At 42.4% G+C, this 67,971-nt stretch overlaps 1 protein-coding gene across 2 annotated transcripts, besides 7 other annotated features; it reads right to left on the reverse strand.

The window, feature by feature from the left end:
- Positions 3,969-4,489: an enhancer, noted in NCBI's record as "NANOG hESC enhancer chr1:91149838-91150358 (GRCh37/hg19 assembly coordinates)". NCBI's record gives its function as "activates a minimal SCP1, AML or CMV promoter by ChIP-STARR-seq in naive H9 embryonic stem cells {active_cell/tissue: H9 hESC(naive)}" and the evidence as "EXISTENCE:reporter gene assay evidence [ECO:0000049][PMID:30033119]".
- Positions 25,733-26,527: an enhancer, noted in NCBI's record as "H3K4me1 hESC enhancer chr1:91171602-91172396 (GRCh37/hg19 assembly coordinates)". NCBI's record gives its function as "activates a minimal SCP1, AML or CMV promoter by ChIP-STARR-seq in naive H9 embryonic stem cells {active_cell/tissue: H9 hESC(naive)}" and the evidence as "EXISTENCE:reporter gene assay evidence [ECO:0000049][PMID:30033119]".
- Positions 30,672-31,240: an enhancer, noted in NCBI's record as "OCT4-NANOG-H3K4me1 hESC enhancer chr1:91176541-91177109 (GRCh37/hg19 assembly coordinates)". NCBI's record gives its function as "activates a minimal SCP1, AML or CMV promoter by ChIP-STARR-seq in naive H9 embryonic stem cells {active_cell/tissue: H9 hESC(naive)}" and the evidence as "EXISTENCE:reporter gene assay evidence [ECO:0000049][PMID:30033119]".
- BARHL2 (BarH like homeobox 2) lies at positions 31,227-36,990 on the reverse strand. Of its 2 annotated transcripts, none has more exons than NM_020063.2 (3): positions 36,259-36,990; positions 34,219-34,444; positions 31,227-32,312 (listed from the first exon to the last, which is right to left on the reverse strand). In NM_020063.2, exons 1-3 carry the CDS (start codon positions 36,881-36,883, stop codon positions 32,000-32,002), a joined length of 1,164 nt encoding a protein of 387 aa, NP_064447.1. In that variant the 5' UTR covers positions 36,884-36,990; the 3' UTR covers positions 31,227-31,999. The 2 variants fall into 2 exon arrangements, with proteins under 2 accessions (NP_064447.1, XP_047275572.1); XM_047419616.1 differs by lacking the exon at positions 31,227-32,312 and adding an exon at positions 32,370-33,989.
- Positions 44,502-45,057: an enhancer, noted in NCBI's record as "H3K4me1 hESC enhancer chr1:91190371-91190926 (GRCh37/hg19 assembly coordinates)". NCBI's record gives its function as "activates a minimal SCP1, AML or CMV promoter by ChIP-STARR-seq in primed H9 embryonic stem cells {active_cell/tissue: H9 hESC(primed)}" and the evidence as "EXISTENCE:reporter gene assay evidence [ECO:0000049][PMID:30033119]".
- Positions 45,058-45,613: an enhancer, noted in NCBI's record as "NANOG-H3K4me1 hESC enhancer chr1:91190927-91191482 (GRCh37/hg19 assembly coordinates)". NCBI's record gives its function as "activates a minimal SCP1, AML or CMV promoter by ChIP-STARR-seq in primed H9 embryonic stem cells {active_cell/tissue: H9 hESC(primed)}" and the evidence as "EXISTENCE:reporter gene assay evidence [ECO:0000049][PMID:30033119]".
- Positions 46,170-46,725: an enhancer, noted in NCBI's record as "H3K27ac-H3K4me1 hESC enhancer chr1:91192039-91192594 (GRCh37/hg19 assembly coordinates)". NCBI's record gives its function as "activates a minimal SCP1, AML or CMV promoter by ChIP-STARR-seq in primed H9 embryonic stem cells {active_cell/tissue: H9 hESC(primed)}" and the evidence as "EXISTENCE:reporter gene assay evidence [ECO:0000049][PMID:30033119]".
- Positions 47,399-48,220: an enhancer, noted in NCBI's record as "OCT4-NANOG-H3K4me1 hESC enhancer chr1:91193268-91194089 (GRCh37/hg19 assembly coordinates)". NCBI's record gives its function as "activates a minimal SCP1, AML or CMV promoter by ChIP-STARR-seq in naive H9 embryonic stem cells {active_cell/tissue: H9 hESC(naive)}" and the evidence as "EXISTENCE:reporter gene assay evidence [ECO:0000049][PMID:30033119]".

Here is a 67,971-nt window from a genome sequence, read left to right on the forward strand (position 1 = left end):
CCATATGATCCAACAATCCCACATCCATCTGTTTTACTCAGCTATTTTTAGGGTATTCATCCTAGAGAAATGAAAACTTATGTTCACACAAAAACCTGTACATGGATGTTTAGAGCAGTATGTTTGCCACAAGTAGAAACCTGCCAAAGAAAGCTGTCCTGCCTAGGGCTCTCTCTCCTCCATGGGGAAGGTCTGCATCCAGTGACTAACCAATGTGGGGGTATAGCCTTGGCCTCCTTGCTTTAAGACAGACAATTTTTCACAGGCATCCCAGTTTCAGGACTCTAGGTAAGATCAGTTGAAATGTCTATTGTGACTGAATCATAGTTCAACTTTTCCTTTAACCCTATTATTCTTCCCTCACCATTCACAGGTATGTCTCCCAAAACACCCACCAAAAAAACTTCCACACACAAATCTCAGAGTCTCAGAGACTGTTTCATGAGAAACCCAATTTGTGACATGGTAAAATTAAGTTTACCTCAAGTAAGGGAAAGATGAGAATACGATTTGGGACAAGAATAAGAAAAAGTTAAGCTAATATTGGTGTTATTTTTATAACTGTTTTAAATGTATGCATGTCTTCAGCAGACACTCTGATATATGTTATAGTAATTCAAGCCATACATCTCTGACAGTTATGTAGTAATTCCAAAAAATTCATAAAATATGTAGGTAATAATCTGGCCTAGAGGAAAGGCGGGAAACTTTAAATATTGAAACACCAGGTGAAACAGTCTATTGTACTCAGCTATTTTTTTCTCTGAAAGTCACTTGTAAAAAATATATATATATATATAAATATATATATATTTAAAGTTTAGGCCAGACTTAGTGGTTCACACCTGTAATCCCAACACTTTGGGAGGTCGTGGCAGGAGGATCACTTGAGCCCAGGAGTTCAAGATCAGCCTGGCCAACATAGTGAGACTCCTACCTTTACAAAAAATAAAATAAAATAAATAAGCCAGACATGGTGGTGCATGCCTGTAGTCCCAGCCACTCAGAAGGCTGAGGGGGGTGCACCTCTTGAGCCCAGGTGATTGAGGCTGCAGTGAGTTGTGATCACACCACTGCACTCCAGCCTGGGCAACAGAGCAAGAACCTGTTTCAAAACATACATACATACATACATACATACATGCATACATACATACATACATACACTATAGATACATATATGGTTTAGGAAAAAAACTTTAGTTCTGGAACAAAAACAAACAGTAAAAAAAGAATATTTTCACAAGACCAAAAGGATAAAGATTTTTCTAACATAAGACTTTCTTTTCATTGGGGCTTTTACAGCAATTTGAAAGAATAGTATCAAAAAGAAGTGTACATTGTATTTCCCATATATTATCTCATGTTATTAATTAAATGTTTTTGGTTATGAATCCCCATGTTGCATGGCCACAACATAAAAATGAGCCTTAATTTTACTCTTTTGGCTACTTTAAATATCACAACTTCAGACCATCTAAATTAGGACGGCAAGCCAAGAAACTGGTGAAAAAAAACTGCTATATCACAACCTTACAGAATTTGAAGAAGCTGTTAGCCATGGGAATGATCAAGGGACAAATTCACCCCCTGCCTCTGTGCCTGACTCACAGATTCTAAACTAGCTGAGGACACTTGAAAAAGTCTGCTTGGTGAGAAAGTTCTTTTTCTCCTTCTTATGTGTGCACGTGCACACATACAGACACACTCACGTTGCTTCAAGTTCACAAGCCTGCAGCAGAATGGGCCTGGAGAAGGGAGATGATCTCTAAAAGGCTATATATAAAAGTTGTCAAAAAAAAAAAAAAAAGAAAGAAACTGCCCACAGGGACTAAACTTCCAGGAGTGCAGATACAGTGAGGGACAGATTAGCTAAAATTCTGTGTTTGCAGAATAGATTAAACATCAAAAAGAAAAGCAGAGACCCCAGAAAAATTCTCTTTACAGTAAGACTTTTTGTTTAGTTCTTATTTTTAATGCTTTCCCACAGAGAATAGAATATGAAACCAAGAAGCCCAATCTTAACTGAGAGAGAGAACATTAAAGGGCATAAGAAAGAGAATTGAAGATTTATTCAATGGACAAAAGATTGAAGAGCTTTGGTGGGTTTTGTGTTTTGTTTTGTTTTGCTTTCTAGAGGATGACTTAAACTACAGCAGCCTGAGGGAAAGAGTAAAAAGTCTTGGATAAAGGCTAAGACTGCTAAGAAATCTTGGGCCAGAAAAGAGGAATTGCTCTGCAGTGGCAGCCAGAGGCAGTTTCAAGGACTGCCATCTGCTTCCTAGGATTGGAGCTACTTCAGCAATTGTTTCTAAGCCTATGTTCAAAAACCAAGGCAATGTCACCAATGAGATTTGGATTATCCCAGGAAACCAGAACATTTGGGTCTGCCAGCACTGGTAAATTACTACCATGTAAATAAAGCATACTCTGTCCAGATCTGCTTGTCTTGCTAAGGAAACAAAAGCCACATCTCTTGCTTTCAAGGAGTTTGCTACCCTATAGAGGAGGAAAAAAAAATCTATATGTGTTAACATATGATTTTCAAAAGGCATAAATGTATGTCTACAATTAACTGTTGTTGTATAAGATGTAAAAGCTAAGTACTTGAGGGAGATAAGAGAAAGCAAGGATGGAACAGAGTTATTCCAATCAGACTATGACCAGAATCAGGTTTAAGAACAATGGGTAAATATTTCCCAGGAGACATAAGTTGTACACATTTGTCTTGAAAGTGGTAGGTGTCATGGTTCTATGGAAAAGAATAAGAGGAAGATATAACACAAAAAATTGTCACTTAGCCAGACATGATGGCAAACACCTGTAGTCTCAGCTATTCAGAGACAGGTGGAAGGATACTGTGGTTCTATGGAAAAGAATAGGAGGAAGATATAACACACACAAAAAAAATTGTCACTTAGCCAGGCATGGTGTTGCACATCTGTAGTCTCAGCTACTCAGAGACTGAAGTGGGAGGCTCACTTGAGCTCAGGAGGCAGAGGTTGTAGTGAGCCGAGATAGTGCCACTGTACTGCAGCCTGGATGACAGAGCAAGACCCTGTCTCAAAAATATGTATATATATTGCTACCTTCTAGAGTTCCAAGGTAGAAATAAGGAGAGTGTGCTTGAAATTTGCATTGCTAACACATTTCCTAAGATGTATCAAAGAAAAAAAAAGTGCAGTTAAAATGGGAGTCAGTGAGAGGTTTAGCAGTTTTCATTTGATAAATGAATTAAAGAATTAATTGAAAAGGGGCAGCGTTAGGTGGAATTCAGGTGAATGAGTTAAAACTATCAAGAACCATGAAGAGTCTGAGATTTTACCTTACTTGCAAGCTGACGAGTTAGCCTGCAAAAGTCATGAGATCCTATAGCAGAGATAAAGGGTTTAATTACTCAGGACCCAGCAGGCCACATGAACATCATTTTTGCTTTAGCTACACTTCCCACCCAAGTGCCATGGGGGTGATGCAGAAGGGGCCCCGTGTATACTGCACATGCAGTAGGTTTGCATCACAGCTGAGAAATGCTGAACTTACAAAACCTGAATCTTTTATAATGGGCAGTAAGCAAACCTGTCTGACCTTGCTCCAGAGGAAGACATTATTTTATTATACTGGACAGTAAGCAAACCTGCATCCTTGAAAAGATGATCCAGAACAAAAAGACAGTTGTTTCTGCTCACCAGACAGAAAAAAATGCAAGAGACCTATGGAGAATTTTCTCCAAACAAGTGGAGGATAGAAAGGCCTACAGAATGAGTGCATGTGAAAACAATAATTAAGAGATAAAGGAATATCACAGGGCAGTAAATGAAGTAAATGAGGGGAAAATAGTATAGCGTAAATAGGTGAGAAAACATCAAGCAAAACTGCTCTGAATTAGTTATTTGTTGCTGCATAATAAAATTACCCCCAAAGCTTAGTGGTTTAAGACAATAAAAATTTATTTTCTCACATAGTTTCATGGGTCAGGAATCTGAGAGCAGCTTACCTGGGTAGTTCTGGTTCAGGTTCTCTCATGAGGTTACAGTCTAGATGTTGGCTGGGATTACAGTTACCTGAAGGCTTGACTGGGACTAGCAGATTCACTTTTAAGCTGATCATTCATTCACAGGCTTGGCAAGGTGGTGCTGGGTGTTGTCAGGAAGCTTCAGTTGTTGACCACGTAGACCTCTGAATAGGGCTGTGTGAGAGTCCGCACGACATGCAAGCTGGCTTCCCACAGAGAAAACGATCCAACAAGAGAGATCAAAGAAGAAGTCACAATGCCTTTTATGATCTAGTCTCAGAAAACTTCTTCTCACTCCTGCCATATTTTATTCATTAGAAGCAAGTCACTAAGTTGAGCTCACACTCAAAAGAAGGGAAATTAAGCTTCACATATTGAAGGATGGAATATCGAAGACTTTGTGGATATATTTTAAAACCACTACACAGTCCAAGTTGAAGCATCTGGCATGATGATGGAGAATATTGTTGATGAGCAAAAAGTGCTATCACTATTAGTGAGACTGTAGTTAAAACAAGAGACAGGTGCTAGAGTAGAGTGAGAAGAGATGACATAATATACCCAAGTTGCAAAATTTCTGTGTAGGCATACCTCAAACCTAGGGGTTTGGTTCCAGACCACTGCAATAAAGAGAATATCACAATAAAGCAAGTCACACAAATATTTTGGTTTCCTGGTGCATATGAAAGTTACGTTTATATACTGTAGTCTATTCAGTGTGTAATAGCATTGTGTCTAAAAAACAATGTATATACATTAATTTTAAAATATTTTATTGCTAAAAATGCTAATGATCATCTAAGCTGTCAGCGAGTCATAATCTTCTTGCTGAGGATCTTGACTCAATGTTGATGGCTGCTGACTGATCAGGTGGGTAGCTGTTGAAAATATATATATGTTGAGATAGGGTCTCACTTTGTCACCCAGGCTTGAGTGTAGTGTTATGATCTGGGTTTATTGAAGGCTTCGCCTCCCAGGCTTAAGCCATCTTCCTACCTCAGCCTCCCAAGTAGCTGGGACTGCAGGCACGCACCACCATGCCTGGCTAATTTTTATATTTTTTTTGTAGAGATGGGATTTCACCTTGTTGTCCAGGCTGGTCTCTAGCTCCTGAGTTCAAGCAATCCACCCATCTCAGCCTCCCAAAGTGCTAGGATTACAGGCATGAGCCACTACGCCAGCTGGCTGTAAGAATATTTTAAAATAAGACAACAGTGAAGTTTGTTGCATCAATTGACTTTTCCTGTTATGAAAAATCTCCCTGTAGCATGTGATGCTGTTTGACAGCACTCTATTTATCGCAGAACTTCTTTTAAAACTGGAATCCGGCTGGGCATGATGGCTCATGCCTGTAATCACAGCAGCACTTTGGGAAGCCAAGGTGGGTGGATTGCTTGAGTCCAGGAGTTCAAGACCAGCCTGGGCAACATGGCAAAACTCTAAAAACAACAACAACAACAAATACATATATGTATATATAACTTTTTTTTTTTTTTTTTTTTTTTTTGAGACGGAGTCTCGCTCTGTCGCCCAGGCTGGAGTGCAGTGGCGGGATCTCGGCTCACTGCAAGCTCCGCCTCCCGGGTTCACGCCATTCTCCTGCCTCAGCCTCCCAAGTAGCTGGGACTACAGGCGCCCGCCACTACGCCCGGCTAATTTTTTTGTATTTTTAGTAGAGACGGGGTTTCACCGTTTTTAGCCAGGATGGTCTCGATCTCCTGACCTCGTGATCCGCCCGCCTCGGCCTCCCAAAGTGCTGGGATTACAGGCGTGAGCCACCGCGCCCGGCCAACTTTTAAGTCTTTTATTTAAGAAATATATTTTATAAGGCTTTAGCTGTCATAAGTCAGGAGTAAAATATATTTTTCTGTTTATATTATAGAAAATATATTTTTATATATAATATTTATATATTTTCTATAATATATATTATAGAAAATATATTTTTATATATATTTATATATTTTCTATAATATATAAAATATATTTTATATAATAGAAATATAATATATATTTTGTATATTATATATACTTTCTATATATAATATATATTAGAGAGAGAGAGAAAATGGTGAATTCTTCCCAGAAGATTTTCAATTTATTTTGCCCAGATCCGTCAGAGGAATCCTGACTTATGACAGCTAAAGCCTTATCAGATATATTTCTTAAATAAAAAGACTTAAAAGTAGGGCTGGGCGTGGTGGCTCACCCCTGTAATCCCAGCACTTTGGGAAGTCGACGCAGGTGGATCACAAGGTCAGGAGTTTGAGACCAGTCTGGCCAACATAGTGAAACCCCATCTGTACTAAAAATACAAAAATTACCCGGGCGTGGTTGCGTGTGCCTGTAATCTCAGCTACTCAGAAGGTTGAACCCGGGAGGTGGAGGTTGCAGTGAGCCGAGATCGTGCCATTGTACTCCAGCCTGGGTGACAGAGCGAGACTCTGTCTCAAAAAAAAACAAAAACAAAAGACTTAAAGGTCAAAATTACTGTTTGATTCATGGGCTGCAGAATGGATATTGTGTTGGCAGGCATGAAAACAACATTCATTTCCTTAGACATCTCCATCAGAGCTCTTGGGTGACTAGGTGCATTGTCCATGAGCAGGAATATTTTGAAAGGAATCTTTTTTTGAGAAGTAAGTCTCAACGGTGGGCTTAAAATATTCAGTAAACCATGATGTAAACAGATGTGCTGTTATACAGGCTTTGTTGTTCCACTCATACAGCACAGGCAGAGTAGATTTAGCATAATTCTTAAAGGCCCTGGGATTTTTGAAATGGTAAGTGAGCATTGGCTTCAACTTAAAGTCACCAGCTACCTTAGCCCCTAACAAGAAAGTCAGCCTGTCCTTTGAAGTTTTGAAGCCAGGCATTGACTTCTCCTCTCTAGTTATGAAAGTTCTAGATGGCATCTTCTAATACAATGTTGTTTTGTCTACGTTGAAAATCTGATGTTTAGTGTATCCACCTTCATCCATCATCTTCTGGATAACTTGCTGCAGCTTCTACAGCAGCACTCGGTGCTTCACCTTGCAGTTTTACGTTATAAAGGCAACTTCTTTCCTTAAACCTCATGAACAAACATCTGCTAGCTTCTAACTTTTGTTCTACAGCTTTCTTACCTCTCTCAGCCTTCATAGAACTTTCACAGAGAATTAGGGTCTTGCTCCAGATTAGGCTCTGGCTTAGGGGAATGTTGTGGTTGGTCTGATCTTCTATTCAGACCAGTAAAACCTATTCAGACCACTAAAACTTTCCTCATATTAGTGATAAGGCTGTTTTTGCTTTCTTATCATTCTGTGTTCACTGGACTAGCACTTTTCATTTTCTTCAAGAACTCTTCCTTTGCATTCACAACTTGGCTAACTGTTTGGTGCAAGAGGCCTAGCTTTCAGCCTATCTCAGCTTTCAATATGACTTCCGCATTGAGATTAATCATTGCTAGCCTTTCATTTAAAGTGAGAGACTTGCAATGCTTCCTTTCACTGGAACACTTAGAGGTCTTTGTAGGATTGTTAACTGGCCTAATTTCAATATTATTGTGTCTCAGGGAATAGGGCGGCCCAAGAAAAGAAACAGAGATGGGGGAGCAGCCAGTCAGTATAGCAGTCAGAACACACACATTTATTGGTTAAGTTCACCATCATATACAGGTGCTGTTTATGGCGACATAAAACAATTACAACAGTAACATCAAAGATCACTAACCACAGATCACAATAAAAGATATAATAATAATGAAAAAGTCTGAAATATTATGATAATTACTAAAATGGGACACAGAGACACAAAGTGAGCACATGCTGTTGGAAAAATGGTGCTGATACACTTTCTGGTGCAAGACTTCCTGGTGCAGAATTGCCACAAAACTTCAATTTCTTTAAAAAAAAAAAAATGTAGTATCTGTGAAGCACAATAAAGGGAAGGACAATAAAATGAAGTGTACTAGTATTTGGTTTCCTGTTAAAATTTGTATTTTTGCCCTTTCTTGATCCTTATCCTATCACCATTATCTAGTTCTTTGTACATAATTGCAGAAATTTTATGGCTTTATTTTGATTAGACTATAATGCAAGATGATGTTCCCATAGCAATTTTTTGAAAAGCAAGCACACCTGTCCAGACAGAGGGAAAAATTGATCCAGATGCTGAGGAGAAAATTGTGTTGATCCCTAACAGATATCTATTATACTGAGGTTACAATCAGTTCCTGGGTTTGTGGTCAAGGTGAAAAGCCAAAAACCTCTAATCTACGGCAGGATTCAATTTTCTGTATGAATTCATTCCTTCTAGGTTTATTGTTTAATAGTGTCATGATGATTATATCTGTATTCATGCAGGTTTCTTAGGCAGAATATAAAGTGGACTGAGCTCAAAGTCACAAGGTGGGATTCTATTACAGTATCTCAGGCAAGAAATAATAAAGGCCTGAATACAGGCAGTAGTATGGAGAAGAGAAAAGTAGGGAAAGTTTCTAGAGAGATTTCTGAGGTATGATACCGAGAATTTGGTGACTAATTAGAGGTGGGAGATGAGAGAGGGGGAAGTGTGGAAAGAAACTCGGAGGTGCTGGTTTGGGAGATTTGATAGATAGATAGGGGGCCCAGCTGGTCCCAGGTTGCCCAGGACTTTCTCAGGTTCAGCACTGAAAGTCTTGTGTTATGGGAAACCCCTCAATCCCAGGCAAGTTGCCCATTTGGACACCCTATGATAGAAATAACATTAATTTATATAGGGAATACAGGAGAAGGAACGTTTTTGCTGTGGAAAACAAATTCTGTTATGGGCAAGTTGAATTTAAGAAAACTACAGAAGATGTAAGTAACAAGTTGGAAATGCATTTTCAGAGCCCAGTGGAGAGGCTGGGGCTGGATATGGAGAATTGTCAGTCATTATATGAGAAACAATGCCATGCAAGATGAGAATCTCCTAGGAATGATTTATAGAGTGGGAAGAAAAGGGGGGCTGAGAATAGAATTCAGTTTAAAAAAAAAAAGCAGGGGGAGGGTACTTTCTCATGGAAAAAGAAACCCATCAAGGGAGACAGAGAAGAGGTTCAGAAGTGGGAGAAATTAGAAACAGTGATTATCCCAGAAGCCAAAGAGAGGGGGAATTTTCAGAAGGCAGGTGGTGAGGACAAAAGTGTCAAAAACCGCTGGACCTGGAATTAGGCTTATTTCCTGTAGTGATGGAAAAGGGGTGGTATTAGGACTAAGTGCTACAAGAGTAAGGAGAGCATGGGGCCCAGCCCCAGCTAACTTAAAGAGGATCCCATCTAGCAGATACATGCTTACCTGACCCTCTGAGAGCCGAGGGAGAAAGAAAATGAATCATCACTTCCAGCTTACTCTCTAGTCTCAGGCACTGAGACATTATTCAACCTTTCCTGACTTCTTTTCTTTTCTTTTTCTTTTCTTTTCCTCTCTTTTTGTTTTTGTTTTGACGGAGTTTTACTCTTGTCACCCAGGCTGGAGTGCAATGGCGCAATCTCAGCTCACTGCAACCTCTGCCTCCTGGGTTCAAGTGATTCTCCTGTCTCAGCCTCCCAAGTAGCTGGGATTACAGGTGCCCGCCACCACACCTGGCTAATTTTTGTATTTTTAGTAGAGATGGGGTTTCACCATGTCTGGTGAAACCATATATAAATATATGAAATATATATTTCACATATATATTTCATATACATGTGAAATATAAAAAATAAAGCTAGTAGCTTTATTTTTTTTAAAACTGGCATATGTTGAACACCTAGTCTGTGCCAGGCACCTTGTATGCTTTATCTCATTTAATCCTCATAGCAACCCAATGAGGAACTTTTATAAATATTCCTCATTTTGTTTCCCTTCAATTTCCCTACGTTTAAAAAAAATCTGTAATGACAAAAACTAAAGTTTTCTTAAACATGCCATATTCCTCCAATAATATCTCCTTAGTCTTGGAAACTGTTCAGTATCTCTGGATCCTGAGTCTTTAGTGTCTGCTTTGATTCCCAAGAATTAAATGAAATTTTTTCCTAATTTATAAGATACTTTTGAATTCTTTTATAATTTTCTGAGGTACAATAATCCCACCTATCTCGTGCTAGCTACCAAGTTAAGAAAGTCTACACTTCAATTTTTCTAAAAGAATGCCTAAACAGGCATGCAAGTATTCATAGCTCTGCAATATTATTCTTGCAACCTCTGTATTTCAATAGTTTGCTAATTGTTTTATGATAATTTTTGTTTACCTATTAAATGATAAACCTCTAGATGTCAGAAGCCAAGCATCATACTTTTCTCATCCTCTACAACATCTAACAGATTATTGAACATCATAATCATTAATGAATATTTGATGGCTTAGTCTTCTTACTCAGAATCAAACTAATGACCAAAGCATGCTTGCACCCTCTCTAGCATGGTCTCCATGGTGTTCCCTAGCTGCAGCACCAATATTATTCCTCTTACTCTTGGGCTTCTCCCACCAAATCATTTCATTGCCCATAGGATTAATTTAGACACCAGATGAAAATGGAAGAGCACAGAAATAAAAATATACCGTATGTAGTAGTACCCATAAAAGATTAAATGAATAAATATCCATAAAATGAATTGGCATCATCTCAAAGCCTTACTGTGAAAGATTCATATAAACTTTACTTTTTGCAGTTATACAAGTTTCTGTATACATTTTCCCCTATGATATTGTAGTAGCGATAATATCATATTCCCAACTCACCAAAAGCTAAAACTCTCAGAGATGGTACATATATAAGAAACTAATGAAACAAACTCTATTTTTCTCCCTCTGCATTACTCAAATTGAAAAAACATCCAGAGTTATCAAATCTTCTGTAAGACATACAGGTCTAGGCTTGTATAACTGTGATTTCTGCTAACTGGCCACAGCCTAGTATTTTCACACTTTTTTTATACTAAATGGTTAGAACTGATCACTCCACCCGAAGCTGTCATGGAGAAATCTTCATTTAAAAATCTAAATAAGACATGCAGCAGCAGGGTTGAATTTTTAAAATATTATTCCATTTTTTGCATTTCAGTAAACTCTTGCAAATGTCACCTATTTGCCTTTTAGTACAATTATACACACATAAATCCCTGTTTAGTAAAAAAAAAAAAATGTATTCTATTTGTCACATATCATCAGTACATTTCTAGTCTAGACAATTCTTTGGATAATTAACTGAATTTTTATAAGCACTTTAGGTTGCTCATCTAACTTGGGAAAAGCTGTTTACTCAAGTAAACTAAGCTGGGGTGGTGGGGAGAGACAAGGTAGGGAGGGAGTAACCACCAAGCTTTGCTAATAAATAGTTCTCAGAAATATCAGCTCCCAATTTACTACTTGTACACAATGGGCCAGTTGAAACTTGTATGGTGATCCAATTTGCCACAGCTCTTGTTTTTAGTCTTTGTGGAGCTGCTGTGTGAGCACAGTGGGGGCCACTCCTGTGTATCCCCTGAGTCAATCAGTGGGCTTTTGTTTCCTGCTGGTCAAAAATATCAGGTGGCTTCAAGAGTCTAATTATCAATGAAAAATTAAATTCAATACAGAAATGTAGCCACAAGCACCACTCACCTCACCCTTTCTGAGCCCTCACCACCCCCAGGCATGTGATGAAGTATCAAGTCATTCCTTAGGATTCCAAAGAGATAGCAGAGAAAAAAAAGGCCCACACCTGGGGGAGAAGCAGAATAGATTTTTACTTGTATACCTTTCTCCTTTCTTGGTGGAGGACTATTCTAATTACCACAAAAGTTCTGGAAATTAGCAAACTATAAGGCGTTTTCTCTAATAATTGTTAAGCCAAGCTTATCTTAACATTGTACCATAACATCTTCTGGCCATAGTTCCCATCAGAAATAGTATAAACAGAGAAATGAAAGAATATATATGTTATTATCAATAAACTTGATAATCCAAATAGGCCCTTTTTTAATGCACTGAAAGAGTTCTTACTTGCTCACTAATGTATATTCTTTTATCTCTACTGAGTTTATTCCAGGCATTTAGGAAAACACGAAGCTGGAAATGCTAGCAACTGCCACTTATTTCAGGCTTTCAAAGTAAGTACAGGTTCCTCACTTCACATTCTAAGTCAGAATAGAATTGGAAGCTGCCAAAGCCAAATATAATAGAGCTTTAGTTTTCTACACATGTGATTCCCTTCTAATCCTTGTCTTTTTAAAAAATATATGTGCTTCATTTATAAGTGGTCAACTAAGCTTATGGTGGGAGAAAAAAATCTACCGTCTTAAAATATCCACCCTCATCAACGCTTCCCATTAGATACCTCCTCCAAAAAGTGAAATATTAAAGTTAAAACCAATCAAGGCAAGCTTTTTCGTGGTGCTCAAATACTTTAACCACAGTGTCAATGCACATGGTTTTTAAAACGTCAAAGTAAGTATTAGGGTTGATTCACAAATACTGTTGAAGTGTGAAGTGTTCTTCCATATGGTATCCCTATACAGTCCCTAAGTATATCCCTATACTTTTGATATCTCTATATCAAAAGATGATATCAACCTTGGATTAAATGTCTCTAGAGATTATTTGATCAGACAATGCAATTTTCTCTATGAGTCTTGGATATATGTTAGGTAACAGCTTGAACTAGAAAGTGCTCCAGTGCAGAATGACGTGAACCCGGGAGGCGGAGCTTGCAGTGAGCCGAGATCGCGCCACTGCACTCCAGCCTGGGCGACAGAGCGAGACTCCGTCTCAAAAAAAAAAAAAAAAAAAAAAAGAAAGAAAGAAAGAAAGAAAAAGAAAGAAAGAAAGAAAGAAAGAAAGAAAGAAAGAAAGAAAGAAAGAAAGAAAGAAAGACCTCCAATGCTCCAAAACCCTTAGGAAACCAATTATACAATTGTCTGATCCTATTTTAAGGATCACAAAGACTCAAAGACCGAATTATAGCCAAACTTGTCCAAAGGCACTCTGGGAACTCAATAGAAAAACATAATAAGTAAAGAAGCATCCTCAAGACCAGAGAAAGGCAGAAGAGGGGGTAAATAGTAAAGGTAAATTTATAATGAATTATGAATTATATTTTTAATGTTTTAAATAAGACTTTCTATCTTTTGCAAGTATGAGTATTCAAAGACATAAAAGATAAACCTATTTTGTTCTCCTGCCACTTTTAAAAGAGAGATATTTACTGTATACTGAGGAATATGTTATTATCATTATTCACTAGAATTTTAAGTAATTTTATATTATATAGTTAAGGAATAGGTTATTTTTGAACATGGCATTTTCAATAGAGAAGAGCAGTTGTTTGACATTCTTTGGCTTTTACACATTTATGTGAATTTTGCTAATTTATTTTATCTTAACACCCAAGACACAATATACATGTGCATAACAGCACCACATCAGAAACAGTTATTGAACAAGGATCACTCTTTATAAATGAACACAAGGTAAAATCCTAACAATTAAAAATAATAAAATACTAATAACAGCTAGGTAAAGGGTTTTTTTCAATGTACTTTAAACCTACAACAAGCAAAGACATATGAAAGACTGTGTTTCTGTATTCATACATCTTTGTTGAAATTAGCTTGACTAAACACCTACAAGTAAATTTTTTATCACATTCATTCTCTTAGATTTTACTGAGTAAAATCAGCTTTTTACTATGAAAATGTAGCTGGCTGCACAAAATACCATCATTTTCCTTTTAATAGATTCTGTATTGTCTACATAGTTTTTTAATGCTGTTTTATCTAAAATTTTAAAAATATACACACAATACACACCCCAATACAGTTAACATTAAGACAAAAGTTTAGCAACATAAATGGAAGATTTTCAACATGTATAAGGTAACAGTAAACATTTTATGCAAATGCACTTCAGATTTTCTGTTCTTCTTGATACACCCCACCCAGAACCTTCTAAAAATGAAGCTGTCCATGCTATTTAAAGTTGCATTATGCATTTTATATTATAAATTATTAAAGGACTTAATGGACAATGTGCTAGAAAGAAAACAGGCAAATTACAGAATAATTTAACATTGCAAAGAAACAGAGTAACTTGCAGGACATTAAACACTCTATTTTGACATAGAATGCCTGAAGCTAAAGCAATTAAAGCTGCAAAATATTGCTGGCTGACATGATGTGTATGTAAATTTGTCATTCATTGGCAAAGGTTTGTACCAATCACTGGGAATGTTCACAGTAAAACAATCCATGTAGTATAAAATGCTTTTAGTGAAGTCCTCTAAAAAAGTAGTTATGTATCATTTACGTATCTAATCATTATCCATAGTAAATTTTTGGTTTAATAAAAGAGTCCTCTATGGAAATGGCCTTAAGATTGAGGATGAGTTCTTGACATATTATTTATATCTGTTCATTTCTTAAAGGGAAAATATCATTTTAACATACATCACAACTGGAAAAGAAAATACAAGCCAGAAATTGACATTTTATTTAATTTGGTTATGTTTTTCCCTAGGACTCCAAAAGAAGGCCTGTCTTCGAGTATTGTATCTAACTCTACTCTAGAAATAGAGTCTAACAGAGCCATACTGAATTCTAGCCATTTATCCCAGCTTAGAATTAGTGTTATTCTCCCACAGGAGGTAGAAGGGAAAAAAAAACACAATAATCCCCCAAATGTACTGTTGCTATGGAAGAGAAGGAGATGCCTGCTGAGATTGAAAGTCACAAAATATTTGGGCAGTTGAGAAAACGTAGGCCAAACCTCCATTGCCAAAGCCTGAAGACTGTCTTTGCCAGGACTCCTGGGTCATTTGGCACTGCAGAGATACGCTGGACAGAACCCTAGAAGAAGCTATAAGGAAACAAGACACATTTTAATATTCATTTATCAAAGCTCTTCAATTATCCTTTCAAATTAGATGAGCCAACAGTAAACTCGGAACCAAGAGAACATTCTAATAAATACTAAAATGACTTCATAATAGAAAAAATAGTCAAAATAGTTGGTGAATTACATTTCTTTGACATTTCACCAATGAGTTTAATTAAACTTTCCCAAAGCCTAGGAGCAGGAGAACATCCTTCTCTCTCTCTTTTGGAAAAGATCTGGCTCATAAAATTTCACAGCTCCAATTTCCCTCTCTAAGGCTGTATATTCACTGTTCTTGACTGTTTTAGAAATTATATCAAGGATTAATCACTAACCATATGTTTTGGAGAAAATCATCACGAACCACAGGCTCCATTTGGTAAATAAGAAGCTATACAGGAGACTCCAGCCTGCCATCATTTAATGTTATGCATAAACACTGTATTGATAATCCAAACCAATCATCCTTAAACACCATTTCTAAACTAAATTAATTACACATTTAAATTTATATATAAGCACATACAGTACTAATAATGAAAAAATATCCGTATCCCAGAGTTTAATGATTCTGACAGTGTGTAATCTGCAAAATAAGAATATTGGCTTGTGGGAGCTCCATAAATGTTTATCGAGCATCTCTGATAGGAATTGTAGGAATTTTTTAACGTGTAGTATATGTCCTCAAAAAGCATATAGTCTAAGGAGAAAAATAGGTAATCAAACATCACACACAGAAGAATGGCAAAAGTACTAAACAGACGTATAACAGATAAAAGAAGAGAGAAGAAGTAGGAGGAAGAGAGAGGGAGAAAATTAAAGAAAAAAAAAGAAAAGTCACTGACAAACAGGATGAAAAGTGATAGAATGGCCCGAAAACCTGGCTCAAGTGTCACCTGGTGTATTTATGCAGTAATCTATCTAGCCACACTCTCACTATCCACAATTAACAATTTCACAAGGTTTTAAGAAATAAATACCTCTCCAGGATGTCCATGTAAATAAATGTTTTAGGATCTGCTTCATTGCTGGAGTTATGATAACTTAGAAAAGAGACAGATAGTCTTAAAGTTTATATGCCAGCAACACGATTTCTAAGTTGAAAAGATGAGCGCACATTTCAAAGTTTCACAAACAATAAATATGAATCATAGCATTGCTATACAGTGTGAATAGATTTCAGATCTCTGAGAAAAGAACCAAAATAATTCTAAAATTATCTCCACCTCTGGACAATAATAACCAGTGGTCTTTTTTTAATCTACAAGTTTAAAACATATTTTAATGTTGTTTCTCCTAAGCCTTAACACAGTAAAAGAAAGTTGAAACATAGTCTTCTTTGTGATAAACATGTAGTATCTGTGAAGCACAACATTAATCCCATTTGTACCATAAAAAGTATGATCCACTTGAGCCTTGCTCTCCTGTGAATTATGAATCATTGTAATACTCGGGGGATAGTCATCACATCTCTAAGGTTCCTGCTTTGTTCCTACAATGTTTTTCCTCGGATATCTAAAGTATCTAGGAAATTTGAAATCCCCATATGAAATATCTTAACATATTCTTTCAACATACATTCCACCCTTTCCATACCACAAATTATGTAGCACAAGAGAACCAGATTCACCAAATAAAGTGATAGTAGGTGTATCTTATTCTTTGGAAGAAAAGGCTACTTATTACAGTCATATTCCTTTGGTAAGTAGCTAAAATATCCAATTAATAGGGTTTAACCATCAGACAGAATTTGTTTTTAGAATAATGAAAATGTGTTGTCATTACATTGTTATTCCCTTGAGTGTATTTTTTTGAGATGTGACTCATTATAACTTATTTTAGCTGTTCTGTTTTCTAATTCTTCATGTTTTCACATCTTTTACAACAAAATAATAATACATAAATAATACCTGACAAGATTTTACAGATTTTTCTCTATCAGTATGCTTTTCTTCTCCAAGCATCTTAAAACATGGGTGTGGTAAAATACAAAGAATGTGAATGTTAGCATCCTTACAAGAAAAAGCATCAATTTTCTCTCTTCTGCTACACACATTGCAGAGTACAGTTAACAATGCATTAAGTAATTTTGAACCCAAACATCATGCCAAATAGTTCTAGTGAAACCTAGTTCCTAAATGTAGCTTCATTTTGAAAGTCACTGTTTTTATTAACAGTGTCTTCCAACAGCCTTATCTCAATAGTACCACTATTAACCATGAAATTTAGCTGCTTCTGTTTACTCTTTGAATTATACCTATTAAATTGCCAACTCAATTTATTTTCCCAGTTGTCATTAGCCCGTTAATAATATTGTTAATAAGCTAAAATGTCTCTCTATTCCTTTTCTTAGCTTCTGTAGCTGCCTGAATTTACTTACTAATACAATTTAGAATATAGGATCCAATAAAAAGTGGAGTCAGTTCCTGACATCTGCCTTCACTTCCATTCTTATTAAAGAGACACATTTCTAGAAAAGGGTTGGGAGTATTGCTTGCATTTCTCTTTTTGCTACACATAATCAGCAACAACAAAATAGTCTAGTGACTATTTTGACATAGCTACTTCAGATCTATGAAAAAAGGATGTTTTAATTAAAATGTAGGCCAGTGGCACAACTAATTCAAGAATTAGTTGATGTCACATAATTAATTCAATTTTACCAGATACTATTCTTATCATTGAAATATATAAAATAAGGCCAGGCGTGGTGGCTCACGCCTGTAATCCTAGCACTTTAGGAAGTTGAGGTGGGTGGATCACCTGAGGTCAGGAGTTCGAGACCAGCCTCGCCAACATGATGAAACTTTGTCTCTACTAAAAATACAAAAAATTAGTCGGGCGTGGTGGTTGATGCCTGTAATCCCAGCTACTCAGGAGGCTCAGGCAGGAGAATTGCTTGATCCCTGGAGGCTGAGGTTGCAGTGAGCCGAGATCGCGCCACTGCACTCCAGCCTGGATGACAGAGCGAGACTCCATCTCAAATAAAGTAATTTTTTAAAAAAGAAATATATAAGATAGCCAAAAACCAATTGAAAATTAAAATTAATTTTTAAACAATTTTTATTATATCACAACTATAGTCAACAGTGATAACAAATATATATTGTGCCCTTAGGATCTTCAAGTTAATATGCCAAGTATTTGAAATACCATGAAAGATCAGACATGGTTCTTTCCATCAGGGAATCTATATTGACTTACAAACATCACTTGGATATGCTGTTTTTAATTAAGCAATGACTTCATATTCAATTACATAAAGTTTAAGTACTTATGTTATACTAGGCACTGACCCAGGGATTAGGGACAAAAAGATATATCTATCACATATTGAGGATAATGTTAAATATTAATTCACTAGTTATGATCAGGAAGTATGCATAGATAAATGTTCTTGACAAACAATCCAGAATTTTTTTTTTTTTTTTTTGAGACGGAGTCTCACTCTGTCACCCAGGCTGGAGTGCAGTGGTGCAATCTTGGCTCACTGCAACCTCCGCCTCCTGGGTTCAAGCAATTCTCCTGCCTCAGCCACCCGAGTAGCTGGGACTACAGGTGTGTGCCACTACACCCAGCTAATTTTTTGTATTTTTAGTAGAGACAGGTTTTCACCGTGTTAGCCAGGATGGTTCGATCTCCTGACCTCATGATCCACCTGCCTCGGCCTCCCAAAGTGCTGGGATTACAGGCATGAGCCACCGCACCTGGCCACACAATCCAGAATTTTTAAACCAACACTTAGAGAGAGAGAGATGTGATGATACTTTTTTGTTCATAGCTCACTGAAACCTCAAAACCTGGGCTCAAGCGATTAATCCTCCTGCCTCAGCCTCCCAGTAGCTAGTACTACTAGTACTATGGGTGCAAGGTTTTTTTGTGTGTTTGTTTGTTTTTATAGAAACAGGGTCTTTCTATGTTGCCCAGGCTGGTCTCAAACTCCTGGCCGCAAGAAATCCTCCACTTTGGCTGCTCAAAGTGCTGAGATTACAGGCATGAACTGCTGCCCCCAGCTGACACTTTCTTTAATTAATAAGTAGACTTTGAGTGTTTTATTTCTTTTCTTTTTTTTCTACTTTGTCACCCAGGCTGGAGAGCAGTGGTGCAATCACAGCTCACTGCAGCCTCGACCTCCCAGGCTCAAGCGATCCTCCCACCTGAACTTCCTAACTGGGACTACAGGCATGTGCCACCATACCTGGCTTAGTTTGGGATTTTTTGTAGAGATGGGGTTTCACCACGTTGCCTAGGCTGGTCTCGAACTCCTGAGCTCAAGCAATCCACCAACTTTGGCCTTCCAAGTGCTGGGATTACAGGTGTGAGTGACCATGCCTGGAGAGTGTTTTATTTCATTATTCCCTGAGCAATCCACAAGGAACATTTCTCATCTTGCTAAGGAAAACTACCACTATGTACTTTCAAACATAAAGACCAATATCTCTCATCCTAGAATGAGATTAAAAAGAAAACCTCAAGAGTAAAGCTATCAGCTGAAAAACTTGTTGAGATAAATGTTATGTGCATACTGTGTATTCATGGTAATACAGAGGAAAGCTTTTCTTAATGAGGAAGAATTCAAAGTTTTACAACACTAATGTTGAGATATAGAGGACCCCTAAAATGCTGTCACAGTTAACTGCAATAGATGCTATTAAGCTAATTTTTTGAAATCTGAAATTCATACGGTACTGGCGCAGATTCTCACCATGTAGCAGATAATGTTTTCTCTTACACAGATTCACTTTCATGTAGCTATAAAAGGGCTGATCTTAGTAGACTGCAAACCAATCACAGCACTTCACTCTGGGGAATATAGAATAAAGAGGGTGAGAGATCACTAATTACAGTTGCCAATATTTTCTATAGATGTGGCCAAGTCACCATGTAAGAAGTGGTAGTATATGTAAGAAGCAGGAATATATGTCTTTCGTAATACTGACATTACAAATATATGAAGTTAAGGTATCTCACAAATGCAAGTCCTTCAAAAATCTGCTCTCTCTATATATTGCCCTATACTAATATATTCTTAGACCAAGCCTGAGAGAGAAATTCCAACATCCACTGCATTGTTGGACAACAAGGAGGCTTCTAGTGAAAGATAGCATCTTTTTATAAAAAGAAATAAAAAAGAAGGTATGATATGTGTTATATTTCCAGATTTCAACTAAATAAATATTAGTGGTTCTATCTTTTGATTGATGAGAAACTATATAATAATGGATTTCTATCTGCAGAACAAGTTGAGCCAAAGAAAAGTAGGGAAAGGGGTCAGTAAAGTTGGTGCTGAGGGACAAGACTAAACACTATTTTTATAGGTCAGTGGTTCCAAGTTTGTTTCTAAGGGCTGATGTATGTTGTTTTGAAGAACATCATTTGATCCTCAATATAGTCCAAGTCACAGAAAAATAATTTTATTATATCATGGCCTAACTGTACAACAATATGAGAAATCAAAACAAATTTATATTAAACTTTATTCAATTGAAGGGGGTATGTTAAATACATAGATTTGTGTCTTTTCTAAACACTTATTATTCATATCAAGAATATCAGGGCAACGCGTTAAGAATGATTGCGAATCTTACAAGCCGTATAAAAAGAATTCTATAATGAAAAAAATCCCTAATCTCCAAAAACCAAATATATTTAAATGTATATTTCTTACCATTTCTAACAGAAGCATCTGGAGCCAGAAGAACTTACATAGAAGTAGAGGGTTTTTTGTTTGTTTCGTTTTGTTTTTAACATCATAGCATTATTTCCCTTTGGCTTGTAAAGCCTAAGGTATTATCTTCTTGTGATGCTGATATTGGGAAGTAAAGAAATATTTACATTATGGGCTCTGTGATATAATGAAAGATATGTACTCTATATTACAAAACAGAGGAACCATGATTTAATCTTTCCCACAACTCAAACCATGTTAGAGAGTGTGCCTCTTAATGGGTTTTTATTATGTTTTGTTCCATAAAGCATTTCTATTCATGATAGTGATAAACCAATATTTCAGCATTGTTTCTATAAGTCCAAATAGACTTTTCAAATCAGAATTCCATGCAGAAATCAGTCCCAAAGGATTACAACATTTTTAAACATTTAAAAGAGCTATGAAATGTTCTTGGACACTGAAATCCTTTACATGCATCAGGGCATCAAATAGATATTTATACAAGATAATAAGGGTAAGTGCAGACACACAAATCAGTACAAATTTATCTATATGGATAAAGAGATGCTTCTGTTTGCATATGGATATTCATGAAAATTAGAGGGAAAAAGTCAAAACTAAATAAATATTTAATATTTCAGCACCTGTCATATAGTTTTTTGTATGTGTGTGCTTTACTACTATGGACTAGCAGTAGTACTGCTACTCTAACCAACTTCATTAAAGAATAAAAGAAAAGTAATAAGTCATTTCACACTCTGTCTGACCATTATACAATAATAGCAAGATTTCATGCAAGGGTACAACATTATGCCCATCTGCAATCACAGTCTCTTTGCAAAAATCTCAATTCACACTTCACATGCAGCTAACCTTGTTACCATCCCTTCCTAAATCCATCAGTGTTGCAGCTGCACGTCTTCACAGCCCAACATCTTAAAATTCATCACTTTGGCACCTTAGCATCACTATAGGTCAAGATAAAGAATCCAACCAAGAATAATTAAAGGGCACCCAGATGTTTAGTTTACTTATCTCAAGCCTTTCCTTTAATATATTTGAATTGCCTGTGTGTACTATTTCTTTCATATTTTTAAGATATGTGCAGTGTGATTATTTTAAGGGTATGAGACCTGGAACAATACATTTCAGACTTTTTTTTTTACAAGTAGAGTTCTTTGTAGTTGAAATTTGAACAAGAGGCGTGATAATGAGTAGGTTGAGGGAAGGAAAGGTGTTATCTCATTAAGGTAATTACTAAGACATCCCCACTATTATATCAGTTTGAAAATGTGGCAATTAAAGCGCCCTACATGGGCTCCTGGAGACAAGAGAACAAGACAGTTCTCTTGGAACTTCTGTAGTACGGTTAATGTGTGTCATGTAAATGAAAGGGTAGACTATTGCTATTTAATTCTTTTCCTCAAACCCCCTACCCTCACCCTCAAATTTCTTTGTCAGTTATGGTTCTTTTTTTTTTTCTTTAACCTGAATTTAGCTCTCATGAAAGGTGCTAGATTGACAACCCCCAGAAGCTAGAGCCCTCTACTTACCCACAGAATAGTTGGAGCACAGAAAACAACAGGGTAAGCTTGGCAGGCAACATGCTACCAACCTAAGTCAAAAGAGATCTGACCTTCCTTCCCACTCTTTAGTCAGGCAAGTCTCTTGCTCTGATGAGAAGGCTGTCAAATTGATACCCGAAGTAAGGAAGCCTTAAAATACACGTAAGAAAAATGGTAAATGATGTTCGTAGCTTACTTCACTACAACCTATACAGGGTAACTCAGGTGGTAACTCAATTTACACAATTCAGTGAAACCACTACCTTTGGTCACTAATTCATTTGGTCACTAATTCATTTCCCCTCCTGAGCTGGTCATCTTGCTCTTGCTCTTTCTTTGCTTCCACTCAAGATCAATAGTAATGTGATATACCAAATAACACACAGAAACCATTCTCAAAAATCTTGCTTTCATGGTCATTGAAATATTATTTTAAAATACAAAAATTAGTTGAGCATGGTGGCACACACCTAGAGCCCCAGCTACTCGGGGGGGCTGGAGTAAGAGGATCACTTGAGCCCAGGAGGTTGAGGCTGCAGTGAGCCACGATCCCACACCACACTCAAACCTGGGCAACAGGATGAGACCTTGTCTCTCTCTCTCTCTCTCTCTCTCTCTCTCTCTCTCTCTCTCTCTATATATATATATATATATATATATATATATATATATATATAAAATATATATACATATACATGTATATATATTACACATATAAATGTATAATATATATACATGTATAATTTAACTCAAAATTTAAAAAAGAAAATAAATGTCCAGCAATGGAAGGATGGTTGACACACCTATGGTACTTTTTTTTTTTTAGCCACTACACCCGAGTTATTTTTTAATTTTTTGGTAGAGATGGAGTCTCACTATGTTGCCCTGGCTGGAGTGCAGTGGCACAATCACAGCTCACTGCAGCCTCAACCTCCTGGACTCAAGCAATCCTCCTGCCTCAGCTTCTCATGTAGTTGGAACCACAGGTGTGTGCCACAACATCTGGCTAATTTTTAATTTTTTTGCAGAGACAGGGTCTCACCCTGTTGCCCAGGCTGGTCTCGAACTCCTGGACTCAAGCAATCCTCCCACCTTGGCCTCCCAAAGTGCTGAAATTACAGGTGTGAGCCACCGCACCTGGGCACAATTATGACACATTTATGGAAGAGATTATTATATATCAAATATCACACTTACAAAGAGTTTTAAATAATATAAAGAAATATTTGTATTACATGGGAAAAACATATACATCCCAAATGAAATATGACACAACTACATAAAAATGCACTGCAAAAATCCAGAAATTATAAACCAAATGGTAGTAGTGAGTGGTAGAAGATGAGTTTTTTTCTTCTCTCTACTTTTTAGCATTTTATAAATCTTCTACAGTTAGCAGGCATTATCTATACAATAGGAAAGTTATTTTAATGATTTTCACAAAAAGTCTGTTTCTTTTGTAGTAGAATTTGACCACATAAATTTAACTCCATTAAAATTGAAGGTCAAGAATCACCTGAAAGTGCTGTAATCCTGCGTTTTCTGTTTTCTTCCCTTTTGTCTCCTATCCTTACAGGAAAAAATAAAAATGGGAGAGGAGAAAAACCATTAAGCAAATACATTGTAGAAAAAAACTGAAGTTTAGAATAGGTATTAAACTGGATGACTTTTGAGATTCCTTCCAGTCCTGGGTTTGGATCAAGATCAGCTCTGCTTAAAATTCAATTACTTATTAATGTGGATGTTGGAAATATCCTCTGCCAAATTTCTGGACAGAACCGAGTACCAGTCATGTTCCTCTAAGGGACTAGATCATTCACGAGAAGAAAAGAAAAGCCCGTAAAACATGTTGCCAAATAGAAGGGATCCTTCTTGAAATGCCAATGCCTTATGTGGCACTTGTGTATAAAAAGCAGTGTTTTGAATAGTTGGGTTTTTAAATTATGTTCCAAAATATTAATTAATAGTAAGATCCAACGCATTTACAAGCTTAAATGTACATGGTCATCTTTTCATCATTGACATTTCTCAATGGAAATGTTTATTTGACCTGTCACCTTCGGCCACATGAAAACACCCCAGACATGTGAAATAACAAAGTAAAAATCAGGAGGACAAGGCAGGCAGGGAATGGGGAGCTGAAAGGATTCTGCAAACCTGGGCCTTAAAAGTCTCCCAGCAGGCCACAACTTTCCTCTTTTGAATTCGCCCACCTGACACTTCTTACCAGACCCTTGGCCATCATGTCTACTATCAGTTTCTGAAATGAAAGCAGTCATTGTTGCTTTACTAAATGAGGTGGAAAGGTCTTAATGTTTATATATAAATTCTAATCTAATTCTGCCCCAATAAATTTCTTGGTGGGAGGACTTTCAGCATGTGAGAGGCACTGTACCTTCTGCAGGAAAAATTAGGCCATGAGACTCAAGATCGGCTGTGCGGAGCTGCCTAATATCATCCCTTATGCGCCAGCAGGGGCAAAGAATTTTAACTCAAAATAATAATAGGAGACGGGTAAGAGGAAATGGATAACAGAAGTTTGGGCCCGGCTCTGCAACCAGGCACGCCCAGGTAGCTGCCACTCAATGGCTGAAGAGAAGGCAATGGGAGAGCCCCTGCAATCGCGCAGCCAGCCGCGAGGGTAGTAGTCACGTGATGCCGCTGGCTAGAATTGTTTGGTGCGAACATCTGGCTCTTGGTGGTCATCTCTAATGTGTGTTAGAAAAGTTTGTGGGGCAATCAGAAATGTGGATTCCCAGAAATTTCCAAAGCAATCCAGAAAAGAAGGAAGACAAAGGGAAGTGTGCTATCCCACGGTTATCCAATTGTGCTTTATGTGACTTTCTGGGCCAATCTATCAATGCATAGTAATGAAAGATTATGTGAAATTTATGTGTCTATTCACATATGATAATGTTTAATGCAATGCCTCAGTGTGTTCACTCAAGGCCAGTGAGAAAGTAGGTGTCCCTTTAAAATCCTCTTAATTTAATGGAAACAATTTGGTAAGCTTTCATTAATAGAACATTTGTGGGAAATAAAACAGATGAATAAGAAGGTGACGCTTTAAAGTGGCTACAGCTCTGATGCACCCTACTTCCAGTGGGAAACTGTCTTTCTTAATATCTAGTCTGGAATCTCTCTGCTCATCAGTTTGCAGATACCCAGTCTGCAGGAGGCAAGAGTTGGTTCAAGAGGAAGTTGGGCAATCAGATTATCAATGCTACTAACAAACATTATTTGCATTTTTCAGAAATTATGACACGGCAATTTTATCAAATTGGAGATATATTTAAAATCAAAAGCTTAAAATTAAATCATTAGAAAAACTGTTCACTCTACAGGAAACCTAGCTAATGTGCTTGGGAGACTCTGACATTTGAAAACTATACCAAATAACTTAGCTTTCCTGCAGTAGGAAGTGAATAGCACGGACTTCCACATTTTTTCCTAACACTCTGTCAGCTGATTTGTTTTAGAATGCAGACCATTTTTACACCACAGGCACCCTAATTTTGTATTATAGGAGTGGGGAAACAACGCACCACTAATATCTAATTCCTCTCTCCTAAAGAGGCATTATAAATGTACATTGTTTTATAGAAAACTTTCCCTACTAGTTCACGTGAGGATGGACTGTGCCTGAATGGGCGCCCTGGAACACCTCTTCCTCCAGTCCCCAGAGGCTTTGGGGGAAACCCCGTCTCGCGAATAACGCTTGAATCTACAGACATGGATAATCCATTGCACTACATATGTCTACTGGTTCCTAAATTCCACTTAGCATTTTCGTACCTCCAACTATAGTGGGAAGGAGGAAGAGAAGAGCCAAAGGGGAAGTAGGGGGTGATCAACAAAGAGGAGTTGACTTCCAAGAATTGAAGAGAAATCTGAAGGAGGTATCATTTGCAGCCATGAGGTCTTTAGAGCGGTGGGAGTGAAGCTGGATGCAGATAAGAGCTCCCATCTGAGCAAAGATTATTTTATTGTCTTCACAGGAGAAGAAGGCTTTATATTCCCTCCAGAGCCCCCCGAGATGTGAGAGAAGGGCCCTGCTCTGTAGGCCATCCCAAGTACCGTCCTTGAAAGCGTCTGGATTCCCGTCCCAGGCCTATAGAGCCCCTGTCCTGATGCGCCCATGCCTCCCTGAAGCGCTGTCTGTACCCGGGCGCAGGAACTCGTGGCGGCCGGGCGGTCCTGAAGGTGGAGGAGCGCGGGGCCCAGCTGGGGTACGCGCCGAGCAAGAACCCGCACGGAGCCGGCGCGCCGCGGCTGGGCTTCAAGGCCGCCGCGCCAAATCCCTGGCTGCGACGTGTATGCGAATCGTTAGGAGGAGGCGGGAGGACAGCCACACTGAGGGCCTCTTCACTAAAGAATGAAGTCTGACGGCGGGAATGGGGGTGGGTGGGGGCGGGAATCCATCAGCTCCACAAAGTGACAGGGCCCTTTTATCGTAAATCAAGTTCAATCTCGCTCTCGCGAAGGTCCTCTTTTTTCGGCGGAGCTCCCGCAGGGGCGACTCGCTGTCCCAGACCAGATAGTAGCAAGAGCTGGGAGAGACCCAAATCTGCAGGGAGAGGGCGCGGGCTGAGAGCCGCGGTGGGGAGCAGGGCCTGGGCCCAGCGCGACCTGCAGGGCTGCTGCCTCGGGAGCGCTTCTGCTCTGCCTGCGGTGGCCGAGGCGGCGGCTCGCCGAGCGCGCTCCGAGCTGTGCGAACAGAGGAAGTATGTGCCAGTTAGAAGGGTTCCGCCGGCCACCTCGTCGCAGCCGCGGCGCAAGGTCTTGGAGCCGCAGACCTGAGGCCCGGCTCCTCCCTCCTCGGCTTCCACTAAGAACTTATTAAATAGGGACGATTCACAGTTGATCTGTCACTGAGCACTACTTACCCCGAGATCTTTGGGTTTTTGAATTACTTTATTGATCTGAAGATTTTGTTCTTTGGAATGTGACCCTGTTTGGACTTAGAGCTAATCAGGAAACGCTGCCGGGGAGGTTGCTTTGTAATCACTTTGCTTACCTCCCCCCGGGCGCCGCCGACCCTTCCTAGACGCCTCCGCTGCGGCCGCCTAGGCTTTTACCCGGAACCCGCCAGCCCAGGTTACCTAGCTCCACCCGGCGCCCTGGGAGCTGTCTGTGGTGCTAGCACACAGAAACCGGGAGCGGGAGACCCAGTGGACAAGGAGAGGAGAGAGGAGACAAACTGAGAATGTAAGGTTAACCGAGACGGTCCACCCAGCAACACTCAAACTGACAAAGACCTTCAAAATTCAGCCGGAAGGACCGGGGGAAATAGTCCCTTCTGGGTCATCTCATCGCCCCGAGACAGATGACCTGGTTTTCTAATCCAAGAGGCCAATGACACCTCCCTTTCTCTGAAAGCACACCTCCCCACAGCCCCACACACCCCTCTCACTTACCCCTACCCAGCCCTGGGGATAAGGTAAGAAGTCAGGGCACTCGGCACTGGACCCTTATGATAAGTGGCCCTAACTCCAGAAAAAGACACAAATGTTAGCAAAGAAGCCTGGAGATGACTAAAAAGTGGGACTGGGTAAAGACCTAGTGGGAGACTTAAGGAGCTTGGGGATACTGTTCCAGAGTCCATAGGAGTAATCCCTGGAGAGGCCCCCACTCACTCATCTGCGCACACCGCTCTCTAGTCAACAGCCAGGGTACAGAGCAAGCCCGAATTCCCTCACCAAAGATTCAGAGATGCAAAAGAAACATCATTTCCCTGCAAGGCTTGACCCCGCCCCTGAGCATGTCCACCAGTGGTGAAAAGTCTCATTCTTTCCAAGCATGTTGACTTCAAGCTTGGTTTTTTCAAAAACCAGGCAGCTCTCTTCCAGTACATTTTTGTAACCACGTGGCTTAACAAGAACTAAAGTTTCCCTAGCCCTGGGGAGAGCTTTTCCAAATATTTTTAGAAAGTTAAAAATATAACAAAACAAACTACTCACAAGCCACTTGTTTAAAGAGGGGAGGTGGGATCCGACAGACTCCTGGGGAAGGGCTGCCTAGGCAGGAGTCAGATGGCAGGGAGGGAGGAGGAGGGAGAGTAAGCAGTTTTATTTGCAAGGGAGGAAATCAACTGTCTAATTTGCCATCGTGTGGGCTTTCATTTTAAGGGGTGGAGCAAAATTAAACGGATACAGGGTGGTAGGTATCTTTGCTGGAGGCATGGAGCCAAGAAGCAATCACTACTTTGCAACTCATTGAAAAATCACTAGTTTGGGCTAGAACAGCTGGCTGCTAGCCGGGGAGTTAACTTCTTCCTTCACACTCACTACAGATTTGTGTAGGTTTGCTGGGGTCCCTGAGCTGATCTTGGTGTTGGCAAATCTAAGAGGCCTTTGTAGGTCTTTAAACGTCTCTCTGAAATAACTTTGTATTACTGTGTTTCTGTAGGAAGCAAAGATTGCCACTGAAAATCTCTGTTTTTCTAGCCTCCGACTTAATCAAAGGAGCAATCTAAATGGAGTCCAGCCACGGAGTGCCCTTCAGACACCAGCTGAAGGTGGGAAAAAAGAAAAAGAGTACAGTTCCCAGGGACAGCTGTCCTCTGCTTCTCTGTAACTCCAGATTTCCCATGAGAATAGGCCTCTGCCTGTTACCTTGTTCCTTGCTTCTCAGAAAACCTGGAGTTGCACTCTTCACCTCCTAGCCAACCTCCTAATTTAGTTGAGCAGGCACAGAAGGAAAGAAGGACCCTTTGTGAAGAAAAAAATTGAGTTTGCATTTGACTTTTAAGCAGGTGACTTTTGAATACTAGGGCACCTGCTGAGGTGCCCTTTGCAGTACTGCTGCAGAAAAAGAAGGAAAGAAAAGAAAGAAAAGGAAAGGAAGAAAGAAAGAAAGAAAGAAAGAAAGAGAGAAAGGAAAATAAAAGAAAAAAAGAAAGGAAGGAGAGAAGGGAGGGAGGGAGGGAGGGAGGGAGGAAGGAAGGAAGGAAGGAAGGAAGGAAGGAAGGAAGGAAGGAAGGAAGGAACCAGGCACCCACCCAACTTTCTTCCTGGGACAATATCCCCCACCCCACAACATCCAATCTGCCAACTTGTATGCAACAGCAGGTAACCAAACAAATTTAGAAAGGACATTGACACATTCAGCTGCATGATTTAGGGGGTGAAAGAAAACATGACTTTGAAGAAACTTGGATTTGGGGAGGACCCTAATGGATCCTGAGTAATTGCTAGCAGCAGAGCAATATGAGGTTGATTAAGAGATCTTGGTCTCTGTAGGCACAGTGCTTCCCCCTGCATTGTCCACCTCAGGAGTCCAAGTTCAGCCTTGAGTGTAAAGCGGCAGTGGGCAGACTTCCCGGCCCACCATCCTGCAGGTGGCTGGGGACTGCTGGCAGCAAATGGGTGCTCTGGCCTTATTTGGATTTGTAGTTTTGTGTGTTTTTCATACCTGGATCTGAGTTAATTCTTTGTAAAGATTCTTTGTATGCATAAACTCTGTGGCCTCTCAAATCCCTCCTTGTGCCTAGAGTTGACCAGCCCCAGTTTCAGTGCAAACAGAAGCTATAGCACCCTCAAACCTTGGAGAGTGCCTTTTTAGGCCTAGGCAGACCACTTTTAAACTGTTTAAACTTGATCAAAAAACCCAACTGCAAGATGAAACAAGGAGGGTCTGCTAAGTGCCTAGGTATTGGACATCCTAACTGGACATAGCGGCGCCCAATTTCCAGCCAAGCCCAGCTAGCTGAGTTTGTCTCAGCTAAGCAGGCAGAAAATGAGAAGGGCCAGTCCAGACCCTTTTGTTAGAATCAAACAAGACCAAGACCAAGTTTAAAGCAAACTGATGAGCTGGAGAGAAATCTGCAAACCACTTCCTAATTAGCCAAGGTCTGATCAAGGTGCCCCCAGGCAATTTCCACCTGGATTTCACTTTTCTTCCCTCCTTCTTTCCCACCCCTCCTAAATATACATTCCCACATCACTTCACATTTTTAAAAACATTTTTAACTACACTAAGGTTCAACCATCAGAGAAAGTTGGAGGCCAGGTCCAGATGTATTTTAGCTGCTTGTATTACCCCTTTGTCACTGTACTAGGGCAGGAGTGAGGATAGAAATGTGAGGATGCCCAGATAGGAGGTCTGACTCTGGCTACTCAGGAAGTGACCCGGGGGCTGGAGAGGAGTAGGAGCAACCTGGGAACTGTATGCTCCACTAAGTGGCTCCTTCATACAGTCCTGAGCACTGAGCCTGGTGGGGAGCCAGCCTGGCGGGGGGTGAGGGGTGGTGCTTATGACTGACTTAGGCCAGGGTGCTACAAACATTTACTTACATACACACACTCACACACACTCCTAAAGCAGGCAGCGGGCCTCCTCCACACTCTGGGCAGGGTCTCCTATTTTGCAGTCCCAGCTGTCCCAGGGGTGCAGATAAAAGGCTTGGCAGCCAGTCTCAGCCTGAGTTCACCGTTGCAAAGGAACTCCAGGCATCGCAGCACAACGAACTCACTAGGACAAGCGGCTCCGCATGGGGCTGGGGGCTGGACGCCCGCCGCCAGGGACTGAGAAGGCAACGATCAAAGCCGCCACAAGGGTTTGTTAGCTGGCCCTCTCCAAGTCCCCCGGGGGCGTCCTAATTGCTCGTCCCACAGCCTCCCGCTCACAGGCTGTCCGACCTCGCCGGCGCTCAGCCGCGGGCAGCAGAACAGCTGCGAGGCTCGAGGAGCGTCCGCCTGCCGCCCAGCCCCTGCCGGCGTTGTCATCGCTGCCCAGCGCTTCGGACCCTCGCTGCCCCAGGAAGACCCCTAGAAGAAGGAGGAGGGGAGGACAGAGGGATCACCACACCGGTGAAGCTGGGGCCTCTATGCAGGTCAGGACGGCAGCAAAGTTGGCCGCCGACTTAGCCAGCACCCGCAGCCTGCAAGTACAGATTTTCTCCCACAGCCTCCTGGGTTGCTTTGAAACCATCCATTTAAAAAGAAAGGAACTCATACATATCAAATAATGGTTCGGAAGAGGCCAGCACGAAAAATGGAGCTGCTTTTATACAAGCCAACCCAACCTCTTTACGGATTTTGTAAATTCCTAATATTTCAGAAGAAATTTGTTGTTCTAAACCAAGTCAGCACTTCATCATAGTACATTCTGCTTTAGTAAAATCAGCTCCCTTGGATTTCATCACTTGTTAAAAAAAGATAAACTTTATTTTTGTAATTTTCAATCACAAAAAAATCTATATTTTTGTCTAAGCATTTATTTTACTGAATCGAAAAGACATGAAAAGAAAAATCATGTTTTTACTAACGTATATAAGTGACTCTTTTTGGACAACATATAATAAATATGATATATCACTTATCACTCAGTCTTTCAAATGTACATTTTTTTCATATTATGGAGCATGCCACTTTTCCAAAAGAAAAAAGGTCATGAGAAATCAGTGCAAAGTTCTCAGTTACCCTCCTCTTTTCTCTGGGGCAGACGGAATGTCCTCGGCAACGCCCTTTGCCTCAGCACTTGAGGCTGTCCATATATAGTTCACTCTGCCTGTGCTGTTTCCGCTCCGTGCCCTTCTTTCTTCCCTCCTTAGCCCTCCCCCCTCCCTCCCTCCTGCTTGTCCCTAAAGTCATTTTTGAAAAAGAATTTGAGGTTTTGTTTTTGTTGATGTTTTCACTTACTGGTTGCACTCTGTGTGGGGTCAGCATTTTCACCAGTCACACTGCTGTGGGGGAGATTTCCAGCCCTGTTTCTAGGGGTGGGGAGATGGAGAGCAGAGGGCTGGCTCCTCTTTGGGGGTCCCCTGCCCACTGGTAAGCATCTTCCTCTCTTACTCCTCTGCCTTCCAGAGTTGGCTGCAAGGGAGGCCTAGTGGCCTGGAGCAGGGAGAGGACGGGCAGCAGTCCGGGTTGGGCAGGGATATGGGGAAGGGATTGCAGTGCCTTCGCTGCAATGTTTTCACCGGGGGTGTGGGGTGCCTGGGATGGGGCTGGACAATGGATTAAGGGCTGGCTGTCCCCCAGGCCCTAGGCCGTGGATGAGCACACGGGGCACCAGGGGCCGCTGCAGCTGGGGATGGGGTGCTGGAGGAGTCCGGTACATGCTGCTGTACATGGCAGCGGCAGCCGCCGCCGCCGTAGTGCTGTCCATGCTGCCCAGCAGGCTTGGGTGATAGAAATAAGGCGATGGAAACATCCTCTGCAGCGCCGAGTAGTTCCCTGCCTCGGCCAGCAACTCCAGGCCCACCGCTGTCTGCCGCTTCCACTTGGTCCTGAAAGAAAGCGGGTGTGCAGGCACCCAGCAGCTGTGGGCATGGTCCAGGCACCAAGACCCGGCCCCTTCTCTGGCCCCTTCCTGCCTCCTCCTTCATTCTCCCTGGGTGGCAGGAAGACTCAGAGACCTCTTCAAACTGGCAATGCACCACATCTCCTGCCCCAGCCTTGCTCCCAGAAAGACCCAAACCCAAAGCCAGTTTTGTAAATTACACCTTCAGTGGCTGAGACCCTCACAAATGAAATCCTACAGGCCTTGCTTCCTTTTCCTAAACCTCTGCTCTGCTGTCGCCCCCCTTGTAGTTTGGCTACTTCTGGAAACTTTCCTTAGGGCCAAAGGAGACTTCCACAAGCAGTCACTTTCCTCCTTCCTTAGTTCCCCTTCCACATCTCCCAACTCCCAACAATCCCAAAGAGTCTGCTCTCAGCCCCTCTTCCTTCCCCGCCAGGCTGTGAGAGAAGAAACCGTAAACAAAGGGATGCAGAGACTCCTAAGCCAGGGACCCCAGCCCCTCTCAGTCCCCAGGGCTGGGAGACATATTTCTCTCATAAGCCTGACAGGACCTTACAGTGGGCAGGGGGCTTAAGGGGAGGATGGCAACAAGGTCTCAAAATGGAATTCATTTGAGGGAGGGTTCTCCCAAGGGCAAAGTACCTCCTGGCCATTCTGAGGTGGGGGTGAATGCATTTCAAGGTATTTCCTCCTCAGAGATAAAGTAACAATTAAAACCTGTGATCAGCTTTTCTCAGTCTCCTCCCTCCCCCGCTGCACACCCTGCTAGGAAGAAGAGAGCGGGCGTTTGCTCAAATACCTTATGAAGGAACGCAGGGCTGGTGGGCCATCCATACCCGGCAGCTCCAGCCAAATTAATAAACATGTCGCCCATTTTAAATTGGCTACAAATGACACTAATGTTTTCCGACAGAATTAGGGTGGCTGAAACCGTATGTAATGAGACAGAAAATTATGGTAAAGATGACAAGTGGATGGGCATTTCCAACCGCACTTATGGACGATTAGAACACAAACGGGAGAAAAGGAGGGGTAGAGAAAATCGAGACAAGGAGATGAGTGCCAGGCTTGAAAACACAGCAAAACCTCTGCCTCAGATTGCCCAGGTTCCACTCTACACTTCGTGGCCCTGCGAGCACTGGCAGTCACTTTTGCTTTCTTAATTTCCCTTCTAGAGAAGGAGCAGTGCCAGGCAGGCTCTGCAGCACTCTAGCTCCATGTTGAGACAGCAGAGGCAGCCAGTACAGGGGACAGACCCACACTCCTTCCTTCTCCCTGTCCGGATGCTTGGCCAGCCGCCGATTCTCCAGGCTGCGGCTGCCAAACCTACTCTAACCCAGCTGGGCTCTCCTAGTCTCTGCAGCTACACTGACCAAGGCTTGGATCCTGCTTCTCCCAGCCGCCTCACAGGCCAAAGCAAGGACATTTACGCCGAGGCTGGTGGGACAGCTCTGTGGGAATAGCAATAGCTGGGCCGGGCCGTGTTGTTGGCTACAAACCTTTGGAACCAGCCTGGGGTGGGCCCAAGGGGTGCACCGCGCAGGCTCTCTGGACCTAAGTGTCAGCTGCACAGATGTCTCAATTTGAGAAGGTGTGGCTTCATTGATTTGGGGATGAAGTGGGGGGAATTCCAGCGGCTCGGGTTTCAGAGGAAAAGTAGCACCTGTTAAAGCACATAGAATTGCAAAATTGTCCAAATTCCAGCTGCCCTTTGGTCTCTCTCACCTTGGGGGTGTGGCTCATCCCTGCCCCATCCTTAAAGCACCCAAGTGCCCACTCCAGGGTCACTCTCAGTCCTTAGAGTCTCTGGAGGCCAGGAGGGAAGAAGATTGGTATAATGATCATGACTTAAATGGCCAGACACCTTTGCTCCCCCAAAGTGCCTCCCTTACCTGCGGTTCTGGTACCAGGTCTTGACTTGGGTGTCAGTGAGGTTGAGCGCTGCAGCCAGGTCCATGCGATCCTGCACGCTCAGGTACTTCTGCCGCTCAAAGCTACGCTCCAGTTGATTGAGCTGGTGGTCGGAAAAAGCTGTCCTTGCTTTTCGAGGCTTCTTGGCTCTCACAGGGGGACTCTCACGGCTACTCGTAATCTCCCGGTCTCCTTCCTCCTTTGTCCCTACCATAGAAACCCAGCCACGGTGGTAAGTTAGCCTGGAATGGGGAAGGACTGAGTGTCCTCCTGGCATACACTTCCACATTCCCAAGCCAACTACTGGCTTCGGGGGACTGCACTCTGCCACCCCTAGAACACACACACACTCACGCCTTAGCCTGAGTGTGGAGGAAGAGGATTGTTTTCAGACTGGAGAGTATGGGACCTTGTTTAGAGTTTCTAAAGGGGGTCTAAAAGGGTGTCTGATCTTCACATGGTTGGAAGTTAAAAAGTAAAAATTTTTTTAAATAAAACTTTTGAAAAGGGTTATTTTGTTATTGTTTCCTTGACTGAGAGAGATGCTGTCCCTTTTCTTTATTGTTTTCAGTATGACTTTGTTTCACTGATGTGGTGATTTTTCAAAGGGTCCCTCTACTCTTTTTTTTTTTTTTTTTTTTTTGAGGAGGCAGCATCTTTTTCATTTTACTTTTTTCTCTTTTCTGAAAGTTATAGGTGTTTGTTTTACTTTTTCAGATGCACTTGGGAAATGTTGGAATCAAGCTTTCTGAAGCCACCTGCATCAGGTCTTTTAAAGCTTCACAAAGAATATGTCACCCAGACACCGAGTTGAGCTCAAAATCACTGAGCCCATCCAGGTGACAGCATGGAGATTTCCGGATTCTATTTGTCAACTTTGGTTTTTTACTGAAATGCTGGGAAATCGATATGTCAATCCCTCCCTGTTTGTACCCGTTTGTGCAGTGCTCCTTGATCTTCCCTGCAGGAAGAACAATAATCTCTCTAATTGACCCACTGGGGAGGTTGGTGCACAAAAAATCGCCAGACCAGACTGTACATCTGTTTTGGACACTATTATGCTAATGCTATAATAGTAAAATGAGGAGCCAACATCCTACCTTCCAGTCAGTACATTTCTTTACCAGAAAAACAAGGATCAATAATAATAAACAATGTGTCTGTAAAGGAAGAAAAAGCTCTCCTGGTATGTTAAAACTTTTGCCATGCAAAGACTACCACATTTACTTATGAAATTGTCTGATGAGAAAATGGAAAAAGGGAGTTGAAGGACAATTTCCATTGTCATCTTATTTTTTTTTTAACAAAAAAGAGATTAATCCAATTTCATAAGATTTTATTTTTATAAATACTACCTCCTAAGTACTTGTAAGGGGCCAAAAATCTTTGTAGGATACAGATACTCAGTTGAGGCCATAGGGTAAGAAGGGTGCTTTTAAGAAACTTATTACAAATTTTTACGGGCTAACCACAATCTAATTTTTTTAAAGTTGCTCTGTTCATGAACTCAGAAATTTTTCCTCCATTAAAACCGATAATTCCTGTGATGATGTTAAGAAAATAAAGTGGGGGGGGGGTGAAATCACTTGTACTAAAGAATAAACACCAGGTTGTGATCACACCCACGCTAGCTAAGTGGTTTCTCTCTCCTACCTCCCCCCATTCCCATTCCCAAAGTCTAGGCTAGAAAAACCCCAAGTCCATCCCTTTTATCAACGAAAAGTATTTCCTGTCGGATGCCCTCCGCCGCCCCTCAACCCCCAGTAGATTAAAATTAAATAAAACAAAGGAAGGAGCTGGATGGCCGTGAAGGTTGTGGGGTAGAACAATAAACAGAACTTCGAGGAGTCCCCACATCGCACGCCCAGGCCTCCCTTCAGCTGCAGTCTTTTGACCGTCGCCCAGTCGCCCGAGAAGCTCCTGGAATCGCTCCCCAGCAGAGATCTGCTGAAGGCTGAAGGGGAGATTGGGAACCAGGAGGACAAGCTAGACGGCCGAGAGCGCCGGGTGGCGGGACTCACCGTGGCATTTGATGTCGCTCTGGGAATCCTCCCGCTTGTCGAGTTTGGTCTTGCTGTCCTCCTGCTCGAGCTTTGGCCTGAAGCTCTCGTGCACTGCGTTGCTCTCCTGCTTCGGGGTGTGGTGGGGAGAGGATACGCTGGTGCTGTAGGGTGCACATGCCGCCAGAGGTTTGCTGTCGCCCAAGATGTCCTTAATTAAAAAAGAAGACGTGGAAGTCCTGGGGGCCGAGGCGGCCGAGCCCAGCTGCTGGGGGGGCGGCGGCGGCGGCTGCTGTGGCGGCAGCGGCTGCTGCTGTTGGGGCAAAGGCTGCAAACTTTGCGTCGGGGCCGCGGCCGGCGGCGGCGGCTGCTGGCTGTGGTGGAGGTGGTGATGATGCTGGGTCGCGTCTGCTACCAGATGCGGCTCCGGGGGCTCCATGGTGACTGAGATAGGAGAAGAAGGCGCCGTCCCTACGGTATCAATCTCCGAACAGGGAGATGGGGTGGCCTGACTCCTAAAATCCGCGGTCCTGGCCTCACCGAGCGGGCGGAAATCTCCATTCATCATGCCTGGGCTGCCTGAACTGGCACTGGACAAAATCGTGTCTATTCCAAAACTCGACCCGCTGGCCCCTTCCATTGTCATTGCTACATGAGGTCCACGCCACTCCGCCGTTCAGCAGCCGCCCCGAACCAGCGAAGAAAGCTATCGATCGTAAAACAAAATAAACACCAAACAATGTTGCCGCCGCTTAAAAAAAAAAAAGTGGGGCGGGGAGAGAAGGAAGGGTAATTGGGAAGTGGCAATCTGTGGATACTTTCGACACAACTTTTTTTCTTTTATGCAAAAAGTAGGGGTGGAAAGAAAAAAGATGCGGGGGGCGGGGGGAGTTAAAAAAATTTCTGAGAAAACTCGGAACTTGCGCTCCAGGAACGACTGCGCACGTGGCGCGGCGGTGGCGGCGCGGAGGACCCAGGCGAAGGCGAAGGCGAAGGCGAAGGCGCAGGCGAAGGCGAAGGCGCAGGCGGCGGGAAGCTACGCCAAAGCCGCCGCCGCCGCCGCTGCCGGGGTCTGCCCACAGCCTGGCACCGGGCGGCAGCGGTGGCGGCGGCGGACGCGGCAGGTGCAGCGACCGCGAAGCCCGGGCGGCCGCGCGCCCTCGGAACTCCCCCGCGGCTCCCGAGGTGGCAGCCGCGCGCCACTCGGCAGCCCCGTAGCCGAGTTTCTGAACTTTCTTGGAAAGTTGCGGGGCAGACACGGCCGCAGCGGTTGCGGCAACCCGAGGAGGAGGAGGAAGAGGAGGACGACGAGAAGGAGCAGGCACAGAAGGAGGAAGCGGCGGAGACGCGATGCCGGGCGACTCCGGCCGCTGCCGGGCGCGTTCGCTTGTAATCCGGCTGCTGGCGGGCGGCGCCGACCCCCTCCCGTGACGTCACGGCCACTACCGCCGCTCCCCGCGCCGCGCCGCGCCGGGCCCGCGCCCCCGCCACCGAGGCCGCGCGTCCGGCCCCGCGCCCCTATTGGCCGCGCCCGCGCGAGCGAGGGACGCCGACGTGCCAGGGAGCCAATAGGCGCAGCGCTCGTGAGCCCGTCAGCGGACTCGGCTCGGACTCCGCTGCTCTTTTGAGAACCCGCACATCCCTGAGCCCGCAGCCCTGAGCCGAACTCCGAGTCCAGTGGTCCCGGTGTCCACAATCACGAGTGCGAGGCAAAGGGAGAGGGAGGAAGAGATCAGAGGGAGACCAGAGAAAGGGAACCAAAGGGGAGAAAGAAAAAAAAAAGTAGCAAGGATTCGCCCGTTTTCTTAAGTCAGAAGAGAGAGAGAAGAGGACGGGAAGGGACTTACCTTTAGGCTCCAGCGCGGCGGCCCTCGCAGCCTCCCCAAACGCGCGCGGGAATAGTCCGAAGACATTAAGAGCGGAGGAAGGAGATCCCTGAAGGAATCCACAGAAAAGTGTGTCACTTCAGGCGCCGGAGCCTTGCATAAGCGGGCGGGTCGGCTCTGGGCTCTGATTTCTCGCCCGACGAACCCAGGCGCTCGGGCTCAGCCCGGCGGGAGGCGGATCCCTGAGAGGGACACAGCCGGGTCCGCGTCCACCAGGCGCTCTCGGGGAGGACGAGGCCTGAGGCTCCAAGCTGGGGAACCAGCCTGGTCTCCAGCTGGAAAAAATGCCTGGCCAGACGCTTTCTCCCGAACGGGGGAGCTAATGCCCGAGGCGTTCTCTGGTGGCGAGGGCAGCCACGGTTCACTGCGGTGTCGGGCGGGCGCGGGGCTCAGGACCCATAGCGGCTGGTCTGCAGCCCGCGCCCCTGCCGCGCCCCGCGGCAGTCCGTCCACCTCTGTCCCCCGGCCCCTTTCGGCGAGCGCTCATTTGGAAAGGAAACAGTCACTGCGGATCCACTTGGGACCCGGAGCATGACTGTAACGCCTCGTTGGAGTGTATCAACTTGCATTATTTTCTCTAGGACGTCTCCAACCTGTCTCATGTTGAATGTCAGAGTAATGGGAAGTGCCAGTGACAAGACGGCGTATTACTCCTGATTAAGTGCCGTGTCAACCTAATTAGCAGAGTAATTATAAGGTGCTAATGAATGATTCAAAGTTCTTTGAGTTACATTTTACTCCAAATTACCATTTTAAGAACCCTATGAATCTGCGAGGCGGGCATCGCTTCCGTGGCTAGGTCTGGAATGATGTTCGAGTGGCCTTTAATGTCTCCAAAGGCTGGGCCGAAATCTGGAGTTTAGTTGCAGTTCTGGAGGTCACTTTCTGGGCCACAGCTTTTATCTGTTGAGGACGAAGGGAGGGGTGTCAGGGAGGCAAATGACCTCCTGGGACAAGCTCTTGCCTTTCGGTCGGAACTGCTTCTGTGTGAGCCCTGGGTCCGGAAGCGGGTAGCTGGGCGACTCATCCTGCCTGCGTTTTCCTAGGGAAATCGGTGTGTTTGACCCAGAAAAAAAAAAAAAAAAAAAAAAAAAAACAGCACTACTTGGAGGGTGGGTTGAGCTGTTTCTCATCGTCTCAGTGGCATTTTTCCTAGGGCTGTTCCGAGAGAACAGCGGGGATTGAAGGGACGGAGGCAAGGAGATGCACAATCCGGGCAGCTCTCGCTCTTCTCGGAAGGCGAAGGGAGTTTGGCGGAGAAGACGGGGTTGGTGAGCCGAGGCGGGGACTCCGGACGTGCTCCATCCCGGCAGGGGCCGACAGTGGCCAGAGGGGTGCGGGGAGGCCCTCGGGAACGGGTGACTGGGCCCCGCCGGGTGGGGTCGGGCCACTGTAGGCTGGAGCGGGGTTGGATCAAATGCCTTTGGCGCGGGAACTGAGTGCTGGCCCGGGAGACCCTCCGGAGAGCTCGCGGGCTCGGCCTCGGCCTCGGCCTCGGCCTTCGGCCGCGGTTACCGAAACACAGACGGTAGACTTGTGGAGGTGGCTTATCCGAGGCCGCAGGGCCCGACGCTGCACAGCTTCGCAGCCTAAATATCCTGCGCCTCTGTCACAGTTGACCGCTGTGGGGAGGACAGGAAGGGCTCTAGGGCTGCCCGAGACTGCAGGCTGACCCTACCTACTCTACCCTCTTCAAATATCGATTAGGGTTCTTCCCATTCCAACATCATCATCCACCAACTTCCCGAATATGGTGCGTTTTCTCCTAGCCCTGGGAGGTTCCAACTCGAACTCCCCTCGCTGCATATTCAGGGTGGGAAGTAGGGAGGGGGAGAAAACAAATTTAAAATCCAGAACTGACGGCACTGCACAAATCAATTATTCTCGACCTTGATAAATAATTCATTTAAGCCTGTTTTTGTTTTGTTCCGACGCCTAAAATGACTCAAGAGCTCAAAAGGCTGATCGCACAGCTTGTGTTGGGCGGTTCGACAGGGTCTTTTTGCTTGGAATAATTCACAGCATTGGCAGGGGAGACGATGGAGATATGACCCTACAAAAAAAATGAAATCTATAAAGAAAAGGAGAGAGAAACGTGGAAGTGTTGGGGGCAGGGGAGAGCGTGTTTTGTGACAACTCTAAAGCAAAGCAAAAGGGAACCCAGTAGGCCCCACTTTGTGAATGTCTCAGATCATATTTTCTTAAGAAAAGGTTAATATCATAGAAGAGTTCTCTGGGTGGGTGTTAGATCAGCTTCCAGGAGCAATAACGGTAAGGGGAAAACACGACCTTGACTTTTATCAAGGCTGCTATGTTAGTAGTGGCCTGAAGATTCACAAAATGGACTTGAAGACCAAATTGCAAACTTAATGAAAAATTTTTTTTCAGAGCTGGAGTTTTGTTTAACTTTTCTCAGTTCTTTTTTCTCCAGACACATTCCTCTCTCGCATTTTTTTTCTGAAAGTATATAATGTATACATCCAAGAAGTCATGCATTTTCTGGCAAACATAATTCACTTTTCATTTTTAAAAATCACAATTCAGAAACACAATAGGGTGCAGATATATCATATTTCTAAACGAAAGAAAATGCTTTAACTGGATTTAATCTTAGATTTTCCCACTGGATTTAAAATACAAATAAATAGAGTCTCTAAACTGACATGAGTTTAAATATTAAACTCATTCACTTTCAGGCCCTCATTTCCTTAGAAGAAGGAGAAGGGGAAGAGAAAAAAAGAAACTTGTGTAATTTTTGGAAGATTTTGGAATTTTGGCCTAGAAAGCAGTTATTGCCAACTGTGGGTAACAGAGAACAAACTTTTCCTTCCCGGCTCTGAAGAACACATCACTGCCGATCAGCATCAAAGATGCTCCTTTCCCATCTCAGAGAATGATTCAAACACTTCAATATTTAACAAATTTTGTTCCTAGATAAACTCTCTACGATCCACTTTCACCATCTAGATTTAGTATTTGAGATTGTGTTTAAACTAGAGCATTCAGTTTTTTAAAAATGAAACTTAACTTTGAAGAAATCCACTCACACATTACGATGAACGTGGAGCTGGTGTTTCTTCCTATCATATTTAATTTTGAACGTTTCTAAGGGTCCACATGATGACAATGCCAAGTAAGGGGAATGAGGTGCAAAGACGCTTCCCTCCACTGGGCGGCGCCAAGAGCTCCGAACGGAGGGAGCTGCTATTGTTTCTTTCTATAAAAGATGCAAGATAAACAAATGAGCTCTCCACCTTCTAAGGCTGGCTCCCTGACGATTGTCTGACCTCTCGCCATTTCAAAGCTACAGAAACGTCGGAAGTTTCCTTTCTTTTTTGTTTTTTCAATTTATCAATATCTTTTCAACTATTTAAGAATTTGATACATATTTGCTTAGAAAAAATAATACATTAAAGAGAAATATCCTGGCAGTTCTGACCAAAAAGAAAACAGAGAGAGAAAGATATGAAAAGAACATAACTGAGTCCCTTAAATAGACTGAAACTGGGAGAGTGGAGTTGGGAGCAGATGGAGAAAGATAAAATGAAAGAAAAAAATAAGGTAACTGAAAAGTATGTTAACAGGAAGAAGTTAAAATGATAACCTGTGTAATTACTAATTGTTCTAGGGGAATGAAAGTTTTGAGAGATAGTTCTGATATCATAATACAATTTGCAAGAGCTATAAGCTTCACCAAATTTTAAAGATGAGCAGTTTGGAAGGAACCTAGTGAAGTTGACTCTCCTTGGGAGTTAGATGTGTGTTGTACAGAGGCAAACCACAGGAAGGTAAGCAGAAATGTAGAGGACAGAACGCTGGAGAAGAAAGTTTTCATCTCATTTTACCACTTTATGTGTTCGTGGGCAAGGCACTTAACCTTTTAATTACCAAATTCCTCCTCCACTAAAGAGGAGACTAGTTCTTGATTAGAACGGGGTGAGTGTAATGACCAAATAAGACATTCTATGTAAAAGCTCTTTACAAAATGTAAAGCAGCATTTGCTAAATACTATACACAAAAGTGGCAATGATCTCTAGCATAAGCAACACCCAGTAGCTATATTTGTTTTCACTTCTTCCTTCCCTCATTCATTTTGTTCATTCACTCAATCGATAAACATTATTGAATGTTCATTCTATGCCAGGTGCTTGAGACTGGGACACCAACTCACCTCAGGTTTGACAAGAACTTGTGCTGGAAAACTGTCATAAATACAATGATACAAATTAGAACCTGCTACAGTGGGAGTGAGAAAGAGAGTGGGGAGTCTTACACTGGGACAAGTTGGGGGAACAGTAAAGCTTTCTAAAGGAAATGAAGTGTGTTCAGTCATGACTGCATCTCAAGCAGTGGGATGTAGAGGGATTTCTATGGTAGCTGAGGGTAATAATGGTGCAAAAATGTCCATGAATTGTCCAAAATTTTAATCTCCTGACTGTAGGGCTGGGCTGCAATCTGTAGACATATGTTGGCTCTAGGGGGTCTCTTCTGGGTCCAGCCGGAAGAGACAAAATACTCTTTGACACTTTGGAGGGAAAAGGAACTAACTGCACATGTTTACAGGCCTGGGCAGCAGCATATACAGCCGGTTACACAGTCTTAGATTTGATCCCAAGAGGTGATCCAGTCCCCTCAAGGACTGTATCCTCTTTTCCCCACCTGCACTCTTGCTTCCTTTCTTCTTTCTAGATTTTCAAATCATGGACGGCTTGGTGACCTTAGCAGGCCCAGAAAGAGGGCTCCTCCAATTCAGGTGTGGAGATTGGGAAGGTGACAAGGTGAAGGCAATTGAAGGAAGAGCCGAGGGGGACATGGGGAAGGATTTTGTTTCACCCCTCCTAAGTTGAACCATTGTCCTTTGAAGGCCGGCTCCTGGAGAAATTAAAGGGCCCCTGTGTGACACAGCCATGTCATACATAAACAGAACTCTGAAGCCTATCAACTCCTGAGGCTAAGTAAGAGGGAATGTAGGGGCCAAGGCAGAAGAGAAACCAAAACCTCAGAGCGCTGAGCAAAGATGCCAATCAGAGAAAGAGAAATTCATTTGCGATGTTAATTAACAAGCGGCTAATTAAAACGGCACTTTGAGTGCTAATCAATCGCCTTATTAAGTTACAGCCATCACTGGAACAAATTGAAACCTCCCCGCCCCGTTTTCTGCCTTTGGTGCAGGCGGGGCCGCGTTCCCAGATACCGTGAGAGGCCTTGGGGCGCGGAGGTTGGGGGCAGCCTCGGTCAGCTTTCTCAGTCTCTCCCAGGTCTACAGAATACGCCACTGGACAAGTGCCTAAGCAGCGACTTCTGGTCCAGACACACCGCCCGGGGAGTAAGTAGTTGCGTCGAAGAACAACTCATTCAGCAGCAGTTAACACCGACGTTTCCTCCTAGAAAGAGCTCCCGCAAAGCGGGGGGATGTGACCTGTGGGCCCCCAGCAGGGGTAGGAGGCAGTTCAGCCCGAGAGGGGGCGCTCTAGGGCCTGGATCCTGCATCCCTATTTCCTGGAACACACCCAACGCCTCATTCTGAAAACCCTGCTTAGGCCCTGGCCCTGGTGCCGCTCAGCAACCAGGAAAGAGCTGGACCTGCCTTCAGGCAGCAAGAACAGGACTGCCAGCCTCCTGTGGCTCTGTCTCCCGAGGCTCCATGAGAAGGGGATGGGGGTGCAAGAAGGGAAGAGTGAGGTGGTGTGCTGGGCGTCGGGGACGAGGACGCACGCCAGCCAAGACGTGCCTCCCACCCAGCCCACGCGCGCTTCCCCACCCCCCTGGCCCTCCAAAATCGGTAAGAGAATTAAGATTTCGAATCCCTATTTTGAGGAGCCTTCCGCATTTCCTAATTGTTAAATTCCTGCTTTTCACCAAATTCCCGGGGGAGAAACATTTGGCAATAAGAAGGGACTGTGAATTTAAATGCTAATTGAGTGGGTCCTTTTTCCGCAGCTCCACCTGCCTGGCAGCCTCTGTTGAAACCAAACACACTCGGAGCGCCCAGTGCAACATTCTTGGGGTGCCGAGTAGAAGCGCAGTAAAGAGAGACCCTAGCGGACTCCTGTCTGGTTTGCTTTTTACCGACTCTTACAGAAAAAAAGAGAATGCCATTGGAAGAAGCTCTTTTGCGTGGTGGGCGATGTGTGGGTGGGGGACTTGTGGCATGGCCCACGGTGTTGTTTCTGTGCCTGCGATGACACACGTATGTCTTGAGCTGTGGGCTCGCCTTCCTGGAGGTGCGCCCGACCGCATCTGCTGGTGGGTCTGAGCGTGCTTGGGGTGTCCCAGGAGAACTGAGAGAACGGCTCCCACGTGCAAAGTTCCAAAGCATTAATATTTTCATCATATTATCATTATTCAATATAATAATATTTGTTCGGTTAGCGGCACTAATTAGGCCACATTAAAACCGTAGTGTGTCCCTAATGGTGCGTAATGTGCTCACACTCACATTTTTCTCTCTGAGGATGGGCGGCTGCAGGCTGGTAGGGGAGGAGAGACAGGCAAGCGGCGGGCTGGATTAGGGCGTGACGCCCCCCACCACGCACACAAACATACACAGCCCACTGGATGTCTGCCGGGTGGGAGCCGCAATCTCCGCGCGGTCGATGGGGCCCTCCGCTGCGCACTCGGCCCTGCGCCGAGCACCCTGCAGCCTCCTCCCGCGACACGGCGCTTTGAACTCGGCGGATTGATTTTGCTTCCCTTCCCCCTTTTGTGTGTGTTTGCGTTCAATTGGTTAGGTTTTTAAGATTTGGGAGGGCTGGTGTGAAAGAATTAAAATACTCTTAACTGGAGCCCCTCCGCCGAGAACTGGAGGTCCCGCCTCCTAGTTCGGCGCTTTCAGGACCCTCTTCCCAGAGGGAATTTCTTTCAGAAATTCCAGGGTGGGCTTGTAAAAGACGCTTCCGCAGAGCAGGTCCCGTCAGGGTCTTTTTCCTGTTCCTGGTGCCAGCGGTCGGCCCGGGCGCCCCGCAGACCTCGGCGAGGTAGATGTTAAGCTCGGAGAGTGCCCCTCCCGCAGGCGCCGTGGCGAGATCACTCTGAATATGTAACATATTTGTAACGTGCGCCGAGGTGTGATGTGTGTGCTGAAATAGGGGGATGGGGGAATTCGAAGCCGGATTGGGAAGGCGGGGGGGAGGCGCACAGAACTCACAATGTACTTCGCAATCTAACAATCTGAACATTCATTTATTAAAAGCTGCTGCGTGACATTTACACTGAGCCACCAGTCTCTGCCTCTAATCCGGGCGAAAACGATTGTACTGCCGAGTTATGGCTGCAGCGTATGGGGACGCTGCTGTCCGCGGCCGGACAGAGCCCATCAGCTACAACGCGGAAGGCCTCTGCACCCCCTTGGGGGCGGGAGGAAAGTACTGCCAGTCCTGCCTGGGGGCCGAGGGTAACAAGCACCGAGCCTCTCGCTCCACGCAGGGCCAGCTGCCCAGCTCAGCGAAGCTCTTGTGATCTGGTGCGTGTCTCTCGCTCTTCCCTCCCCATCAAAGAAGTAAACTTTCTACCTACTCCCCCTAATCCGATCGTTTAGAGCTGCTGTTTTCCTTTTGTCAGATTCCTCCTCCCCGATCAGTCTGAGTACACGATCAGAACTGCTCAGAGAGCAGGAAGCACATTGATTTCAGCTTGTTCTGTCCACAGACAGGCCCTGACAAGGTTGTTAGAACAGCCGGAGAGGTCTATACAATCACTTAATTACCAAAACTGTCAGTCAGGCGGGACGCGGATCCGCGTCCCGGGCTGCGCTAGGCATTCCAGCACTGGGCCGCGCGCGTGATTGATCGGTGCTGATAGCACCGCAAAATAATTACGGCGAATTTTCTGATGTGTGATTTTATCCCAAGTTCATGCTTCAGAGAGGTAATCGGAGAATGAGAAGGGTCAGTGCCATTTCGGATTACCTGGAATCTGCGAGAAAGGGTAAAATGGGGGAAGGAGCTCCGAGGAAAACGGGAGAGATGGGGGTGCAGAGAGAGAGGGAAGAAGAAAGCGAGTTATGGATTGCTGGAGGGACTGCAAGCAATTCGTCAAACTGTGCAAGTGATTTCCTTCAGAGCCAGCATATGGCAGATTGATTTTGTCCAACGTCGGTTTTAGCCACATTTAAAATGATCCAGCGGTTATTACTGCGATTGGCTTAGGAACTGACAGGCAGTTTTAGGCGCAAGGAGTATAGATCCTGTTTACCGGAGATGTGTTCGTAACTGCTGTCAAATACAGTTAAGTAAATATCATTAGCGAAGAGCTCTGTTAAGAGAAATGCCAATCCAATAAATATGCTTTTCCTCCCCGCCCTCCGCATGGCTGCCTGCGCTTCCTCCAGAGGTTCTCCTTCCTGCTCCTTTGCTGCTTGGGTCAGACGTCCCAGGCATGGTGCTGACTCCCGCCACCTTGGAGCCCCGAGCTGAGCCTCGGGCAGAAGATGACAGGCCAGCCGTGGGGCAAGGAGGCCGCGGAAACGCGGAACGGCTTCGGGGAGACGGAAGCGCCCAATGAGATTCACCCTGCAGCCCGGGTCCAGCCCACCTTCCTCGGAGATTGCCGCGGCCCTCGAACCCGGGCCTAGGTCTTCATGTCCCGGCGGCCAGAGGACGTTGCGGGGACCACTGGGGAGCTGCCCTCAGTCAGCTCTCTGCCCCACGCCGGAGGTCCTGGCGCGGCTTCTTTCCCGAACTAGACTGGCGACTCTGGGCCAGGCCCCAAGGACCGCCCCGGCCTCTCCGGCTTTGCGGGGAGAATCTGAGGAACCGAGTCCAAGATAGCCGACCTAGGCTGTTTTCACCCAGACCCTGCGTCCCCGACCCGCTGGAGTGAATCTGACACTGCCAGGTTCTCTCTCATGGCATGGAGTGAATGAAGAGGGCCATAGATCCCCTTACCCAGCACAGTCCCTCGGCAGGCCCTGGAAATCCACAGGGAGCAGAAGCACAGTATTTTCTGAACCGCTCCCTCTCCCTGGGCCTGTGGCCATTTGAAGGCAGAGCTCTGTGCCTCCAAGACAGTAGGTTTTCGGTCAAGTTTGGAGCCTGGGGCCCCAACACATTTACACAGGGTTGGCATCACCGTTTCCTTGGACTAAAGGCAGGCTCCTATATCCTTTTTAAAGGAACAGAAGGAAGGAAAAGGAAACCAACACGGGTTATGTTCAGATAGTAGGCCTATGGCAATTCTTCACAGCCATAGAGTCCTAATCCGAGTATCTTCCCAGAGAGGAAAAACCCAAAAAACTTTTAAAAGGGGGAAAGCTGGGTAGATCATAGCACCCATTCTTCATGCCTAGGCAGAAAAACTAACCCAGAGGGAGCAAAGGGGTAAGAAATATGAAGAGATCCCCTCTGGGAGCTGAGGAGCACCCTAGTTTATAATTTGGTCAAAGGAGAAAGTCACTGGCCTCCTCCTTTGATAGAGGCGTGTCATCTATCTTCCCAGGGAACATGATGGTTCACAAATGAAGAGGCTAGCCCTCCTGCAGCTTTTTTCTACAGAGTGTAAAACACACACCGCCTTCATCAGTGTTTGGGATGTAAAGAACCCTGTCTATTTAAAAGAGATACTGCATTTTTAAAGTCAAACAGTACCAATGTATGTGGCGAATCAAGTAGGTAAACAACTTACATATGGTTGCTGCACTTGAAGGAACCATCCATTCTCATGCACAGCAAATTGAAGAAACAATGGCACTAATGAGCCTTGCAAAATGCAACTGTGAATAATGAAAGACAACACTGCATTTTGCAACAGAAAGAATAAAGGTGAAATAATCAGCTAGCAAAGAGGAAAAGAAAGCGAGCAATGATTAAATGATCAAAAGCTGGCAGAGTGAATTCAATGTCACTGCCAGACGCAGCCATCTACCCACAAGTGAAAGTTAGGTTTCAAGCACAGTGTAATTATAGCTGGGGTTGTCAGTTTGACATTAATGCAGCCAGCAGAAATTTCCTAATTGGCCTCAGAGGAGAAAGTGAACCAGAAAATATATTAACATTTTAAAAAAGCATATTTTGCCTAATCCTTTCACTTTCGAACAATATTTGAAGACCAAAATGCCCCAGGCATAAGAATTTAAATGAGCAATTTTGTTTTTGAAGGAAACGGCCAATGAGACAGAAAATAGACTAAAGGGAAATCATTAGTGGATGAGAGATACTGACAGGCTTGCCTTGCTGACTGGCTGGCCTGTCACTTGCAGTCTGTGTTCTTTAGTTCCACGCTATGAGCTAAGTTGATAACATGAAAAGACCCATAAACGTGCAGCCAGAAGTCACAGCCTATTATCTGGAAATTCAAATGCAAGGGGAGGGGGTGGCAGAGAAGGCATCGGCGAGGTTGGGAGGGAGAGGTGTGCATCGAGGGAGGAGGAGGAGGAGGAAGGGGAGGAGGGAAAGGAGGAGGAGGAGGAGAAAAGAAGCCCTCATTCTTTGGCATAAAATCGGCCATATCAGAGAACAATAATAAGCTATTATCTGTCATAAATGTGCTATGGACTGCCAAAAAATGTAGTCCCGAATCGACAACATTGTTCGAACTGAAGATAGCAACAAAATGCTTAAAGTTGCGGATGTAATTTCACATGCGTCCGGGTTGATGTGATATGACCGTATCAGGGAAACAAAGCTAAGTGCAGTCAGGATCTGTTAGTACAGTGGCTTTTGATGGAACAGCTGAGGCACACATCGCCCGTGGCATGGACTCCGGGGCCGAACGCTCACGACCAAGACTTTTGCCCTTTTGAAATGAAATAGAAATAGGGGAGCTGCAGGAAAACCGAATCGCGCTTAGGGTCAGGAGCAAGACAGGAGCTTTCAGCGAAGATCTGAACATTCAGAACTGGAACGGGTAATTAGCAGATAGCCAGGAAAAAATAAATAAATAAATAAAAAAGCCTGGATGGACCTCTGTAAACAATCATTAAGAAAAATAAAAATGAACCTTCTTATTAGCCTGCCTTGGAGGTAGTCAGAAACAAACAACCAAAGCAAGAGAGGATGAAGATTTAAATAAAATAATTATGTGCATCATTAAAATAATCATATATGTTTGTACAGACACGTATACACCAAGGAACGTAATGGGGGCTCCTCGCACAGTCCCAGGAGATGCAGGAGCCCAATTGGTGCCCAGGAGCTGCAGGCTCGGGTCCCCAGCCAGGCGGGGGACTGCGGGCCGCCCGCGCTGCAGGGCCGCGGGTCACCGCAGGGGGCGCCGGGGCGCTACGGGTCCTCGGGCCTGGTCTTTTCCGGTCCCTGCCCGAGCCCGCGCCTTTCCCGCCTTTCGGGGGAGAAACCTGCCTGGACACTGGAACTGGGAGAAAGCAGCAGCCTAATTGCTCTTCCGATCGTCGCTTGGGAAAGGGGGGCTTCACATTTAGAAACTTCTCGCACCTTTCTCTCTCGGTCTCTGCCTTTTGGTGCCTGAAAAACCTTCAAAGATTTGCTTATTTTGATTCCTCGGGCGTTGGAGCTGTATTAGGCAGCACTCGTAGATAATATTGATGAGAGCTTTGCCGGAGCCTGACATCAAATTAGTGGCCTTCGTGTAAAAAATCTGGGAAGAAATGTCTAACATGCTTAAAGCTGGTGGGAGGCGAGATTTTTACTCATCAATGAAATGCTGCTTTAAGGGTGGAGGGAAGGAAAAAGGCTAAGTCAAAACTTCAAGCTCTCTCATTATGAGGTATACCTGACGGGGACACCGAAAGCCGCCTGTACTTCCTCTCATCAATACAGCAGAGCTTTTTGTCAGTAATTTGCAATAAGTGTCTGCAGCATTTCTGCAGGGACCCAGAAATCATTATTGGCTGCAGATCTGCACGGTTCCTAATTGGAAGCATTGGGCCTTATCAGCTGAGGATTTCCTAGGACCTTTGACAGATACCAATACTAAAATCATTGTTCACGTGTCAATTTAAAAGACCATTAAAGCAGCTTATTTTGGTTTTAATTGGAACCTCCTCCCTTCCAACTACAGGCTTAAAAGAAAAAAAAAAAAAACTCTCCCCCACACCCAGGCGCGCGCACGCACGCGGGCACGCAGCAGCGATGGGGATGTAGGTCACCCCGCGGGTTAGGGCCACGCGCCCGCACTCCCGCCGCAGCCGCAACCGCAGCCGCAGCCGCAGCCAACGCGGCCGCGGAGCGACGCAGTCCGCAGCCTCGAATTTCCAGAAATTCCAGCACTGGCAGCAGCACGTCTAGTTCGAACGCTTCCAATTAAACAACACCGTATTCGCTTAAAGATTTTCGCAAAAAGTGCACTGGGGCCAAAAATCAATCACTCTCCCTAGCCTGACCCGGTGAAAACAGATGCATAACATATTCATGCGCTGAGCACGCCGAGCAGCCCAGCGCGGAACTTTTTTTTTTTTCTTCTTCTTCTTCTTCTTTTAAATAAAGCGAGGAGGACTTCCGCGGCTCGGCAGTCCTGCTAAAGCTGGCAGATGCAGCAAAACTAATATGTGTAAATGCTTTAAAGCAATAATCTGCTTACAGCGACACTTCCCCGAACGGCGGCAGGACTGAGGGGGAAAGAGAAGGCGCTTGGCAGCCAGGGGAAACCGAATTGTTTTGACACTGCCATTGAATAGCAAAGCCTGGTGGATAATCATTTCATAGGATAATTGTGGGGAAGTAAAAAAATAATAAAAAGAAACTACCCACTTCACCCACCCTCTTTACCTTCTCTCATCAAAGTGAGCGATGAGCTCCTCATTATTTTTACCTTGCTCACAACATCACTGGGTCTCTTCTAAATGAAATAGATTTAATGATAATACTAGAAGGTAAACGGAGCTGGAATAATATTTACTGTATAATCATTTGGGCTCTGTTAAGCTCAGCACTTCCCCTTATCGCAAGAATCTCACTAATTGCTTCCAATCTGAAAATGACCAGGCAGAAGTATTTTGCTGGAAGGTTACTTGCACCTAATGTTAAAAGGCATACATGTGTTTTTGTTTTAAAAGCTCATTTTCATCCAATTCCCCCTCTCTTCCAATTTTAAGTAGCTAGTGTTTTGTTTGGCTGCTGTTTTATTTGCTGTCAAAAAGAATTTGATGCAAAAACCATTTAAGCATGTATACAACCCATGGAGGGATTCATTTGACCTCATTATACTGCAATAAAGAAGAAATCCAGTTTGTTAAATATCACCGAACCGCATGCATTTCACATCAGATCATAAGAGCAATGCTTCAAAAGATTATTCCAGAAAGTGCTTAGAAAGATGGAATGGGTTAACTTTGCTTGCCAGAAGGTGTTCTGACAAACACAGGAAAAGAGAGATATGTGCAGCCCCCTTTAAGAGCAGAGCAACTGAAGAAAAAAGAGATTTATGCTTTTAATTAATGGCAATTAAACCATGCCTGTTGGCTTGGCCTATGGCAATTGTTCCCTGCAAAAAGGAGGCCGAGCTGGTGACAAGCATTTGAATCCGCTAAGTTCTGTCAAGGGAGCTGACTCTGCAGGCATCAAAACCAAACTAAATCAATAAAAGAATTAAACTTTTATAAATTGCATTTTGACAAGTATCAGATACCGTTAAGCTTTGATATTATGAATTCCTTGGAGGTGATGCAAACAAGAAGGGCCGCAGTTAGAGATCCAAACAATCAAAGAGGCTTGTTAACATGCGCTGTCAAATGCATCAGTGCTATTAATTACTACAAATTAATGTGACTCTCTCTTCCTCTGGTGATTGGAATAATAATCAGCCAGATTCGTGGAATGAGCACAGAGAACATATGCAACCCTGCCAAAAAGAATAAGTTTTAAAAACAGTAGACATTTACAATCTTTGCGTTCAAAGACTGGATGGTTTTCTGTTGCCAGTTGTGACCTCACTTTACCCCATCTTCCTGATTCCTGGGATCCTCTTCATGTGCTTTTTCCTGTGTGATGACAGAAGGAGGCATCATCCTCTTGCCAATGATTATTGGAGCATAGAATAAAATCTTTATTGTGCTTCACTGAGGTGTGGGGGAAGAATAGCCCTATCCAAAGTGATGCTTTTCTAGGAAATGAACCCAAATGCGAGAAGTCCCATAATTTGGCCTCTTCTTAGCATGAAAACTTTGCTTTGCAGTAGACTTTATAATTAAAATTACATGATGCTTTCTCTCTGGCAGTGCAGTAGGCAGGACTCATGGGGAAAATAGGAACCCTAATTATTCCTAATACGAATTCTGGGTACCCAGAATGATTCAAACAGAAGAATTTCCCCCAGCATTTTATGATATTCTACATCTACAAATGACCATTGCTGGGATTCATCTGTTCCCCTTCAGATCCACATTTTAAAATAGAATGTGAATTTCATCTTAACAGCTAGAAGAATTGTGACTCTAGATCCCTCCCCTACTCAGTGAAATGCCACAACAGACTAGAGCTAAAGAAATACTTGTGTCATCATTAAATGTAATCATTTATGTTTTCAAAAATGTTTTAAAGCAAACATATTACAATTAATTAGTAATAACATACATCCTTGTGCTTTCTAACACATAACAATTTTTCTGTTTATTTTACTAATTTGGACATATTAATACCCTCCTTCCTAAAGTCTCTTTCTGTTTTTACTTTTTACTTCATGAACCAATTGCATATGGTTTCTCACATCTGAGGGGTTTCCACACATTTGTACTGCATTTTCTTATTAATTGAAGAATGGAGTTTAGCCACAAAATATGGGGATTTATAATTTGGGGGTTCTTTTGTATAGCAGGCACTAAACATTCCAAAATATGAACAAGTTTTCTTTTAATCAAAGGAGGTACAGGGCAGAGGTGGGAGTGGCAAGGAGTGAGCTTCTAATTCTCTTGCAATTAGAAGTAGAATTTCTATTTGAAATAACATTCTGTCTCTTCCTATTGTCTTGGGATGATCTATGCTCCAGAAAATCATCAATTCACTAATTGTGTTAGTAGGCTACTATGGCTACTCTGTATTAGTTGGGTGGGCTGTCTTAATTGGAGAGACACAGAAATTATAATAATGTACCTCCTAACTTGTAGTAGGAATGGTGCCAGGTGTATATGGTGTTTGGACTAATTATTTGATTTTTACTATTGACTATATCTAAGCGTGTGTTTTTAACACGGAGAGGAATTATCTTGACACCATCTGGTAGCAGTTTTTGTTGTTGTTGTTGTTGTTTGTTCTTTTATGTATGACAAAATTTAAAACTCGGTTTGAAGCTTGGCCAGTGATAAATATGCTCAGGATTCTATGTGACCTTGGTCAACCTCTGACCTTATACATATCAGGGCATTTGTCTCAAACTGTGGTTACAGTATTTTATTGATGTGCCTAATCTGTTACCCAGGAACCACAGTTCTTATGATAGATAGGATATTTGCTTGGATAGTGACAAGTAAGTTTGGGATGATTTTTTCCCCTTTTTCATTGGCAAGAAATGGATCCTGTCTCTAAGTGTGGATTTAAGTTTACGTTTTCCATTTGAAGGGCTTCTCAAAATCTGTTCAGAAAGAACATTAAAGGGGGAGAAAAGGGGAAACAAATGCTTATAAAGCCTCCCTAGAAGAGTCTGATAGATAAAAGTCTGGCTCTAAAGATGTGCTTTTTTCTTTCCCTATGTGCTCTCTCTGCAAATGCAGAGGGAATTTATTGTTGGAAATTTGTGTAATCATTTTTATCTGATGATTTGGCAAGATGCTACATGAGCTTGAGCTTCTCTCTATTTTAGAAATCCTGGTTTTATTATAAGTATGCTTCAGTTCCTCCAATGTCTTTGTGGATTTGAAGGGGCTACTCAAGGTTTGTCACTTATTTTTAACAATATAATTTTCTAAGAGTGGAACAATCTTGCTAAGCCTGATATGTGATATGTAAGCACATATTGACCGTTTGCTATTACTTTAATACTTCCTGGCAGCAGCAGTACATCAGGCAGAGTTCAAACAACATGTTTATTTGGAGTTCAGTATCCAAACAAATCAAATTTGTCAGCTTTCTATCTTTTAATACTGTTTTTTATTTTTATTGAAATTCAAGTTAATAAATGCCTTGTATCATGATAGCATGCCTTGATTCTAAGTGGGGGGAAAAAGTAACTAAAATGCCCGCTAACACAATAATGTAATGTCTTAATACAATAATGTAATTATCTTTTTCTGGAGAGTTAATTTACAACACATTTGCATTTGCTTCATTTTTTTTTTCAATATTATTTTGAAGGTCACTCATTTGTAAACATGCACATGTTTGGTTATGAATATGTGTATGTGTTTTCATTGCGTAAGGAGAAAGTTCTTTTACCCCTCATTTCCAGTTTGGCTTCCTCCCCCTTTTCTCCTTTTTAAGCTTATAAATATTTTTCATTTTGGACTGGGAGCTCAATTCACAAATTATATTATCAATCAGATAACAAACAAGTTTGTGAATCCTCATAAGTTTTATACAAACTAGGATTTAAGAACTATTTTTCAAAATTATTTCTTGTAAAAAAGGAGGGGGGATTGCTGGTGATGAGAAGGGTATTCAAAATTTTATACTCAGGTAGAAATATAGATATATCTTCAAAGACACATTTATTCACATACATGTACACCAGTATAATCTATGACCATTGATTTCTCAGGAAATGTCTTCATTTGAAAGGTGAGTTATCTTTTTTTACTTTGCTCATGAAGAAAATGGCAGATGAATGATCAGCTGTTTGTTATTCCTCACAATGTGAAGTGATAGATGAACAGACACTTTAATTTAGCCCCTTTGTGTTTGCACACAGTTTAAGATACTTCTGTTTTTTATTATAGTGTTTCAGATACAGCGTAGCTCTGTATAGTTAGTTCAACTTATAATGAGACAAATTGCAAATATAGATGTTGATATTTTTCTCTACTTATGACACTGAAAATTGTCCCAAGAAGAGATTTGCAGGAGAGACTTTGGACATTTCATAGGTGGATTAGTAACTAATGAAATACACGCACACACACACACACACACACACACTGGCACTGATTTCAACCAAGTTATAGTTGCTAAAATTGACTATAGTTCTCCCCCGTATGACAATTCTGTGACTTGGGAGAAAAGAAATGACAATTTTACTTCACTTCACCACCCTTTCAGTAGTTTCTTAGACAAGGGGGCATAGAACTGGATACTACTGCTGAACTTGATTTATATTTTTATGGTCATTATTTTTATGTGGAAAAAATAATAGCAAATGTTAACCCATTTCTAAAAACCAAAGAAAGAATATTTCAATAGATATATCAAAGGTTAAATATAATCTTGAGTTATACAGCATTTTTTTCCAGCTAGCTACGCAAAAGACTTTTATAATCTGACCTTTCTGTAACCCAAATTGTAAGACTTGGGACCCGAATATATTAACTGTCAACACTACCGGTTGAAGATATGGCCATCTCTTTCCTTCTTGGCTCTGGGAGGTAGCCCTCTTTTCTTCACTTACCTACTTGCTCTGGTTTGATATTTAATAAATTCTATCGTGCTAGTTAACCCAAATACAAATGTTTAGTGAATCCATTCAGTTACACAAAGTACAACTCAATAACCATCATCAAACACTTGCTTTATTTAGTCATACAGTTAAACTTTAGTGAACATCCTATTCTCTATTCAGAAATGGCAATAGGGAGTGTAGCTCAGTGTTTGAACATTTCATTGCCTAAATGGCAACAATTCTGGCATGGTATATGTGGTGCTTCTTGAGCAAACAGAAAAAAATTAATTTGGTAATGATGAATACACAAGCTGATTTGGAGAGAGCTACATTGATCTCCTGAGGTCTTGGGTAAGTCATTAATTTAATGGAATTCTCTTTTCATATTAGAAAAAAAAATGATTATGGCCGGGCACGGTGGCTCACGCCTGTAATCGCAGCACTTTGGGAGGCCAAGGCGGGCAGATCATGAGGTCAGGAGATGGAGACCATCTTGGCCAACATGGTGAAACCCCGTCTCTACTAAAATACAAAAAATTAGCTGGGCATGGTAGTGCATGCCTGTAGTCCCAGCTACTCGGGAGGCTGAGGCAGGAGAATCGCTTGAACCGAGGAGGTGGAGGTTGCAGTGAGCTGCGATAGCGCCATTGCACTCCAGCCTGGCAACAGAGCAAGACTCTGTCTCAAAAAAAAAAAAAAAGATTATATGTTGCATATAATTCATTCCACAAATGTGCCACCAGACACATTTCCAATCCCAATCCCAGAACACAATCTCAATCACTTAGGGATTGTATCCCTAAGGATACAATCATGAACAAAATAGGTAAGCCCTGCATTGCCAGACTTTATAGGCTGAAGAAAAGAGAGAATACAATAAATATGTTACAAGGGAGTTGATATGTAGAATGATTGCAATATTACACATGGCCATGGGAGCACAGGCGAGGGACATCTAACCAAGCCCAGAGATGGCACGAAATGTTAGGGAGTGCTTCCTGGAGAAAAGTACCCCTAAGGGAAGGGCCTAAAGGATAGGTAGATATTGGCTAGAGAAAGGGAGATGGAGAAAGGAGGAGAGGAAAACGTGTTCCAGGCAGCAGGAAAGGCAGGATGTGGAATAGATACACTAAAATTTATGGCAAAATAAAAAGAGGAAAGTCATTTATTTTGCCTGGACCAGAGTTTGAGGGAAGACTTTATATATAAGATAAAAAGAACTTTCTAATATTAGAGTATAATTCTTTAAAATACTTTGTACTACTAGTCTTGATTGTGTAAATATCATTACTAGCAGTGACGGCCTTGAATATATTCGTGTGACCATATTTACTAGAGATATCTGACTGATTCAGTAGCTTTAAAGGTTGATCTGTATCATTATATAGAAAAAAATCAAGGAGACTTAACATACATTTTGTTTCTGCTGATCTCTCCCATGTGAGAGATATAAAGCCCTCCACATATATTAACTCATTCAATCCTTAGAACAATATGTGAGGCAAATTAGCCAGGCTAGGTGGCATGCCCCTGTAGTCCAAGCTACTCAGGAGGCTGAGGCAGGAAGATCTCTTTATCCCAGGGTTTTGAGGTTGCAGTGAGCTATGGTTACACCACTGCCCTTCAGTCTGGGCGACAGCACGAGACCCTGCCATGTCTCAAAAGTAAAAATAAAAAAGTAAATTGTGAGGTAGGAATCTAAGGGTCAGATCTAAGAATTATATCGTTTCAACGACTGAGTAACATAAAAAAGATAGTTGACACATTTGGAGAAGGTGGGCCTAGATCTGGCATTCACCCTGTAGTCAACTTTTAAGAAAAATATTAGGAATTAGAGATTTTTGTTTTTCTAGTAGTAAGCAGAAATGAAACCAATAATTTGGCTATCTGTTCTATTTTGCTCACTTCATAGATTCAGCATATCCGCCGGGTGCAGTGGCTCACGCCTGTAATCCCAGCACTTTGGGAGGCCGAGGCGGGTGGATCACCTGAGGTCAGGAGTTTGAGACCAGCCTGGCCAACATGGCAAAACCACGTCTCTACTAAGAAAACAAAAATTAGCTGGGCATGGTGGCGCATGTCTGTAGTCCCAGCTACTCGGGAGGCTGAGGCAGGAGAATCGCTTGAAACCGGGAGGCAGAGGTTGCAGTAAGCCAAGATCGTGCCACTGCACTCCAGCCTGGGTGACAGAGACAGACTTTGTCTCAAAAAACAAAAAACAAAACAAACAAACAACAAAAAAGCATAGATTCAGCATATCTTAATGTTAAATTCTTTTATCCAGTCTTTAAAAAAGGGATCTCTTGCCTTTTGCTTGAATGCTGAATTCTAAGGAAGGGAAGCTTCCTTCTATTGAGATGAAATCTGGCATTCCATAACTTGCTCCACTGGTCTTAGTTCTTTCCTTCATCAGCACAGACATTCTCAGTTCTTCTACAGCTTCTCATAGGAGATGGTTTCCAGGTTCCTCACAGTACAGTGAGTGGATAAAGCTCAGGTTCTAGTGTCAGGGCCCATATGTGACCTCAGCAACTCACTATATGACCTTTGGCAACTCAAGCTTTCTAATCCTCAACATGCTCAAAGGTAAAATACAGTGAGGAATAAAAATGTAACAATCCATGTAACATGCTTAGCACAGAACACAGTGTGTTTTAAATTATATTTTATTATGATTATTAATCCCGACCACTTCTGAACACACTCTAGTTTGTCAAAGTGCCTCTTAAAATTCAGCCTCCAAATTCAGACAAAATATTTCAGATGTAAGCCATATGTTTAGTAATTAATGAATTTGATTAATGTTCCCCTAAGGCTTGGCAGAAGAGAACAGCTTTTCAATACAATAAACAAACCATATGCATAAATAGCATGATTAGATTCAGATATGTAAATAGTGACATGATTTTCTAACTTCGACCAAGTTATTTTAAGGATTTGTTTCCTAAGGTGATCTAAGACTATGTGGCTTGACTAATACTTACCAAGCCACAAGAGTTCTTTCACCAAATGTAAGCAAAACACGTGCTTACACCACCAAGGCCCTCACTCCAGCAACAAAATTGAGTACTGGGACACAGAAGGGAGAACACTGGTAGGCAGGAGTCTGTAATCTCATTATCAATAGCTGGTATATTGTAACTATAGTGGCCTACTGTTTTAATATTGCAGCACACTGGGCTGTTTTTCAAATACATTCTCTTTAGCCTGGAATTACCTATCGGAAAAATTCATAGGTCCTGCTATTGTTATGATGCTGTGTTATGGACTAAAACCTTTTTCTTTACTCAGGTAGGAGCCAAAACAAACAAAAATCAATAGCCCCCCCGTTTCTTACTTTCCTTCTTCCATTAACTCTAGAAAGGGAAATAGATGCCTTCTTATGTCTTCATAGAGTCTCATGCACATACATGGATTCATGAAAGGAGAGATTACCCAGCTGGATGACTAGATGGATACACAATGATAGAGGCGTAGACAGAGGAAAGAATAGAAGGATAGATAGGTGGATAGATGATTGATTGATTGATTGATGATTGATAGGCAGAGGATGCTATCATAGCATCTCAGGCTGAGTATCAGGACATTTGAATTCCAATCTCGAGTCTGCTATTAAGCTGCTTGTGATTTTACTTAGTCCCTTAACCTCCCTTGGCTGTTGCAGTAAAACAGAGGTGTTGTCAACCAGCAAGTTGGGCAAATTGGTAGGTCTTGAATTCTAAAGAGGTAGCTCTGCAAATTCATTATCTTTGCCCTGCTTGCCACAATTCTTCCCTGTCTGCAGTTAGCCAGGATTCTCAGTGGAAGGTGTGCTGTTACCACTCACATCTGCCAACCACCCTGTCAGAGATGTCCATGTTTCCTATTGAAATTACAAATTATTGGAAACTATTTATACATAAATAATCTCCTTAATAGGTAAATGAGAAGTCGTTTAGGTTATCTGGAACCAAATGTCATCTAGGTTCCTTCCACGCTAAATTCTGTTTTACCACACATAAAGATAGCCTCCTAAATTTTGCTACTCATATTTCCTATGAACATAATCCTTTATGTAAAAACTAATTTTTCTAAAATCTGAGGAGCAGGCCTGGTTTTACAGCTAAATGTTTTTCTTTGGCCCAGCCCTGTTGAAGGTGCTCAAATCTTAGGCAAAATGACAACGTGAAAATTTACCTATAGTTTCAGCTATATCTTTTTGTGCTATATCTTTGCACGGTGTCAAGTGCCCTTGTTACTTTTAACTTCCAACTCCCTATAAAACAAGGAAGTTCAAATCATAAAACCCTACCTCATTATGGTGGGAAGGGGCTTCGGGATTTTGCTGGAGTGTCTGTTGTCAACTCCGTTTCACCATCACCTGCTTCTAGTCAGGAATTACATTTCCCAGCATCTCCTTCTCCACGAGGTCCCTGGTCAGAGTCAGCATCTCTTCCAATAACAGACATTCCTTTGAAGCTTGAAAGGTTGGAGAGGAGAGGCCATAATACTCAGGATTTTGGTTCCCCCAACTTTTCCAATAGTTGATATGCCTCTAATTCTCTGCATTAAAATCCTTCATACTTGAAATATGTAGAGTGGCTTCTATTTTCCTGATTGATCCCACACTGTGTAGTCATCACCTGATTCAACTACACAGGGTATGTGGGTCCACTTTGTGACACATCTGTTGAGTGTGCATTCAACCTGTTCTTAAACACTTAAAGAAATGGAGAAACTGCCAATTTCCAAAACAGTCCATTACAACATAGAACTGCACAGATTTTTAGTAAGCGGTATCATAACGTAGAGTAGAATGACCATGGGTGTTTTTTACTTAGAAAAGCCTGGTTTATATCATGTTTGCCTCTTATGAATGTGGGGAAAGTTGCTTATCAGCTTCAGTTTTCATTCTGTAAAGTGAGGGCAGTAATTGTACCTACCTTTCAGGGTTGTTACAAGGATTAAATGAGATGAGGTTCATAAGCCATCTTTTCCTTATACTAACTACAAATCAGCATCCATGTAACTTTCAACATTTGGGCCTAATTCTGTCCTCTGAAGCATGAAGATAGGGCTGCAACTGGCCCACAGAGCACCTTTGCAAGAACAAGAGAAAGGTGCACCGTTTGAGCTGACTCTGCCTGGGTTCGATGTATACGGCTTGATGAGCAGAACAAGAGTTGGATTCCAGTGCCTACTTACCCTTCGAGTGAGCACCTTTGACCACAGTTAGAATAACCATCCACTGTGTCACTGCAAGCAGTTTCAATATAATCTGCCAGGAAAATCCTTCCTATATTTAAGACTTCTCTCAACTCCTCGACTCCCCTTTTCTCCCATCTCCAAACCAAACATTACCAGCTGGATATGAGGAACACCTCATGGTGAAATAGTACACTCTTCGTTAAGGAATGATTCCAGAGGATGAGGAACTGGAAGACTAATTATACCAGCTAAAAGTCATTCACATTAAGGTGTCACCTTAATTGTGCATTTGCATTTTTAAATGTTACTGTGAAGGTTTATGCTCTTGTTAAAGATGGTTGGACATCAGTGAGAATGTGGGGAGGGACGTGTATGTGCCTCCTGCTGGGAAAGGGGAAGGTATGTGAAATCCTAACTTGGGCTGCCCAGCTGCACCCAAGGGCCTCTCTGGTGTCATCTCTAGGTCGACACACCAGGGGAGAGTGGGACCCAAGGTTGATTCTACTTCCCCTCCAGGCAGAGGACCCGCTCCTAATATTTGTGGGGACCAAGGCAAGAGAACAAATGGAGGCTTATAGATCTTATGTCTAAATATTTAGAAGTTATAAATAAAGGTAAAAAACTGTTAAATAAATTGTTGTCTCTTACCTTGACAAATATTCATAAGGACAAAATTGAGAAAATGTGTGTAAAGCTATGTTTTTTATGTGACTGGCAGTCAGCAAAATATCAAAGATGACTGAATTAATTATTATTGTGCATGTCTAGGTGCTCTGTTGATGAGCTGGTGACACTTGGATGCATAATAAAGCCATACATAATTCATTAGCTATTATATATATTACATAAAATTAATTTGTCTTGCCTTCATTTAAAAAACAATAACAAATTATATTGGTATAACCAAGATTTTCATATGTGTTCTATTGACATTAATGAAAATTAGCCAATATTTTTAAAGTCATTATAGTTCATACATATACTCAGTTCATTTCAACTTGGAGAAACTTCACTCTGCTAAGGCAGGGTCAACTGGAATTCTCAATAAAATTCTTAAACCAATACTGAAGTTAGGAAGTGAACTTTATATATGAATTTAATAATTATTCAAAAACTGTAATGCAGGCACATGTAACAAAGTAGGGTTATTGCAGAACATATAAACTATTTTAATATCAAATGCATTACTATTATTTTAACATAACTATGTTAAAGGAATATCTAGATATTAATACGTAAAGTGTTTCTTACGTTTTTAATTTCAAATTTTCCAATGTTGGGTCATTATAAAGGAATAAAAATTAGGGAAAAAGTTAGCATTGATTAACTTGTTCAAATTTCTCTTCAATTAGGACTGTACTCTGAGCCTGGGCAACATAGTGAGACCCTGTCTCTTAAAAAAAATAAAAATAAAAATAAGCCATTAGTTGGGCATGGTGACTCACTACCTATTGTCCCAGCTACTCAGGAGACTGAGATGAGAGGATCACTTGAGCCTGGGAGTTTGATGTTACAGTGCACTATGGTGGCACCATTGCCTCTAGCCTGAGTGTCAGAGCAAGGCCATGTCTCAAAAAAAAAAAAAAAGCCGAAGATTGTACCTTGTGTACTCTGATCTACAATGGCCAGAAACATGGTTCCTATTGAAATTATAAATTATTGGTAATTATTTATACATGAATAATCTCCTTAATAGGTAAACATTTTCATTTTCTTGCTCAAATGTCCTTACATTTTATTGGAACAATACTTTTGTTGCATATTTTGCAATAAATTTTGACTTAGAAAAAAACACTTTGCTAAAATTTTTTAAAATACTTTTTAGCCCTTTTAAAAATGAAATAGCCAAACTTAGATCTATTTGAAATTTTTTGTTAATTTTTTGGTAATATTATTAGTAACACGAAACAGTTCACTTCAAATAACTGTGGATAGCATCAATTAAAAATTAATTTTTCAGGCAGGGTGTGGTGGCTCACGCCTATAATCCCAGCACTTTGGGAGGCCGAGGTGGGTGGATAACCTGAGGTCAGAAGTTTGAGACCAGCCTGACCAATATGGTGAAACCCCGTCTCTACTAAAATTACAAAAATTAGCCAGGCGTGGTGACATGTGCCTGTAGACCCAGCTACTTGGGAGGCTGAGACAGAAGAATCACTTGAACCCTGGAGGCAGAGGTTGCAGTGAGCCAAGATAGTGCCACTGCACTCCAGCCTGGGTGACAGAGTGAGACTCTGTCTCTAAAAAAAAAAATTTAATTTTTCTCCAAAGATCTGACTTACGTTTTATTTGAAATTCTTCTGTTGCTTAATTAACTTTTGTGGCACGTCTTGTGTCTTATCTAAATTAAACTTAGTTGCTTAAACAGCATTTAAGCAGCATTTCTATCATATGTCCAAGAGTGATTTTAAAGTCATCACTTTGTTTCAATGAAGTAATTCATCTTCGGGACGATTCGGAAAATATTGTATTTCATCTTTGAATTGCTATTGAAACAAAAGGTTGACACCACATCTCCTAATAACAAATTCAAATGTGTGCTATACATGACAAATGCAATTTTTTTAAAAAATTGGCCAGTATCCTAGATGATAAATCTTTCTGTTTATTTATCACGTTGCAACCATTGTCTTAGATGCTGCCCTCAGAGAATTTTTAAACAGTTTAAATAAAGGTAGGTTTTAATTTAATTTTTAAAAAATTTAATTACATCTTATTAAACATTTGATAAAACTAAAATTACTTGCAATTCTAAGGTTCAGAATCTAGTCATTAATGCAAAGAATAAATATCATGCTTCCTGAAGGTTACATCCAGACTTACATATACAATTTTAAGAGAGATATAAATTATTGCAAAATATTCTTTTTCTACCCCATGCAACTGCAGCAAATACTGTGCTATCTCCTGAGTACCTTTGGAACCAAACTAGAATACAAAGAGAAGCAAGAAAATGGGTACTTGGTGCTATTGGGAAATGATACTTTATTATGAAAAGACCTGTAGCATTCACACTATCTGAGAGGAAGGATTTGACAAGTTAGTTTGTCTTTTCCCTTACCTGAGTGTTTCTACCACTCAAATCCTCCCTGCACCCCACGACACTGTCTGTCTTTTACACAGATGGTGGCACAAGCCAAAAACCCTTGCGGTTTCAGATGCTGTTTAGAGGACAACGGGGAAGAGATGTGCCTTTTTCTGGGTCTTGAACTGTGTTCCTCACAAGAGTGGGTCACCCTGTGTCAATACTGACCTCCCATGCCAATTGTCTTTAGTACATATTTTGCGTGTGTGTTTGTCATCTGTGCAGTCCCAAAGGGCAATACTACCAGCAAGCTCCCTTTTCTCTGTGGAGATCTGACCAAGTCTAGCTCATAGGAACTATCTGTATCTTATACCAGATCACGTGCCCCTAGACCTTCCTTGCCTGAAGGGGCCAAGTTTGGTCTCTTCATTTCCTTTCCGTATGCTCCAAGTCTTTTATTTGGAGGGTCTTTGAAGCTGTATTGGGCAAATATCCCTCTTTTACAGATGCTAAAATTGAGAGTCAGATAGCTAAAGCTACTAGAAGTTCCTCATTTGTACAGGGCAGACTAGAGCCCAAGTTTTCTCATTCTTACTGGTCAAGTGGAAGCAGTGACATCTTTTGCCCAAAGCAGTAAAATAACCTTTTATTTTTCCCCCAAACAAATGCTGCCATATCCCCTAAATAGAAAAACATCTATGTGAGCCTAACACACACATAGCATTGGCAACATCTTCAAAAGTCTAGGTGTGGATTTTAATATGATGAAGTTGAGTTTTACAGTTCACACAATTCCAGGTTTCATAGTGATAAGAAATGTGGATCAGAATTGTGCCTGCTGTGTGAAGGTGATGGCAATCAGGTCAGCCATCCAAGCAGGATACACTTGACAGACAGAGCTCCCATGCAGGTCCCCCAAATCCAAGCAACATGTGGCTCAGAGTTGCCAAAGACTGTGCTTTCCTTTCCTGGCCCTTCAATGATACATCTCCCCAATGCCTTCTCTGCATATTTTCTCTCTCAAATTCACGGAGGTTCTCATTAGGAGAGCAGAAAGGCCTTTCTTCTAGCACTACTCACTTCCCAATGACTCTTCTCACCTCCTCCCGCTACCCTCCACCACCAACCTCCAACCTCTCCCTTTTGTGTACATTTATGTCCCTTCTATTGCATAAGGTCTCTACTGCAGCATTTAGCTTTGCAGTATATACCTCAGACAACACTCCCTCATACCCCCTAAATTAGTCTCATCTCTACAATTAGATTTTAAGCATTTTAAGATCAAAGGTTTCGTTCACACTTTTATGTCACACATAGTACAGTGCTGAACACATATATGGGCTCAATCACATTTGTCAATTGATGGATTAAACAAGTAAATTTTTTTTTTTTTTTGAGACAGGTTCTCCCTCTGTCACCCAGGCTGGAGTGCAGAGGTGTAATCATAGCTCACTGCAGCCTGGACCGCCGAGGCTCAAGTGATCCTTCCACCTCAGCCTCCCGAGTAGCTGGGACCACAGGTGTGTGCCACCATGCCCGGCTACTTTTTTAATTTTGTAGAAACAGGGTCTCGCCATGTTGCCCAGGCTGGTCTCAAACTCTTGTGCTCAAGCAATCCTCCCGCCTCAGCTTCCCAAAGTGCTGGAAGTATAGGCATGAGCTACCGCACCAGCCTAAACAAATAATTCTTAAACTTTTTGGTGTTATTCCCTTTATACTCTTAAAAATTATTAAAACTTCAAAGAGATTTTGTTTGTGAGGGTTTATATCTATCAATATTTACTACATTAGAAACAAAAACTGAGAAAATCCTAAAATATCATTGCAAAACAAGGCAACAGAAGTGTACTTCTTGTCGTGTCTCTGCATAGTTGCAAGGAAAACATTGGGATTTTAAAACAATTTACTGGACAACATTGAGGTTACAGAGATTTTACCAAATATAATTGACAATAACTACTTACAGCCTAGGAAGTAGTGAGAATAACTGAGTTAATCTCAGAAAATGCACATTTTTGTATGCTAAATCTACCTTAGAAAATTGTAGAAAACACAAGGTCATACAAGCATCCATTTCATAAACTGTCAGGGCAATGACATCATCCCATAGATGCAGCCTCTGGAACACTACGCCACATACTCATGAAAGAATGAGAATGAAATCGGTAAGTAACATCTCAATAAAAAAAAAAATAGTTTGATCTCATGGATTTCCTGAAAGACTCTTGGGGACCCCCAGAGATTTCCAGACCAGACTTTGGAAACAAGTAAATTATAGTCTTGGTTAATAAGACAACTTAAAGATGCTTGTTACATAAAATTACTAGCAGGAAATTATAGGACAATTGGAATTCATTTTCTTGTGACTGGCATTCGTGTTAGTTATCTAATTGCTGTATTCGTTCTCTCACTGCATTAGTCATCTAATTACCCCTAAAGTTCATTCCTTAAAGCCATAAACATTTATTATCTCACAGTTTCTGTGGGTCAGGAATCCGGGTGTCACTTAGCTGTCTGTGCTGGTCAAGATGTCTCATGAGGTGGCATTAAGCTTCGGACCAGAACTGCATAGTCCCAACTTACAAAGAATCAGCTTCCAAGCTTGCTTATATGGTTATTGACGTACTATTGGACTGAGGCCTCAGTTTCTCACTGGCTGTTGGCTGGAGGTCCCCACCACACAGACCTCTCCATAAAGCAGCTTACAATGTGGCAACCGGCTTCCCTCAGAGCAAATGAGTGAGAGTGTAAGAAAGGAGTCCCAAGATGGAAGCCACAATCTTTTTGTAACCTAATTTGGTAAGTGATATCCATCTCCTTTGCTGTATTCTATTTGTTGGAAGCAAGTCAATAAGTCCAACCCAGTGCTCAAGGGGGGCTACCAAGGGTACAAATATCAAAGGCTAAGATCATTGAGTTGCGCCTTAGAGGCTGCCTACTATAGCATTTTTTTCTTGCAAAAAGAAAGGCATGATTCAGCAAATGATTGATAAGCCACAGACCAGTTCCTTGCATTATTCTGTTCTTTTTCTGCCTAGCTTCCTCTTGTCATCATACCATTCTTTTCTTCCTTGTAATACTGCTGTTACCAATTAAGTGGCTTCATGTTGGTGAGAAGAACCTAAGATATTTTAAGATTAGAACTTTATGGCTTTGGTTCATCTCATTTGAAATTTGTTGGATTGCTATCTTAATAAATATTTCTCGTCCATGGTCATGTCAGGCCACCAGTTGTCCTTCAAAACCCACCTTTTCCATATTTCTGGGCACATGGCCATCTAGCTAGCAATTAGGTCTCCCAGCCCTTTGACAGCTAGAAATGACCATGGGCCTAAAGTTTGGGCCAATGGGACATGAGAGAAAGAGATGTGTGCAACTTCTGTGTTCTCTCCAACTTAAGAAGGGGCCCATGTGCTGGATTTTGGCTCATCACCCTCTCTACCAGCTGGAAATGGTGACAACTTGAGCAGCCTTGGAAGCCATATGTTGGGGATGGCAGATCCACCCTGGCTTCATGGGACAGAGCTACCCGTTTAATCTGAATCAGTCAGATTGTTCCATGAGAGAAAAACAAATCTCTATCTTATCTAAGTCACTATCTGGAGGCCCTGTTTGTTATTAGCAGTTCAGCTTTTTCTCCGGCTGTTATACTTGACATAAACTAGACAAGGAACCCAAAGACAGAACTGTTTTACTCTCATTTAAAGTACTGCTTTAGTTGATAGTGGGGGAGGTTATGTGTGTGTGTAAGAGGATGGGGGTGTGTGGGAATGCTATTTGAAAATAGCATTTTCAAATTCGCTGTGAACCTAAAACAGCTCTAAAAAATAATGTTTAATTTGAAACAAAACAAAACACTGTTTTTTACTTAGCAAATAGTAAATATTTTATTGATTCATTCATTGACATCATTCAATAAGTATATAAGCACCTACTACTATGTGCCAAATACACCGGGGACATAGTGGTAAACACCATGCTCACATTCTTTATTTTCATGGAACTTTCTCTTTAGGGAAAACAAAGCTAAATAAGCAATTACACATGCAATTAATTAATTGCAATTATGGTAAATGACAAGAAGGAAATATAGAGTGCTATGTGGGTATATAAAGAGAAGCCCTGACCTATAAAACTCTAATAGAGATCATGTATTTTTAAAAAAACAAAAGAATAAATGCTTAATGAAAATAATTTCAGAT

Source organism: Homo sapiens, chromosome 1 (assembly GCF_000001405.40).
Source record: "Homo sapiens chromosome 1, GRCh38.p14 Primary Assembly".
In the NCBI taxonomy this organism is placed as follows: Eukaryota; Metazoa; Chordata; class Mammalia; order Primates; family Hominidae; genus Homo; species Homo sapiens.

Excerpts from the sequence above, each read along its gene's own strand:
- BARHL2 (NM_020063.2), bottom strand. The coding sequence starts at position 36,883 with ATGACAATGGAAGGGGCCAGCGGGTCGAGTTTTGGAATAGACACGATT. Across the intron at positions 34,445-36,258 it reads GAGCGACATCAAATGCCACG|GGACAAAGGAGGAAGGAGAC; the intron begins GTGAGTCCCGCC and ends TTTCTATGGTAG. Across the intron at positions 32,313-34,218 it reads ACCTGGTACCAGAACCGCAG|GACCAAGTGGAAGCGGCAGA; the intron begins GTAAGGGAGGCA and ends GCTTTCTTTCAG.